This window comes from Augochlora pura, chromosome 7, assembly GCF_028453695.1.
Source record: "Augochlora pura isolate Apur16 chromosome 7, APUR_v2.2.1, whole genome shotgun sequence".
Lineage (NCBI taxonomy): Eukaryota > Metazoa > Arthropoda > Insecta > Hymenoptera > Halictidae > Augochlora > Augochlora pura.
This window is the reverse complement of record NC_135778.1, coordinates 30,783,022-30,855,110: the sequence shown is the minus strand read 5'-3', so window position 1 is coordinate 30,855,110 and position 72,089 is coordinate 30,783,022. Positions and strand designations below refer to the sequence as shown.

The following is a 72,089-nucleotide window of genomic DNA, read 5'->3' as shown; positions in this document are numbered from 1 at the left end:
AAAGCCACCAGGTCATCGCGACGGCGCAAAATAGAAAAGCAGCGACGATGCACAGCGGCCATATCGCAAGCACCGACGACGTCGTCACTGGAATTACGTGGAACACTGTTTATTCATGGAAAGTCATTTGCAATCGAGTAATGAAAGATTCCCGAAGTCATTTCAAGTAACTTTTTCCTTAGTGAAAATACAATCCGGAGCTTCATTTACGAATGATTAACGAAAGCCACTAACCAATGAGAGACGAGTAGTGCTGGCGCGAGGTGGTCGAGTAAATGAGCGGAACTGGGTTTCGTCCGGTTATTAAAAAAGCCTCGCAAAACATTTGCGATAAGAAAAAAATTACTTCAAATGACTTCAGGAATCCCTTATTTTTCTATTACGGGTGACTTTTGGAACACCCTCTATATTTTCTCAGAATCGACTTATTGTATCTCTCTGGAGCACTCGAGATCTTATCTAGCTCCGATCGAGGACACATCAACATTCTTTAATTTTCAAACATGATATTTCTAGATACTTTTTATATTCCTAATTATGTTGTTGATTAAATTCAAATAGCAAAAATTTTCCTGAAAGTACCTCAAAAAGTACCTCAGATTATATTGAACTGTTTAGTTACCTTTATTTTAAGTTACTCTGAAGTAACGAGTATGGAAAAGTGGATGAAAAAATTATTATTATGATTGATTTTTTATTTGATTTTTCTCAGTCTACTTGTTTGTATAGCATTTATGGCGAAATAACTTTGGTGTGATAATTTTCAAAACAAGGTTTTAGGCACAGTTATTTATTAAATTATTTGTAAAACAAAAATTAGTGACGGTTGTCTAGTGGTTGGTCATACATGCTTTAAGTGGAAAGTCCACAGCTGCCACGCCTATGGTAGTCAAATGATTAAGCAAGATTTTAAATCGAAGGCGTGATGGTAGGCCAGGTGATACGCTGCGACTCGCGTTCGTGGTTTACTCGCATTATTTTTTATTCGGCTAAATAAATATTTACATGTTTATAAATATTTTATTTATCTAAAAACACCAATCTATTAAATATTAGTAAAAATATTGAACAATGAGAAGAAAGAACGACTGCGTGTTTTAACACATATCCGTCCGGTAATTTATTGCACCGCAATTCACAAAATGCCATCGTTTTTTCACATTAACTGTAGAAATGATATGGTCTATATAAAAACAATGTAACTAAAAAATCATATATTACTCTGTGAAACTTTTGAAAATGATATGAAACCAATTTTTCTTTATTGGAATTATCTCTGGTTGGTAAAAATTAGAATTTAATTTATTTCGAATTAAAAGAACAAGAATCAATTATTTTCTTTAATATACAAATGACGAATTTTCATCGTTTAGCTATTGGTAATTGTAGTAATAAAAAAATAACGAATTTTCATCATGCGAATATGTTAAAAAAAAAAGATTATTGTTAATTTATTGTATTGTGGCGGCTACCTCCGCCATTCGCCAGCAGATGGATTTCTTTCCCGCAACTACCTAAAACTGTCCCGATTTTTATTGTATATACACCGAAACCATCCTTGCCCTTATCCCTGTCTAAGGCAGGGCCCTCTAGAACGCCTTACTGACGAGTCCCCTAGCGGGCCCGGAACGAAACAGTCTCCCCTCTCTTTTTCCGCTCCTCGCTCCACCAAACTTCCAATTTTCATATCCCCCCACAGTATCATTAGATATAAGTTTGCTAATATTCAAACATTATTGAAGTATACACAGTTTATACTTGTTACATCAACAATAATGTACACCTGTTATGCCTACTCCCCCTTTACTCTGCTGCATGGAAAATTTGATACCTCACGTGACCTATCTTCACTTTTTCAATTTGAAATCTGCCTACCATGGTCACACGCCGTTCAACTATATCGCATAGCTTCAGAATTACCGGAATAATATTCCGTATTTATGTTAGCTGCTGAATTTACAAAAGCATCCTCTCCTCGGATTTCGACGATATTCGATATGATGTACAGTGCGACATGTTGAACAGCCTTTCTCCTTTGCACAAACTATCGTCCTGGTGTAGTTTTTGGGATATATCCAGAAATAAGTAATTACTTCGTTGACATTGAAGTTTAAAGTTTAGAGTGGCGTTAATTTCTGACTAATTTTTGACGAGGTGAATTTTACTGAGATGTTTAGGATGCAAACGATTTAAAATACAGAAAATAAACTTCACTTTCAGTTTTATTAATCAAATTACTCAGATTTTATGGGAGTTTTCGAGGTCGGCTATCAGTACTTAATGCTTTAAATTGCCATGTTTGCAAAATGACGTATGCGAGTGAGAATTTACATAAAATACCAAAATTTTCTTATAATGTTCACAAATTCACTTTTCCAGGACGGGTATTCACGAATATCATAGAAATTAAAGCAGAAGAACACATCGTAAAAAGGAAAAAGATGTTTAGAATATCGAATTGTACAGGATAATCAGAGATTATCATCCAAATTGTTTATATATTAATTTTAACCAGCATGCAATTTTTAGCATATTAACTGTAAGCAGCACGGTTATTTTTGACACACTTTTGAACCCATTTGTTTTAGCGCTGATCTCCTTATTAGATATATAGAAATATTTATTGATACGGAATAATTATCAGAACATGAGAATTCTGATAGACCCTTCGGAACTATGTGTCTGCGTAGACCCATTCATTTGAAGATTAACTAAAAATAATACAATTCCAGTTGGAAAAGAATTGTCGAACTGTCGCTGAAGACAGTATTCCAGACAATATACTATAGAAATAAATGTTCAATCAAAGCTAAGTATGTACTGCCACGATCGTTCGACAAAATAAACTTTTATATAATTATTCTAAATAACAGCTGGCCAATGCACCGTTACATTACAAAATTGCGACATCGCTTCTCCGTCAGAAACGCCGGAAGAAATTGCGAGCAGAGTGAACCGATCCGTCCTCTTTGGGTCCACACGAACTGACGTGAGAGCTATTGGCCGAACAGTGACGAAGGTCCAACAGTAACCGATAGCTGCAGACGCAGGGAAATGTAAGTGGAAAAGTGAATATACAAAGATGCCTTATTGTCGCATGAGGACTAATACGTACGGTCGTGCGTAACCTGGAATAAGGGTCTAAAAATCCCGGAGTTATCTCCAATCGCGTTCTAGAACTCGAGAAATAGGGGCGACGTAACACAGCATGTAATAATTGCTGCTTTAAATTCATTGACAATTTGTTATTGTTATATTTTATATTTTCAGCGTTGGATTGAGGGAATAATTTCACTCGCTAATTAGGAGATGTATTATATTGTACAAATACTAATTGGAAGATGATATTGTTTCTTAATAATGTTAATACCTTATGATAAGCAATTTCTACCTGACATGTATTTAGTTTAAAAAGTACTTTTTAATATCCCTACTATCATACTGGAAGCACGAAGTTCTCAACTATCATAGATTTCTCAAATTGTGAAATCTTTGGTTGAAAGTAATTTTTGATTCTTCTTATCCATAAAGAGTATCTGTTACTGGAAATCATTATTATTTACTGATGAACACTAATGAAGTTATTGTATTGTATTATATATACTTGTTATAGTTTAATATAATTAACTTTTAAGTAAATTTAAAAAATTCTAATATTTTCCTATCGTGTTTTCATATCTATGGAAATTTCTGTAAGTCTCCTAATACTTTTGGAGAGAGGTGTACTTTCAGAGGACGTGTTGTCAGATTACATACTGCCACACGATCAACACGACGTTATTAGTAGTGTAGGATTTAATTCAATGACTAACTAACACCATAAGATTGACATAGCTTCTAATAATTATGCCTTATTTCATAATCCTTTCTATAAATATTTACTACATATTGCAAAATATAAACTAATTATTTGTGTCAACTATCCAGCATTTTCTGGCGATACCACATTTAGCACTTTTTGCCATGAATAATGTAATCGTGTTTATTGTTCTATATTTTCTGATGATACCACATTTAGCAATTCTCTACATAAACAATACAAATTTTTTACAGTTCACTGTCCCGTATTTTTTAATTACACCATATTTAGCAATTTCTTCTATAAAAAGTATAAACTTTTTATAAATTACTGTTAGGTATTTTTAATGCTACCACAACTTTACAATTCTTGCCACAAATAACAAACATCTTACATTTTATTGTCTTATATATTTTCATATTTTAACATGTAGCAATGTTTGCCACAAACAATATAGACTTTTTACAATTTAATTGTCTTATATTTTGTTATGACACCAACAATATGAATAAATATAAATACACAACGTAAACGTAAACTTTTTACAGTTTCATGCATCAAACATTAGGTTGATTTTAAAAAATTAATCCAAAATATAATTTTTAATTATTCATTTGAATACAGAATAATTTTCTTCTACATTTTCCTTTACTCGTATACTCATTTAATAATCACCAGTACTTGACTTTCCATTTCCGATTATTATTATCCGATTCGATAACTGCTATTCTATTTAACTTTCCTCATATTGTCAGCACATACTCATTCAATAATTATTGAATACCACGCAGAAGGAAGTTATTTACGTTCGAAGTGATACAATTGATCGCAAAAGTATTCAGCCACCTCAAGTATCGATCGCTCCTTTTGAAATTCCATTACAACTGAATTCATTTGAGAAATGTCTGTTTAATTGGATGAAAATTTTATCTGAGACACGTTTATAACTGTATTGTTTCCGTTTGAATTTCAGTTCAATAAACGTTTCAGTCAAAAAATACATTTCCGACTGACTCAGAATCAATTGTTGCTAGCAAAATTTTGATTGTAATTAGAGTTAACATTTTTAATTTAAACAATCCACTTAAATAGAAATTTCGAATTTAAACACATATTTTTAATTTAAATACTTCTCAATGTGAAAACAAATGTTTGATTTAAATAAAAATGTTTAATTTAAAAAAGCACTTGATTTAAATAGTTAATCTAAATAAAAATTTTTTATTTATGTTTTTAATTGAAATAGAAATTTTTTAATTAAATGGAAATGTTTATATTGTATGGAGATTAAAATCCTAAATTAAAATTAAAATTGTACATTGAAATTGAAAAACTTGAATTTAAATTTTTATTTGTTTTTGACTTTAATTTTTTTATTCGTCTTTGGCTATAATTTTATTTCTCTGAAAGTGATGACTGATTAGAATTTTTTTTGAATTTCAATGTGTATGGAATTTTTTAAATTCAATAGTATATTCAATATTATAGTATACAAAATTCATCCACAATTATCAATTTCAAATTAACAGATAAGTTTTATGAACATATTCAAAAAGAAAAATTTCCTTTATTAACTTCGAGATTTTTCGTAGTAACTATAAAAATCTGTTTTGGTTTCTGTACTTCTGATAATAGATTAACAATAAATTTTGATTTACTTCTTATCTAGAAATCAATAATTTTATGCAAAATTCGTTTTAATATCTCCAAATGTTTTTTCAACGCTCTGTATTGATAATGAAAAACGTCTCTTACCAACATAACAATTCAATAACAAATTATTTTCCTACTTTCTACAATGGTCATATTAAATTATTGTGAAACTTCGTGTATCGTTCTTTGAGCAAGTTTCAAAAGCTTCAATGCTCACTTTATCATCAAGTGTATTCAATAATATAAGTCTGTCCACTGACCTTTTTCAATTTGAAATTAATTTGGTTGCACATAACAATCCGTTTTATACATGACTAAATTTACCTTGTTCTAAATTAATAGAAGACAAAGAAACAAATCGGTTTATATAAAGTATGACTAAGATGTAATTCGTGGAATTTTTCTTAGACAAAATGTTCGATAAGAATTAGTATGATCGACTTTTCCATATTGGTACTTAACTTGCGATTTCCATTGGGACTTTAGGTGAATTATTTTTAACAAACTTCATCGTTCGGCTGTAATAAACCGAGGAATATGATTACGATCATAAAAATAACATCAGACATCCGACACGCATTTCCTTGGCAGCCATTTTCTAATACCATGGCAACGTAGAAAAACTTCTTTAAATGAAATTTGTTGGTTCGTCCTTAAACGATGTTTATGATCATTTACAAGTTCGTTCGTCAATTTTTCAAAAATTTTGATGATACTAATTTTGTATGTCTATTATTTCACTTGATTTTAGCGATTAAAAGTTTACTTAATTTAATTGATGAGAATTAAACAATAAGAGCAGAACACGAATACACGTAGTCAATATGACCTGGTGATAGTAATCGGTTGGTTGATAGAAGGAACCCTTACGACTAACTCACAAGTCGTATCCCTGACATCTATTGAAAAACTCTATGAAATGCCGCGTAAACCGTTTTTAGTTACTCCTCGCCTTAAATAAACTATATGGCAAAGTGTCAGTTAAGTAATACGAAAATAATAATAATAGAAATATATTAATTAAAATAAGAATTCTTTAGCTTATTTAAGATGCTTATTAGCAACATGAGATTCTAAAAACGGCCCAAAGCGCTGTGAGCACCTGAACATCGCTGTAAACAAATCGTTCAAAGTAGAGTAAAACAGAAGAAACGTGATGGTACGAAAATTATAGTGAAGAATACAGGAGAAAGATTTTACAGATACCAGATTTTAGATAAATGAGGTGTTCTACTTTGTACATAGATATTAGAGCGATTAAATTTTCTACATTGTCTAGCAGATTTTAGATCAATGACGTCTTCTATTTTGAGGTTTTCTACTTTATGAAGTAAATTGCACATAAAGGAAATCTTTTACTTTGTGAAATAGATTTTAGACGAAGTACTTTTTCTGGCGTGAGAAATAGATCTTTTATTCTATGAAGTAGTATTTAAATATTTTAGATTTTCTATTGTGTAAAGTGGATTTCAGAGAGATTAGATCTAGTACATTGTGAAGTAGATGTTGAATAAATGAGATATTTTCTCTACATTGTGAATGTATAGAAATTAAAAAATATCTATCATTCTTCTATGCTTTCCAATCATGATTGCAACCTTTTTCGTATCTTATGCGAGATATGTAGGGATAACGCGTAAATTATTGTTCACATCCACTGAATATTGAGAAACTATTGACTAATTATTTTACTGACTACACGTCAGTAACGAACTCAAACCAAATACAAACACAATTAATGTACTTCGATTATGAAATCCTTGTTTTTTTTTTTGGCAAGTCGCGCTGTTTCATTTTTGATATTTATATCCACCATGATTGTTATATGATTTATAATAAAATATAAAGTAAACACATGTAACATAACCTGTAATATCGTATTCTCAAACATTTATAGATGGATTTAAAATTTTAGCATTATGCAGTATACAGTGATGTGCATAGTTATAGACACGAAGTAGTTTATATATTCTTACTAAAATCGAAACAAAAATTGAACAAAATATCGCATTCATATATTTTCTATGATTTTTAAAATCGAAATATAAAAATATGATATTTTCTTTAGTTTTCTTAATATACAGGTAGACTTAGCTAAAAGAGATCGCCTACAATGCTGCGAATTATAAACTTAAAAATATAATATTAAGTTTTTCTTTAAATATCATTAAAAGTGTAAAAGTCATTTTGTGTCTATAATTATTAACGCCACTGTATTCTTCATAATTTTATGTGTTTCTGAAAAACATCCGGATCAGTCGTGTAAATATTAAGTTGTCCCCAAAATTCGTATCATTTTAAACTAAATATGCAGTTAGAATTTTGAATAATCTTTAGAGCAAATAAACGAATCCTTAGAAATTAATAATCGAGAATTTCGCCAATTAACAAAAAAAATATAACAATGTTATCTTTGTAATTATCCTTATTGTAAAACGTCATCAAAATACGTCATCGAACAAACAAGTAGCTATATGCCAAGCTCGAGTTTACGAACAGGTTGCATTCCGCACCGCGAAAAATTTCTTTCAAAACGATGCCATTTTTTGTTCTCTCGGCTTTTTTATTGATTTTAGTTCACGTGTTGCCTGCACTCTTACAGATTAAAAATGTCCACCACGGTTCGTGCAAATAATTGCAACAGGAGTCGGAATATCCTGGTCGCCATCGAGAAACTCTTTACGAGGTACACCTCCATTAAAAATATTAGAACATCTATTTATTTAATATAAATTGTAATGCTCCGTTTGATTTATGCGTCGTTTCCATCATATTGTCGATAGAGCAGATATTAAGTTATAAGCGTTATAGGTTATAAGTTATAAGATATTTAGTTTGCTCATTTATCGCAACATGTTCATCGAAATCGACTCCAAGGTACATTTCGTACTCTTCGCTCGATACGACACGCATCGATTCTTAATATGTTTTCTTAACATGTTGAACGTATTACAAAATATCAGAAACAATCGATAAAACAAACAAACAGATGCCGAAATTAAAAGTAATTAAAAGTAATTAAAAAACGTAGTGGATGTATCGACGAGAAGAAAATTTCATTTTCTTTTATAACATTGACGTTATTTTTTTATTTATTTAGTACAACGTGAAATATATTTATGTATTAATTACAGTTTAATGTAATTTACTTTGAAATAATTTGAAAAGTTTCTAACAATTTGATATCGGATTTTCATATTTATGTAATCTTCCGTAAGTGTCCCAATACTTTTGAGAAAAAGGGGGTGTATAACATCGTAGAAGGTAAATATCACTGTATGTCGAAAAAAAACGGTCAGTATTATTGCTCGAACGCTAGCTGACAACTGCGCCAAATTTGAAATTACAACATTCGACACGTTTCTTTGATAAAATTTGCAACAACTGCTCTGCGATCGGCGTGTCAAGGTGGCACCTTAATGAAAACGGCTGTTGAAGCACAACCGTTGGGAACACCGACTATGATTAATCGCAATGGCTTCCGAGTTGTTTGTCGTTTGTTACTCAAAAGCCATGGTCCTGCCAACAATAAATAAATCTGTCGTTCTCTAGAGGCTGCGTATCCATAATTCGACGAAGAGAAACTGCAAAATTTTAGAAAAATCGAAAGTATGGCTGTTATCGGAATAAGATTACACAAAAGACCTAAGTCAATAATACTGCCCTATCTCTACACCTCATCGATAGCATATTTAGTAGCTAATCTTCGATATGAATGCCTCAATAGGGTGAAATATGAACCAGCTACAGAAAATAGAAGAGCGAATACGGTGGTTTTTGTAAAAAATCTACTTGCACAAATGACCTAACTCCATAGGATCGTCCAATTCACTACTGACGATGAAAAATTCAGCTTCCATGTCACGGCAGTGACAAAGTGTCAGCTACGAACCGCTAAATTAGCTCCGAAAACTGAAAAATAGACAACACCCGGCTTATCCCGAGTCGACGGACGTCTAAGCTCACATGGTTGTCAATCTCGATGCACAGAATCAGCCATGATTCACTGTGTACCCTAAGGTTGACTCATCCGCTATAGTATGTACCAAACAACACCCACAAAAACTATACCTACACGAATAATCTTAAGATCGGAGACCTGAACGAGAGGAAATCCGCGATTTACCGTGAAACCAGCCTGTTTCGAAGAATCGTGTGGAAGGTTTAGAACTGTTAACAGCTGTGCAGGGACATCGGCGAGAGTCTGATCAAAATTAATTGCCTGCACGGGAATAACAGGCCGTTTGCACGACATATGATTTAGAGACGTGTCGCAACGTCGCGAAAACGACGCGTAAACCGGAATTCTTGCGTTGTGGCCTCAACAGGCGAGAATTTCTAAGCGCTCTAGAATCGTCTAGGAGATCGGACTCGGATCGTCCGCGGATTCGGCTCGCTGGTTGGGGCTTAATCAGGGCTCCACTCACCGGTACCGACGGGAAATATAAGGGGTCCATCCTCTGTCACTCCTCCGACCATGTTCGGTCACGTTTCTCTTTGTACTCGAACGTTTTTAGTCGCGTAAGTCACTCGGCCACGGCGTACTGAACGAATATTTACGGTATACGGACCGTTCGTGGTATTCTGAGACGACCATCGGGCGAAATGCTCGATCAATAGTAACGGGCCGAGCTTGCGCGGAATATGCTCAGCTCGCGTCGGCGAACGAGCCGACGATCGCACGACCGTCGACGAACGCCGACGACCACGACGCCGACGACGCTCAGCGTGGCCACGCGGGGCAAATATATAAAATCCAAATATTCTCGTATAACATTGTCAGATCTTCTCCAATTATTATATGTTTATCTCTGCAAATATTATACAGTAAGAGAATATCAATCATTTCTCAGGCTAAGCTCAATTATTTTCAACCTGAAATTGACATATCTCCGAAACGGCACAAAATATCCTGAAATTCAAACAGTTTCTAATTTTCAGTCTGTTATATTATATGAATCTGTAGAGATTTTGTGTTTCGGATTGCATCGGAAAGTTTTATACGCTTTTCCTGCTGCACAATATGGCGGAATGATAGTATTGTCGACAAAAAGTTAAAAGTCACTTACACAATACTCTTATTTCATTAGAAACACTGTTATTACATATACTATTATATTTTCTTTATAAAAGGTAAGATTTGCAATAGATGTTTTATCTTTACATTATTTTTATAATTATCTCTCGAAGACCAACTATGAACAAATATGAAACAAAATGAACTATGAACAAATGCAAACTATTTTACAGCATGATTAACTATTTTTAATCATCGCTTCTATTTCTACAAGTGTGATTTAGATATTTAAGTATGGTTTAAAACAATATTTTTTTTAAGAAAAATTTCTTTTATTTAAGACAATAATTTTGTCGACAATATTGTCAATCCATCGCAGTAGAAAAGATGTATAAAACTATTCGATGTAATTTGGTACACATAAACTCTTCAGATTTTTATAATATAACGAACAAAAAATTAGAAACTATTTCAATCTCAGGGGTTTTTGTGCCATTTCCGAAATATGTTAACTCGAAGTTGAAAATAGTTGAGCTAAAAAATTCATATTTTCTTACTTACCGTATAGCATGTAGGTATGCATAAGCATATTAATGATTGGACAAGATCTAATAATGTCATGCGACAATATTTGGACTTTACATTTTTGTCCAGCGACTCTTTGTTCTTGCCGCACTTTGCGAGGACGGTTACAACGGCGAAACCGGGAACAATGTTCGAGCAGCGCATTAGACCATCAGTCAATCAGCTAGTGAATGCGTAGGCGAGTGGAACCGCTCAAGCTCTTGCTCGCCCACAGGTAACGAGGATCACGGCGCAGGTGACGATGCACTTCGCTGCCTAGGTGCATCCACCTAGGGCGAATCGATGCGATATCGACTCCGTCGCTCGGATGCCGATACGATGCACGGTACACCGAAATGCTTGTTTTTTCGAAACCAAATTCAAAAACATTTGTTTTGTTTATAACAAAACACGAAGCAAAAAGAGTTCCTTAACCCCTTACGTTATGATTTCTTTTATAGCTACGTTAACCACCGCGATAACGATAACTTATTTGTTGTCACGTGGCCAATTTTTACTTTGTCGTTTAAATATTGATAATAGAAGAATAGAGTTTGACTTCTGTTTGAAACAGATAAATGGCATCTACGTTTGACAGATTATGTTCAAATCTTTGCAACGAGTCTGATAAGAACAACTGCTTAATCCTCCCATCCACCCAGCTCCAACAGTATTAGGACACTTATAGAAAATTTAATAAACTTGAAAAAACGACCCGAAATTCTTATAATGTTGTGGCGGCTACCTCCGCCATTCGCCAACAGATGGATTCCTTTCCCGCAAGTACCTAAAACCGTCCCGATTTGTATATACAGGATGATCCGTAATTATGGAAACACCGGGAAATGGGAAGTTTCTGAGATCATTTCAAGTAACCTTTTCCTTTGCCGAAATGCAATCCGCGGCTTTGTTAACGAGTTATTGATGATAAAAGATTGTTGCGCGCGCACGAGGATTCAACTTGCTGCTACGCGCGCGAACCAGCTAACAGAAGCCGGGTCGCGACTACATTGATCCACGATCAAAGTATCGAACAAGGATTTTATGAATTTCCTCAGGATTTCTCGACGAAAGCCAGACTGGTGCGCCGGCAGAATAGTCTATAGTGAAAGTCATAAAATTAGACTGAATAAGACAAATGTTTTGAGTGTTTTGGAGTATCGAAGGATCTTTCACAGACAATGAGGGAAAAGACTGTGACTGTGAAAATTACGGAAACTCCTTCCTACAGAAATTTGGCCACACGCGAACTATCCCACGCAGGGACTGCAGTCCTCAGGCAAAGATGCCACGGTCATTTGAAGCTGCCTCACTCTAATATTTCTTGCCACCTTGTGGCCGTAGGAAGGAGTTTCCCTAATTTTCACCGTCACAGTCTTTTCCCTCATCGTCTGTGAAAGATCCTTCCATATTCGAAAACACTCGAGACATTTGTCTCATTCATTCCCTATTTTATGACTTTCACTCTCGACCATTCTGCTGGCATACCAGTTTGGCTTCCGTCTAAAAATCCTTACACCGTGTTGCAGTTTGGAAAACCTATTTTTCGTCAGAGCATCTCAGATTTCTTTAAAACATAGTGTCCGTTGCTCTGACAATCGACACAGTCTGTGCGAACATCTCCGTGGAGAACGTCAGTTTCGTTCGAGATTTCGTCGCAATAACTTCTCCGTTCTTTAAAATGTACGCGTCGCAAGAGCAGTACCAAATATTGTTTGTGTATGCACAATGCAAAGGCATCGCGACTGCTGCAGTAAGAAGATTACAAGAGGAAAGATTACACCGTATTTGAAACTAATCGGCCCTTTTCAGGGCCATACAAAATAACGCTGGAAACTTCGGACATGAGTCAATTGTTGAATAACTCGTGATCTGTGTGGAATAATAGTGCAGTGAAAGTGAAAGTTAGTGTAATCTGTGCCGTTCTACATACGTGGATTACAACATTTACAACTAAATTGGTAAGTTTTTCATTAATAATATTTGTGAAATTTTTGAAATTAATAAGAAATTCTTACTTGAAATAGCTCAGGAACCCTCCATTTCCCGGAGTATGTATAATTTAGAAACACCCTGAATGTACCAGCGACCTTCCAAAAGGACGAGCTAAGGCGCAAAGGAAGGGAAACTGTCTTCTGGAAACAGACTCGCTGATTGATTATTGTCAAAATCACGGAAAACCAATCAGCGAGTATTAGAAATGCGTGAGAGGAGCAATATCTTACCTCGGCAGAGAACATTTTTTAGAAAATTAAAGTTGGAATAGAATTCGAGGACCTCAGACCTCCAAAGGAAAGGTGTAAATAATACTAGGCTAAATATATAAGTTTTTCGGCACTAAACTCCGGTCCTCCATTTAATACAGTCCACACATACATATAAAGTCACAATTCGTCGCTATTACTGACAACGCCGTGACGTCCCAACAGTGTCTATTATTTAGATGGGCAAAAATTGAAAAAGGATATGCTAACCGCCTTTCTAGAAGAAAAGAAAATTTTGACTACCTTCATACTTACTAGAAGAAATGTGTGCTCAGGAAACTCCTTGTCAGAGCTCTACTGACCTCGCACCTCACAAAAACATCGTAGAACTCACAATACTCGCAAAGCACACTGACTGAACTCTTTGGTACAAAACTGGTGATGATGAATTGGTTTTTAAGACCGAAAGGTGTGTTCTGGTTGACGGTGATTTGAAATGCGCGAAGTATGTACTAGGGAACGTGATGGTGATGATCTGGTATAAAGCGGAGACTGATGTTTGTTTGGTAGAAGTCGGAAAAGAACTGGCATCGTAAGACATGAAACGTCTAATTGGGCTACCGAAGGCCCAGAGGCTGATCAAAGTTCGCTTACCTAAAGCTCACCCCTAGGCCTGCGATTGGTTAAGGGAAAAGGAACCGATTTTCGGAAAATTGTGCAATGGTCAACGACCACTTAGCCCGGCAGTATATTTTTCTTTGGCGATCCTGGAAACAAAACTCTAGTGCGGAGCTCCAACGACCCCTTGCATCTTACAAGTTTTCTCCGCACAGTATGTTACTCGGTCTTCGAGTGTCAGTGGCCCTGGAAATCGTCAGTCGGGGGTTCGACGAAATTGCCGATCGCACTTGTTACGTACGGACCCGTTCATACCGCGTTATTTTTCAAACTCTGTATCCCTCGAAATTCTTATCTCCCCTGCAGCGACTGTTAGGCGGCGACCAGCGCTTTTCCATAAACAGAAGGCCCCGCACGTCGCGGCTTCCTACGCATCAGACTCCCACGAAACCACATAGGGATAGAAAAGATCACGTAGACGCATTCCTGACCTCCATATTCCACCGAATTTCGGGGTATGAAAGGGGCACGTTTTCTTCCCTCACCGGACAGTACGCAACCAAAGTTGGCAGGTTATAGACTACGTGTAATTCTTGTCAAAACTGTCAGACTGTATAGACTGTACTGCGTCAAAACCGAAAAAACGGGACTTAGGTACCGCGATTACACAGCTACACTTGTAACAGCTTTCCTTCTGTAATATTTTGTTGATTTTATATTTAACCTAGAGTTAAATTCATTTTAATCCAAATCCCATTTCTCTAGTCTTTGCCGCTCGAGGTGCACCATTTAGAAACTATACGAAGGCAAGGACAAGTACAATTCCTATCCCCTCTCGTAGCACCCGGCGGTGAAATAAACGTCGGCTCGTCCACACCTTCCTGTCATTGTGGGTCCCGACGGTGAGATAAACGTCGGCTCGTCCACAATTCAATCATTTCACCTTTATATTACCACAAACGAAACCTCGGTCAAGCATACATTTGCCGGACCATTTCCAGCCTTGCCCTCGGCTCGTTAACACACTCAACATAATTTACGACTAAAATTTACACTACGTCCTAAAACTATTTTTGTCGTGCACGACTATTTTTTTTCCTGTACGGAATTGAAAGCTTCATTGCTTGGCGCTATGAATGTTTTTTATAGAAAAATGTTCATAGAATTAAACATTCGCCGCCTTACAGAGCAGACCGTGAATTCGGGCGCCGCCTCACAGAGAAAACTCTGAATATCGGCGCCGGCGTCAACGTGTTAAGGAACAGACATTGCTGCTTAACCCTTTCGCTACTACGGGCCACTATAGTGGCTTTTCATAAGATGTCACTGTGGTACTACGGACCACTATAGTGGCTCTGCGCAAGATGTCACTGAGGTACTACGGGCCACTATAGTGGCTCTCCGCCAGATGCCAATGTTCTATTGCGTCCAACCGTTTTACGCAAGTTTCTGACTCTGGGCATACACTGATAATGTTTTTTGCATCATTTACTGCTAACAACTGAATAAACGAACTGCTTAGCAATCGATGTACCTCGGCAATCAGTCTCAGCAGCATGGGTTCTCCGCCGCGGCATTCTCGCTGACGATCGGCGTTGCGTAGCGTGCGGTGATGTCGCGGCGCTCCGTTCAGCAGAAGTACCGCGGCGGAGAACCCGCCCGTAGCGAAAGGGTTAAAAACAAACGCGACCAGTGCATTTTCTGTCATGACACTAATTTATATCACTGAAAACGGAGAACTCCCGTGCAGTTTGATCTATTTCCACGTAACGCTAAAAGAAATTTGAAGACGATGCAGCGGCCCTTGAACCAACTATTCGCAGTATGGCTTTTATTTCGCAACTCTAAGCAAACGTCGCGAATGCTACACAGCGTAGGGTTGCAGCCGCGGCATGAACTCTGAAAGACAAACGAAGATACTGGCAACGCAATTATTTCGCAACGCTAACTTTGAAATTGATTCAAAGACAAATACTATAATGCAAAAATCACGATGTGCCCATCCGAGCTGTCCGTTGGAACGGCGAAACCTGCCCATTGTTGCAGCTGCGGCGTGGGCATCTCAAAAGTTGAAAGGAAAACTACTACAACGAGATTATGTTGTCGCAGCGCTAATTCTACGAGCAGAGGACCGAGAAAAGTGGATTTAAAACGCGATCGTATTATTCACAATACTATCTTTAAAGCTGTGACACATATCAATTAAAATCAGATCGCGATTATTTTATTCGCAACACTATAGTTTAAACAATTATTTTCGGTGCTAATGATAATTCAGACTGTTTTATTTGCAACGCTAATGTTGATCTCCGTTTCAAATGAACTAAAACAACGCGTGATTATTTCGCAACGCGATTGCAAGTCGTGGATGTGCCCATCTGCGCTGATCGTTGGGGTGGGAAAGCCAACCCAAATACTACTCTATTACTACTTTTGTTACTGCTATTACTATAACTACCATTACTACCGCAGCGAGTACAGCGATCAATTAACAATGCATATCTGTTGTAACGAGCTAAGGAAATTGGAAATTTGGAGGAGCGAGGAGTAGGAAAAAGAGAGAAGAGACTGTTTCGTCTCCCGGGCCCGCTAGTGGCCTCGTCAGTAAGGTTATTTAGCGGGCCCTGCCTTAGACAGGGATAAGGGAAGGAAGATTTTGGTGTACGGTGAAAGGAGTCCATCTGTTGGCAAATGGCAGAAGTAGCGCGCCACATTAGAGACTCCGAATAACGAGCACAACTCACACTTTAGTCTGCGGTTTATTGGTATTAATTCCGTTTTGCCACTTGTAATGTGGATTCCTGTGACTCATTAATACTTACAGATGCCGGCGACGTCGCAGTAGACTTGCCATTTTGATTAAGTAAATTTTCAAAACTTTTATTTGAATATTCTCTGTTATCTATGCTACTATACTCCATGTCAATTCCGTTTGTATCTTCAATCGAATCTGAATTATCAATTTCTTCTATTGTTGCGTGTGTAGTGTTGTATTCCAGCGTCTTTCCAACATTTTTAATTAACGGAGAATCAATTTTGGAGGAATGATGAAGATCAGAAAGTCTTACATGTACGTCCCATTCTTCTTCATCAGATCCTAAATCAGCATCATTGAGAATCGGTATAGCGGATGCAGTTGTCGATGGATCAAGCGCCGATGATTGATTCACTGGTATTAATTCTGTTGATATTTTATCTGAGTTATTCTCTACTAATTTTACCACTTGTAATGTGGATTCCTGTGACGATCGAACTAATATTTTTTCAGCCAACCCAGATGATTCCGTAGACTTTGATTTTTCAGTGAACTCTGACTCATTAAACGACTCATTTCTACTTACAGATTCCGGCGACGTCGAAGTAGACTTGCCATTTTGATTAAGTAACTTTTCAAAACTTTCATTTGAATATTCCCTCTTATCTATGCTACTATATTCCATGTCAATTCCGTTTGTATCTTCAATCGAATCTGAATTATCAATTTCTTTTATTGTTGCGTGTGTAGTGTTGTATTCCAGCGTCTTTCCAACATTTTCAATTAACGGAGAATCAATTTTGAAGGAATGATGAAGATCAGAAAGTCCCATCTGTACGTCCCATTCTGCTTCATCAGATCCTATATCAGCATCATTGAGAATCGGTATAGCGGATACAGTTGTCGATAGATCAAGCGCCGATGATTGATTCACTGGTATTAATTCTGTTGATATTTTATCTGAGTTATTCTCTACTAATTTTACCACTTGTAATGTGGATTCCTGTGACGATCGAACTAATATTTTTTCAGCCAACCCAGATGATTCCGTAGACTTTGATTTTTCAGTGAACTCTGACTCATTAAACGACTCATTTCTACCTACAGATTCCGACGACGTTGAAGATACCGAGGAGTCGAATTTTTCGGAAAATTCATTATTACCAATATGTCTATTAACACGCGACTTTGGTACATCTAAATCTATGTTTTCTGTCTCAACAGAATGTGAAACGTTGTCAGTACTAAATACACTGTCACTGTTGCAGGAATTTTCTTCACTGAAGTCATCCGAATCCAGTATCGAAGAATGGCTCCGTTCCCGTAGCTTCGTCATCAAAACTTCTATCAATTCGCGTTTGATAGTTCGTGGTTTCATACATACGTAAGAAATGTTAGATGAAATCTGAGATATATTATTACTATCAGACTTCATTTTTATGTTTTCATTATTTTCTTTTTCCGAATGAGTGGAATCATCGTTAACTATGCTATCGTTCTCCTGTATAGACGTGACAGATGTTGCTTCATTTATACTTTTAGATACAATTTTTGAGGACTTAGCAATTTCCGCAGGTGAATCCTTTTTTATTAAAAGGTTCAAAATACTTTGAGGTATAGCTATCGTCTTCTCTGCTGTATCCCTGTATGCGCGTTTTTGTATAGTTCTTAATACAAGTGGAGAAGGATCCTCCACTTTATTGATATTTCCATCAGGCAACCAGCATATGTCTTCGTCTCGTTCAGCAAAATGAACACTGTTTTGAACTATTCTCAAAAAATAAGTTTCTGGCAACGGTATGTTGTCTCTTTTTTCCGATATACACTTATAAATTTTCTCTGGAATCTTCCGTTTTGTAATACATTTTTCTTGTTCCATATTTTCTTGAGAAATAGACCAATCCATATATTTAATCTCACGCTGTTCATTGCACATACCCGTGTGATCACCTGGGTTCATTTCGATGGATTCCTCGTCAGAATTTCGTATATCAAAACCGTGAGCATATAGTTTGGGTAGATTGCTATAATTTCTCAAAATATCATCTTGCTCGTTTAATATATGACAAATCTTTTTTTCTTTGGTAAATTGCACAGGCGAAGCGCCATCATATTCATTTTTATTGATATTATTACTAAGAGATTCGTTATTTAATATCGATTTTTCCTTGTTAAAATTCAGTTTAAATTTCATAACCTTTTCGTATAAACATTTTAATCTATGTGACGATTTTCCTACACATTTTGTTGGTTCTATCACTTCGGAAGATTGAAATGTTTCAGGTTTTTCAGATTTTTGCGTCTTATGCTTTTGACATTTTAAATAGTAACGAAATGGAAAATTTCGTGCTTTCAAACAAACCATTTTTCCAAACTCCGCCAGTTTCTGTTCCACAAGCCAATCATTGATATGTATATCTTCATCTCCTATCGTGTCAGTTAACGTTATCGTCATTGAATTATCCTAAATAAAAAAAAAAAAACGGTTAATATTAAGAAACGTAGCGCTCGGAAACAGAAAAAACTATAAAGTCTAAAATTCTAGAAGCAGTGCGTAGACTGCTTCACGGAGTCGCGGCACGAGGCGCAGAGTCACGAGAAACAAATGAACGCTTGACGCGAGTTTGTTGATTAAGGGTCAATCGCGTATGGCAACGATTGTCTATACAGGGTGTTTCTAAATTATACATACTACGGGAAATGGGGGGGGGGGGGTTCCTGAGGCCCTTTCAAGTAACCCCTTCCTTTGACGAAATGCAACTCGCGACCTTGTTAACGAGTTATTAAAGAAAAAAAATAGCTGCACACGGACGACTCTTCGTGCTGCTGCGCAGGCGAGCCAGCCAGCTGAAGCCCATCTCGCTGTCAGGAAAGAGAGCCGCGCATCGCCTATGAGGCGCGTTCGAGCATCGAACAAGAATTTCATGAATTTCTTATTTAAAAAATTCCGTAATTTTCACTGTCACAGTCTTTTCCCTCATTGTCTGTGAAAGATTCTTCCATGCTCCAAAAGACTCGACACATCTGTCTCATTCATTCCCTATTTTATGACTTTCACTCTCGACTATTCTGCCGACGTACCAGTCTGGCTTTCGTCTGAAAATCCTTACACTGTGTTGCAGTTTGGAAAACTTTTTTTTCGTCAGAGTATCTCAGATTTCTTTAAAACATAGTGTCCGTTGCTATGACAATCGACAAAGGCTGTGTGAACGTCTTCGTTGAGAACGTCAGTTCCGTTCGAGATTTCGTTGTTATAACTTCACCGTTCTTTAAAAAGTATTTGAAATTACTTAATAACTTCTCTGTATTTGAAATTAATCGGCCCTTTTCAGGGCCACACAAAATAACGCTGGAAACTTCGGACATGAGTCAATTGTTGAATAATTCGTGATCAGTGTGGAATAATAGTACCGTGAAAGTGAAAGTTAGTGTAATCTGTGCCATTCTACATACGTGGATTACAATTTCTGGATTACAACATTTACAAATGAATTAATAAGTTTTTCATTAATAATATTTGTGAAAATTTTGAAATTAATAAGAAATTCTTGTTCGATGATCGAACGCGGCTCAGGGGCGATACGCGGCCGTCTCTCCTGTCAACAAGACGGGCTTCAGCCGGCTGGCTCGTATGCGCAGCAGCGCGAAAAATCGTCCGTGCGCAGCCAACTTTATTCGTTAATAACTCGTTAACAAAGTCGCGAATTGCATTTCGGCAAAGGAAAAGGTTACTTGAAATAGCTCAGGAACCCTCCATTTCCTGGAGTATGTATAATTTAGAAACACCCTCTATATTACGAGCTCTAGAAGGCAGGAGAGCGAGTTTTCTTTTGTTGATTTGAGAAAGAGGTGAGACCGTCAGCCGCTGTCGGATAATGAGAATGCTATTGACGAATGATCTCTAAACCTTATCGGCTTGAAGAGCCCGTAATAAAATAAAACCTATAACGATTATAACTAAATTGTATGTAATTTTTCAAGATTATAATCCCAATGTTCCATGGCTTTTTGTAAATCCGAGAAAAAGAAATCAAAAATTCGATTCCCAAATAAAACACCTATTGTAACCAAAACTGGTTTTAAAAGTAACAAATGTTTTTTGTTTCGAACGTGTTGTAAATCTTGATATTACCATTTCATTAATTGATGCTATTGTTGCAACGAAAGGTTTGTCTGATATCTTGGCAGCAAATTTATGAGTGGTATATTGTGACCATTTTATTGCTTTGTATGGCCTTGTATTATATAAACCACAAGGTATAGCTTGTGCTGGTAGAACAGAAAATGTTTTATGCAAATAATATACTTCAGTTGGTTTATATGTTTTTAGCGTCCCATAATCGTAAAACATTACCTATAATAAATAATTATTAGTAAGAATTTTTTATCACATTGGATTTACACAGTATGTATAATTATTATTACTTTTATGAACCTACTGTAACATGCAAGTCCGGTTTTACTGTCTTTATTATACCTCTGTGCCATACTCCATTATATATGCATGCACAATTTAAGCCTTTTTCTAGTATAGCAGGTGGTATAATATAATTTTCATGTTTAGAAACATAAAAATTACTGCAGAAAAGTTAATATTAAAAAAAACTATTTCAACATACTTTACATTGCAGAAGGTAATTTTAATTATACATACTTTAACTCATCCATAAATGTTTTAAATGCTTTTAGTTTTTTACGGAGCTGTATCCAAAAGAATGATGGCGTGAATACTTCTACAACAACAACCTCTATATGAGGTGTGCCATCTCTTACTAGGTCAGCAACATGTATTTCATCTACACATTCTCCAATAGTCACTATATCCTCTGGTATTAATTGATTACATGTATCAATTGTCTGAAAGTTCACAAACATATAACATATTGTTAAAATTTATAAATGTCAAAGTTCAAAGAAAAAGTTATATACCAAAGTTGTTGGAAGAGCTTCAACTTCTCCATCTGATATATAAACCTTATGTAATTCCGCAAGGTTTGTGGTTTTCTGCTTTTCCTTTGAATTAATCAATGATATTTGTCTTTTACTATAATAGAGTATAAAATCTCCAGTGTTATCAATTTGTACACAATGAAAGATTTCTGGCAAGTGTGATACAAATTCTCTAATACTACTAAAACCAAGTTCTTTGTAATTTAGGTTCACTCTATATTCTTCTAAATATTTTTCTGGAAGCTCAGCACACCAAATTCCATTAGGATTATTCTGAATAAGTTTTTCCAAACGAAATTTGACTCTACTATTTATAAGATCACGACCATGTTTATATGTAAAACAACTTTCTTTCTCTATACTGTTGTAATTATTACTTATTGTATACTTTTCAACATTATTATTGCGTTCAGTAGATACACTTGTAGAATGCAGCAATGTAAATTTGTTTTCATCTACATGGTCTGATGAACTATCTAATTGCTCTTCTTCACCTGCAATCATTATTGCCATTTTGGAACTAATGTTTTGTGATGAACTTTGAACTGGATATAATCTATTGCTTGTTGCAGAAATTTTATGCGATAACAGATGCAAGCGCTCTTCCATATCACTCATTGTTATGTTTGTATATGGCATACAATTTTGTATTTTTTGAAGTACAAAGTCCTTATGCACGCCATTTGGATGTTTATTAACAATATTAATTATCATGCTCAATATTTCAGATGGTATATATAGGTTAGATGGCAACGTTTTTGAATAATAACTTGATTTATACATTGTCCTTCGAATTGGAGCCTTTTCATCTTTTTGACCAGCCACTAGCTTACTCACATGTTTGGACTTATTAGATGCGATGCCTTTTAAAATAACTGTATTCTGGTTAGACTCTATTTTAATTGACTTTGACATACTCTGTATAAAATTCATTAAGGAAGTATATCCCAACTTTTTCCAAGGTATATTTTCACCTTCCACCTCATAGTATTCTTTGCATAATTGGGATAGAGTATACCCTCCCTTTTGCGACAATAATAATGCTAATATCGTAGTTTGCGTACTCTCATGTTTCTCAGGAATCACTTGCATGATAGTAGGTGTTTTTGAATGTTCCAACTTGAATTATGTTTTCTAGCGAAGCTACGCGATAGCTAATACACGCCGACTACAAACTTCAACACGTAGCTTTGACAAAAAATATATGAATTTTAATATTTTCTTTGATATTTGAATAGTATAAATAGTGTCAGAGTTTAGACGGAAATAATATATAGAATTAGATTGTACTCGCGCAAATATCAATGTCTACAAAAGCACCATGTGAGCAGAATTGTGTGCAAAGCAAACTAACCTTACTCTACAGTAACCATACCACAGATTTCTTATAGGAGTTATGTACTAACTAAGCAGGATTTGAATTACAGTATATTCTGCTTATTTGCCGCGCAAAATATCGAACGGTGCGATATTTAATTCGATATTTGAAATTACTCCAAGTAAATATTTAAATATAAATTTATTCAATATGCGGAATATTGAAAATTAATAATATGTGATAAGTTAAAAGACTGAAATAATAGCACTGCAGGACCGCTTATGCATTTAAATTAAATGAAAAGAAAATTGCGTGCACAGGAAAGACGAGAAAGGGAGCGAGAATAATGGCAGAATGATTTTACATTGATCCTGCTTCTTCAAATCATATTTGCACTCCAGCGACAGTACTAATGATATAGACGTGATATAGACATCATCGAACTAAAAATACTATTTTCGTTGTCAAGTGAGACGGAAGCAAATGTGATTTAAGGTACAGGCCGTAATTAAGTCTAAAGGCATGCACACCAAACATTAAATAAGTTTAATTGTACACTTCTACAGTTGCACAACACTTACTCTTATAGCAAAATCGTACGTGTGCCAATACTTTTTTTACTCTGGATTTTTATTGTTATATTTTTATTTTATTTTAATTATCTTCATTTTTATAATAATAATAATAATAATAAATATATAATAATATTAGAAGGGGGAAGGGAGTGTAGTGAATACGTAACAATGTTTCAAAATTTTTATTCGCGAAAAATTGTTCAGTAGAAGTGAAAAACATCCCATCGGATATCTCCACAACTCGGAATTATCAGTGATTAATAAAATGGTCAGTGTTTGATGATGGTGCTGTGAAAATGAATTTCGTTTTAACCATATTGTTCATACTCGAGGACTCCATACTCCTTGCTCGAAATGGTCATTGATCTGGTATCAGCTGAATATTGTACGAGGTCAGTGCACCGACATCGTGAAACATGACCGACATTTCCGAGCAACAAATGTACTCTCAACTAAATGGGTGAGTTATATTTTATATTAATTATTTTACATTTATTATTTTATATTAATGATATTCTTTACTGTGACTTGTTCATTGGTACGAACACGGCTCGAAGCCATCGTCACAGTTTTAACTGATAAACAAAATCGCGGATTTTCGATATCATGCTCGAAGAATAGTGCATTAACATCTTACAATGTACGATGAACGACATAGCTGATTTGTGTACAATAGTTTTACGATCGATGAAAACCAATTGAAATTCGCTTCTAAGAAAACGTAGCATTGTTGCCCATCGTGCAGTATCCCGTAGTTCCTTCTACGAGACGACAAGTCACATGTATTAAACCAGAAATAATTATTATTGAATTATTAGTGATCAGTGTTTAATGATAGTGCAGTGAAAATGAACGTTATTTTTAAACATTTCAACATAATATAAACATCGTTTTCAGTCAATATAAAGCAGTGACTTCATTAATTTTTGACACTTTTAATGTTTTAGAATTTTGGATTTGAACATGTTAGCGAAAATGCAATATTCAGAATAAAAAATACCATTATATGTTATCGAAAACACGAAATTCAATCTGAAAAGTCAGACACGTTTGACACGTGCATTCGTTTTTAATTATTTTTTGGTTAAAAGCAATCATTTTTAATAGAGAATCTAACCATATAAGCATGGTAAAAGTATCTAAGATCGACTGAAACTTGTAATGCACTAATCGATAGGTTGTTCAAAGAAAACTTTTCGCCCCAAGTGGCAGCTTGGTATTTCTACTATTTTAATAGTTACAGGATGGATCATGGTTCATAGTTCTAGCACTATTTCTCCTGTTCTACCCTACAGAAAATTATGAAAAAATATGAGGCTCATATCCTCTTTGATACAGATCTTAGAATTCTCCGGAATTTTTTTATTGTAAAACCAATTTTTAAAAAAACCAAAAAATATTTGAAATACCGATTTTATATCAACGTTATACGTCGGTTACCATTTATATGTACAATTACTGGAAATTAAACACGATAATAAAAAAACAGGAAATAACAAATAATTTATAAGTAAGCTTATAATAAAAAAGAGCAAGATGAAATACTAAAAGATATTTATCAGTTCGTTCTTTTTAAATCACGTGTTTACGAGATTTTTTTACAATCGGCACTTGCACCGAAAGGGTTAAGGAATGAACTTCTGCTAAACCAATTTTTCATTGAGATTCCAAGACGTGTTTCACCTTTTCTTGAGAAAAACTGGTTTAAATTTTGTTGAACGTATAGACTAGGTGCTCCATAAATGTGTAACTTCGAGACAACAAGATAATACGATAAATAATTAAACCTTATAACCTTTAAAATAGCATGTGTTTAAAGACACGGTAATAAAAAAATATTAATTTTTTGTGCGACATGATATTCCCCACTTTTAGAACATTTCTGGTTTCTTTGCGCTGAGATGTGGTTAGACAAAAGGGGACAAGTTCTGGTTCTTACAGCCTTCATCCTTGGTAACATTTGTATGTATGTGTGACCGCGAGGGAGGGCCCAACGTGTACAGGCGTACCTAAATTTTCGTTATCTACTAATTACCACTCCTACATTTATGATGGGACTACGGTGCGTGGAGACACCGCAGCACCAAGAGTCTTAGGAGTAAATTCACTCAGAGCAAATTCCGAGCATAATCTCTGACTCTATTGGTCTCGAGTAGAAATTTCAAGTATGGTCGTCTGCGAACTTTACTGGGCACCCTGCTGGACACTGCCCACCGCCTGTGACCATTTAGCTGCAACGTATGGTCGTCCCTCACGTCCACACTTTTCCCTAACTAATCTACAGTGAAGTCGAGAAGATTTAACGTGCAGCACCAACCCAAAGGTTTATGCACACGGCCCCCATGGGCGCGGGATTGGGATACGCCCAATCAGAGCGTTCCTGCATTTGCAGGAACTATCGGTATGCTCCCAAGGCTGCAGGGCCTGAGGGCAAACAACCGGTGGTGCCGAGTGACTTCCCACACTCTACTGTCTCTGCAGGACGATGCCTGAGCTGATTGAGTGTAGCTCACCCGCCGAGACTCCAAAAGGATCCTCTGACCATCATTTGGCCTTACCACTACCCCCGCGATGGTCCTACCCACGACCGGACCAAGGCGGCCGCCTTGGGGGATCCCCGGTCCCCGCGATACCAGTCAAGATCACTGGTTGGATCTGTCGTAACCGGAGCTACTACCAGTTTGGGAGCCTACACTCCCGGCACTGGTGAGCCAGCGCTTCGGGTACGTGGAGACGCTGCTCTCCAAAGGTCCTTAAAGGAATCGGCCAACCAGCCCCGGCACGCCGTGATTAGTCGACTTTTCAACATGTGGAGAACCCCCCTGCGCCTCCAGACACCAGACACCTCACACATCCATCATCATTCACTCCCTCACTTTCACTTTCCTTCTCTCAAACGTACTTTTCGCCATCACACTAAAACATTCATACGTCGCCTCGCCATCCAACACACTCCTCACATCTACCCTTCCATCATCGCACACTTTCACTCCACAGTCATTCAGGGTTCGAAGGTCTTCATACCATCCACACTCAACCAACACATGTTTCCAATCTTCATTCCCTTTACCACAGCCACACTATCGCGTCTCACTCAATCCTCGCTTCCCCAAAAAGTCATTCATACTACCATGCCCAATCATCAAAAAGCACGCTTACAAACTCGGATCAAACTTTACATTCTTCCACGCAAAATCTACATTCCTAATATTCTCATACGTCACTCTTTCATTCACACTCTCATGCCACCTTCGCTGCTATACCTCAGTCATCCTTGCATTCACAAACCTTTCCATTTCACAAACATCCATACCATTCATTTCCTCATCATTCACCAACCCATTTTCCCCTACGCTCAAGCCATGCATACCAATCCTCTCATTCTACATTCCAGGTCCCAGGGAAGTGTTCCCATTAGGGTCTGCATCGCTTCCGTCGAGACCGTTCTACATACATTCAAACACGCATACAACACAATCCTCTGACATCTTTTCATTATTTCTCTCGCATACTGATAATTCATCATATCACACCATACACTCGCACCATACATCACGCACGATTCAAACAAACCCCTATATATGACACGCATACCCTTCTTCCTCATACCACATTCACGCCTCATTACTCTACACATTTGCCCAACTACTCTCGTTATTTTCTCTTTCAAACTTGTCAAATGTACTTTAAATTACATTCTCTCACTCATCCATACACCTAGATACTTAACACATTCAACTCTTTTCATACACTTATCATTCATACGAACATTCGGACTTTTCGACCATGCCAACTTTCCTTTCATCATCATCATCACACTTTTCGACTCAGACACACTCACACCAACTCTTTCGTCCCATTGAAACACTACTCTCATCCATTCTGTTCCCTTCCTCTCCAATTCAACCCTATTACGCCCTTCTATTACCAAAACAAGTCATCCGCATACGCTACACACTTACATCCCATCTCATTCAAATCCAATAATAATTCATTCATCATAACGTTCCATATAAATGGTCCAGCTATGGAGCCCTGTGGGCAACCACGCTCTACCCGTTTCCACACAACTTCATTCACACTAGTCATACAAACCATTCTATCCTTAAAATAATCCATCCATAACCCAATCTCTTCACATCCAATCTCTCTTAATTTCTCAATCACTCTGCACCACTCCAAATTATCAAACTACATATTATCAAAATACATACTCTTCAGCCATTCCGGTATCGTACACCATACTTTCCTCATCATCTCCGCACTCACACCATCCATTCCAGGCGCCTTCCCCAATCTCATTTCCCCAATTGCCTCCTTCAACTCATTCAATTCAAAATTTCTTTCATTCAACTCACTCACCCCAGCAATCATCGCTTCATCCCCTTCATTTATTGCATCATTCCTATCATTGATTCCCGAAGCTAGGAAAAGATGGTCCAATAACACATTCGCACTTTTATTCCACGTTTTCATCGTTCTTCCATTCACATTCATGGTGTTCAGTCGCTCATTTACATTCTTACCTCTACACACTCTATAAACAGGACCCCACGGGTCCTGATCACTCGATTTCCTAACAAACTGCTTCCATTGCTCTTCTTTAACCTTGCACACCTCTTTCTTGTACACATTCAAACTTCTCTTATACTACAACATTCTTTCATCCACATTCACCCCTCTCCTTCTGGCAGCTTGCATTCTTTTCCTTTTATTCCTAACACCCTTCTTCATCTTCTCCAACTCCTTTGTCCACCACCCAATCCTTCTTACATTCATCGTATCACACTTCCTCAACCATTTATCATTCGCACCGTAAATCCATCCTAACACCTCATTCGCTATCTCATTCGCACTCTTATCAAACTCTACATTTGGTTCATTCATTACCACACTTCTACTCACTTAATTCATATACTTATCCCAACACGACGCGCAAAACCGAGCAGAGACGAGGAGCGTCCACCGCTAACACATGTACATACCATTGCGACGCTCAAAGCAGAGTAGGGAGAAGTATTGTAACCATGATTTTGTATGGGTCAACGCGCACTTACACGGTGCGCAGTGAAGTGTACGGCAAAGCATTCTTGAGGAGACTTCTGGTCGCTTCTCTATGCATCAAACTATAAAATACACAAGAATTTCATAAGGGTCCCAGAAATTGGAAAAAAGCTATACACCGTAACAATGACCGAAAGGATACGTAAAGCAAAGGAGACAGTTATGACAATCAACAGTCACGGAGTTAATGTATTTTGCTTACAATTGAATGTTAGGGCCACAATATGGTATGATTTCTTTTCCATTTTTATCAATTAACACGGCTACACGATATCAAAGATGTCCACCCGAAATTGTTTGGAATATGAAATTTTTATGTAGATTGTCCTTACTTTCTTAAATTAACTAAATCGGTGCCACTATGTAGGGTAAAGTCTTAACTGTAACGCAGAAATAAAATTAGTTGCTACAGTAAGTCGTACTGGAGTAGTTAGAGTGATTTTGATAATTATTGGCCTATTTATTTATTTTCGTAACGTACAATAAATTTGTATTGCGTATTGAATATTTATTTATTTTTATACATAATAATTGTTCTTTATAGCTGTATTGTAACTTATGTAAGAGGCAGGGGTTAACGACTGGAGAATCCGCAAGCACGCTATGATTTAGTTACGATATTTATAATTATTCGTAGAAAAATAATTATCTTAAATGTGTCGTGTTAATAAGATAATGTTATGATTAAGAAGCTTAGAAATTAGGTTTTAATTGGTTGTTCATTTATCCTTAATCTGCATTAGTCGTAACATAGTTGTTCCTGATGGTAAACCGATTATCGAACAGCTATATTTAAATATAATATACTACAACTACATTTAATATAATGTATTACAACTACATTTTCATTTATGTTATTAAAAGATGTGCATATCTTCATGCAAATTCAACTTAATATGCATGTATCTCTGAAGAGTTTTAGCGAATGCTTACGACTAAGATCAAAGTGTATTTCGCTTTTCGGCCTTATGGCTAAGATCATTGTAGATTCTGCTTCTCGTTCCTATGGCTAAGATCAAATTGTATTCCTCTTCTCAGCCTTACAACTAAGATCAAAGTGTATTCCGTTTGTCGCCCGTATGGCTAAGATCAATGTGTATTCTGCTTCTCAGCCCTAGAGCTAAGATCAATGTGTATTTTGCTTCTCAGCCCTAGAGCTAAGATCAAGGTGTATTCCGCTTCTGGGCCTTTCGGCCAAGATCAATGTGAATTCTGCTCCCCGTTCCTATGACTAAGATCAAATTGTATTCCGCTTCTCGGCCTTGTGGCTAAGATCAAAGTGTATTCTCCTCCTCGTTCCTGCCCGACTAAACGTTAAGTGGGGCGCGGTCAAGAAGTCGTCGCCGAGATTCCCCCAGGACTCCGCCGGACTCGCCGGACATTCGTTGGTGGAAGCGGTGAGTGGCTGTAATTTTATTTCTATTTTCTATCTCCTCCGGAGAAGTCGGACGTGCGCGGCTCTTCATGGCTTGCGCATTCGAATTATCCGGATATTCACGATACTCCCCGCCCACGTCGTTGACCCCCAACTTCAGCCTGCACGATCGTCGATTAAATTCGACAATCGTCGCACGATACGATTTCGGCTCGATCAACGCCTCCGTCCTTGCGCGCGATCGAGCACATGTTTGTAATAAACACGTGTAAGAAAGCGTGTCCGGTAACGGTCGAACTTGTTGTTCGATCGATCTACCGGTCCTTTCGGTCACCGCAGTAGTTTCGGTTGGCAACCATTTGTAATTCCATTGTTTCGAACGGTTTTCCATATCGAAACTGCACCGGTGCAGCCCCTCATTGTTAACTAATTTATTAATTAACAGCAAGTATCCCCTGGACGAAGGGTGGTTTAGAAATTCCAAATGTTCATGAATGACCGTTTTTATAAAATTTGCATCTAATTTTCTCAAAATAAAGACGTATCGCAATACCAAACATCGTTAAAGCTGGCGTCAGTAACAAATTAGAGCGAAATCATATTGGAATTCGTGTATGTAGCTATTTATGTAAACACTAATATCTTTTTATAAGCAAGATTTTCTTTTTGCATATTTGTATATAGGTATTCAAAATATACTTTCCATGCAACAGAAGCGTGGACACGTGTACTTTTTAATTAGAAATGGAAGTCTGTCAAAACAATGTTTTAACTAAAGTGTTAATTAATGACGTTACAACTCAAACATGATCACCTTTCGATTGTTTTTGTCCACTATGAGACATGACCCACTTTGCGTAGGGAGCATCAAGTACATTACAGATGCAGAATGGCGACATAGTATGACATCGCGGACACAATTTTACCGGGAACGAATAAGCAGCCATATTGAATTTTAGTATGTATAACTTTGTTATTAACATAGATGTCAGTTTAAACAGTGCTCTCCAAGTTATCAATCTGTGATAGGTAAGTTACGCAAGGAGTGTAGACAGGCGCAGTGTGGATATGCAATTTAACTACGCACTTCAACGCATGCGCAGAGTGTCTACTGGGTGAACGTTGTAAAATCATCTGCAGCTCTGCGCCGCGTTACCATCGTAGTTTGAAATTACAATGTTCACTCGATAAACGCTCTCTGCATGCGTCGTCGTGCGTAATTATATTGCATACCTACATTGGGCAGGCATCACCAGCTTCTTTACGAAAATAAATTACTGCAACGTGAATATTATAATTTTGAACTGCGATCGTAACGTCACGTAAAACTTCTGTTTGATCGTAGTTCAGAATCGTAATATTCACCCGATAGATGTATCACTCCGTTCTACGAGACGCCAGACGCATGCGTCACCTACCCCACTCTTTGCGTAACTTATTTCTCTGTCCACGGTGAATACGCTGGTCAGACGAAGTTTGAAGACGTCTAGAGCATGTTTCGTTGTTTGGTTAGTTTTGTTTTATTGTGAAATCACAGATAAGTATACCTCTAATACCAATGCATTCCGTTGAAATGAATAAATTATAAGGTATTTAAAAAATCATTGTATTTAAAATTATGATGCAAATAGGTGATACAATGACCGATGAGACAAGTAGAGCTAGTATTGGCGTTAAAACACCTACTAACAGTGGCCCAAGTAAATATATAAATATGTATAGTAAATACAACTACCTACGTATACATGTACCTATATGTGTATAACCTATATCTTTTCTTAAACTCTGTACTTGTTCAATTGTTTGTTATATGTTGTAGTATACAATTCAAATAATAATCCAAATTGTACCAACAGGCAGAAGCGGTATCCATGTCAGAACAATAGGTTCACCAACCAAGAAGGGGAGAATTCAAAAATTTAGAGAAGCATGGATGCAAGAACCTATTTTTGCACCATGGTTGGCCAAGTCACCATTAAACAACTTGGAAGCCATGTGCAATGTGTGCAAGAAGGTCATTCGTGCAAGACGAGCTGATCTTCTGAAACATGAAAGTAGCGTGAAGCATCAAGAACACATGGTTATTTCAGGGAAAGTAATGAACACCAAAATCCTGCAATTATTGCATCACAAAGGAAGCACTAATAGGGCAGAACTCAGGTGTGTGTTACATATAGTGGAGCATGGTAAGAGTTTCAGCTCTTGCAAACATTATGTTGATACTATTCAAGATGGTGATATGGAATGTAATTGTCCTACCATACAAGACTTAAAGTTGAAAATCACAAAAATCAGAGCTATAATTCAAAATGTAATTAACAAAGCAATTATGGAAAGGGTAGCCAACATTTTGAGGCATACATTTTTTGCAATATTAATTGATAAAGGTAGAGACGCAGGAAATAGCAAAAATTTTGCTATTTTAACACGCTATATTCATGAGAACAAAATTCATAATTATGTTTTAGAGTATATTAGTATTAAAAGTGGAAGTGCCAATGTTTTATTTAAATGTTTTGACTATGCTCTAGCAAGGCACAACATCCCAATAAAAAATGTTGTTGGAATTTCTAGCAGTAATGCTGATGTCATGGTGGGAAAGCATCATTCCTTTGTAACGTTATTTGAAAAAAGAAATCCAGAGGTTGTTATAATTCCATGTATTTGTCAGAAGCTAAACCTGATTGCTTTCCATGCAAGTCAATTCATCCCACATAATGTAAATAAATTAATGCATCGTATTTTTAACTACACTGGACAAAGTGGAAAGGGAAAACTTGAATTGGAGGAATTACAAATGTATGCATTGACACATAATCTACTTGAACCATCAAAAACCAGATGGTTGTTAATACGCGAATACATCACAAAACTATTAGAACAGTGGGCCATTTTATTAATATATTTTGAAAGCCAAACTAGTGATGATGCCGCAGAAATTCTTGAGGATTTAAGTTCACCATTCGCTAAAGCGTACTTAGAATTTTTAAATTACAATCTGAAAATAATAACACGGTACAATACAATTTTTCAAAGTAAGCAAGCTCAGATAAGCACCATGGTAGAACAATGTTATGAGCTACTAAAAGATTTAGGATGCCATTTTTTAAAATTAGATATTGTACATAACATAAATTTACATGAAGTAGATCCTTATAATGAAGTAAATTTGCTACCTCTGGATGAAATAAATATTAGTTCAAAGAGTAAATCCACTATTAGCGAATGCGTAGAATCTGAAAAAATTAAACAGTTCTATACAAATTGTCAGAATTTTTATCAAGCAGCATTCAAAAGTGCAGTCGATACACTGCCATTCAATGATATATTTCTAAGATCATTAAAATTTTTACAGCCGTCAGTTGCTCTAGATCTTCAAAAACATGAAAACCACATTGAAAATATATTGCAGAAGTTCAAGTCAAAATTTGACGACGAAGACGTACTGCAGGAATGGTTTTTCCTTGGATTTCTGGAGGAAGGAACAAAAAATACATTACTATCATTAAGTGTGTATGATTTTTGGATTAAGGTGATTGAAATTTCAGATAATAGAGCACAGAAATTTAAAAATATTTGTAAGTTGGCACTACTGTGTTTGACTTTACCGTATACGAACACAGAAATTGAAGGACTATTTTTATTAGTAAATAACATTAAAACTAAAAACCGGAAAGGATTAGGACATCGCATGGTCGGAGCATTATGTCGCATAAATGTGGATTTAAATAGTATGGGCTCAAAATGTTGTGACTATCCGATTACAGATGAAATATTGAAGAATTTTAATAGTAGAATGTATAAAGAAGAAATTATGCCACATGAATTAAATGATATAATTGTACAAGATCAAATATCAAGTGATGATGATGACGTGTAATAATATAATTTTGTAAATAAGTGATATAGTTATAGTATGTCTAAAAGCATATTAATTTGCAATCATAATGAAACTTATTATTAAGTTTCTATACCTTATTTTGTTTTTCGTTATATAAGCAGATAATAACTCATTACATTAAAAAAAGCGTAGCTATTTACAGCTCGGCGTTGTGTTGCGTTCTCAATTTTGAAAATATCGGAAGTATGAAGTTAAAACGTATTGAATGTTAACGCGAGGAAATAAATAAATGTTGCAAGTAAATGTTATAAACTTCATATCTTCTTTTGAAAGATGTTTATTCGCTCGAAATATGACCCGCTTGCTTCGATACATTTTTGCCAATGAGTTTTTAAAGTATAAATATCAATTTTAATCCCTTGACATACAAATAAAATAGAGTTTCATAACTTGTAAACAAAACTGCATATTTTATTTGCGCTAGGGTAAAAGGTGAACGAATAACATCAGACACCACCTATTTCCTGAATGCAAGTGATTTTAAAAGGCAGTTCTTGACGACTCGAAGACGTCGGAGTCTATAATCACACTTCCAGACGTTATTGTATGACAAGAGATCATTTGTATGACTAAATTTTACAATGAGAATTTTAATACCATCTCTGCAAACAAAGTGTTTAGTTCGTGAAAATAGTCGTATAGGTGTTTAAAAAAATGAAAATCTATTGATAAAAGATCGGGTATATGGGACGAATGTTGCAAAATTTCATACGTTCTGATTCATTTAATTCTGAAACTATTTCTTGTAATATAATACACAATAAAACTGTGGAGGAGGTTATGCAATAAATAACAACATAAAGAAACATTTGTGGGTCATGAAGATCAATATTCCATATGCAGCAACCTTATACAGTCCTATCAGTTTACGTTTACACTTTTCAGAAAATTTAAGGTAAAAAATTTATAATAAATTTAACTACTATTTAAACTAGAAACAGTTTTCTTACGAAAATAGTTTACTAGCGTGCGAACATTATAATTTTTAATTATGATCCTGACGTGATATAGAGCTTACGTCTGATCGTAGTTCAGTATTATAATGTTCACCCGGTAGATACGCCACGTCGCTATATGGGACTCTCAATGCGTACGTCACCTTCCCCCACTCTTTGCGTAACTTATTTTCGTAAGAACACCGGGCGTCGCATGCGCGGAGTTCCAGCGCATACAATACCACCCCAATCCTTGCGTAACTTATTTCTCTGTCTAGGCTAACTACGTTGGTCAGATGCAGTTTAGAAACTTCTAGAGCACATTTCGTAATCTAGTCAGTTTCGTTTGGACCTTGTATTGCTCTGTTGTGGAATCACAGGTAAGCATTCCGTGAATGCATTACACTGAAATAAACAAATTATAAGGTATTTAAAAATCCATTATATTAAAAATTATGATACAAATAGGCAATACAATGACCAACGAGCCAAGTAGAGCTGGTATTGACATTAGAACATCTCCTAACAGTGTCCCAGGTAAATAAATTAATATATATATATTTATAGTAAATATAATAACTACATGTAGCTATGTACGTATATATATATATATCTCAAATTAAAAATTCTTTGTTATACATGGTATAATGTAATTAAACTCATAATCAAAGTTTTATCAACAGATAATAGCAGTACCAATGTCAGAACAATAGGTCCACCATCCAAAAAGACGAGGATCCAAAAATTCAGAGAAGCATGGATGCACGAACCTATATTTGCACCATGGTTAGCTAAGTCACCATTAAACAATTTAGAAGCCATGTGCAGTGTCTGTAAGAAAGTGATTCGTGCAAGACGATGTGATCTTCTGCAACATGAAAGAACAGTGACACATCAAGAACAGATGGTTATTACAGGAAGAGTAATAAACACAAAAATTTTGCAATTATTGCATCACAAAGGAAGTATTAAAAGGGCAGAACTCAGGTATGTGTTAGACATAGTGGAACACGGTAAGAGTTTCAACTCTTGCCGACACTATGTTGACACAGTTCCAGATGTTCATGCGGAATGCAATTGCAGTTATCCTACTATACAAAATTTGAAGTTGAAAACTTCAAAAGTCAGAGCTATAATTCAAAATGTAATCAACAAAGCAATCATTGAAAGGGTTGCTAACATTTTGAGACATACATTTTTTTCTATTTTAGTTGACGAAGGTACAGACACAAAACATAGCAAGAATTTTGCTGTTTTAGCACGTTATATTCATGAGAACAAAATTCATAGTTATGTTTTAGAGTATGTTAGTATTAAAAGTATAAGTGCCGATGTTTTATTTAAATGTTTCGACTATGCTCTAGCAAAGCACAACATCCCAATAAAAAATGTTGTTGGAATTTCTAGCAGTAATGCTGATGTCATGGTGGGAAAACATCATTCCTTTGTAGCATTATTTGAAAAAAGAAATCCAGAGGTAGTTATAATTCCATGTATTTGTCAGAAACTAAACCTCATTTCAATTCAGGCAAGTCAATTCATCCCAGATAATGTAAATAAATTAATGCACCGTATTTTTAACTACACTGGACAAAGTGGAAAGGGAAAACTTGAATTGGAGGAATTACAAATGTTTGCATCGAGACATAGAATGCAGGAACCATCACAAACTAGATGGTTGTTAATGCGCGAATGCATCATAAAACTATTAGAAGAATGGGCCATTTTATTAATATATTTTGAAAGCCAAACTAGTGATGATGCCGCAGAAATTCTTGAGGATTTAAGTTCACCATTCGCTAAAGCGTACTTAGAATTTTTAAATTACAATTTGAAAATAATAACACGGTACAATACAATTTTTCAAAGTAAACAAGCTCAGATAAGCACCATAGTAGAACAATGTTATGAGCTACTAAAAGATTTAGGATGCCATTTTTTAAAATTAAATATTGTACATAACATAAATTTACATGAAGTAGATCCTTACAATGAAGTAAATTTGCTACCTCTGGATGAAATAAATATTAGTTCAAAGAGTAAATCCACTATTAGCGAATGCGTAGAATCTGAAAAAATTAAACAGTTCTATACAAATTGTCAGAATTTTTATCAAGCAGCATTTAAAAGTGCAGTCGATACACTGCCATTTAATGATATATTTCTAAGATCATTAAAATTTTTACAGCCGTCAGTTGCTCTAGACCTACAAAAACATGAAAACCATGTTGAAAATGTATTGCAAAAGTTCAACTCAAAATTTGACGACGAAGTCGTATTACAGGAGTGGTTCTTTCTTGGATTTCTGGAGGAAGAAACAAAAGACGCATTACTATCGTTAAGTGTGTATGATTTTTGGATTAAGATGATAGAAATTTCGGATAATAGAGCACAGAAATTTAAAAATATTTGTAAATTGGCATTGTTGTGTCTGACTTTACCGAACTCAAACACAGAAATTGGAAGATTATTTTCATTAGTAAATAATATTAAAACTAAAAACCGGAATAGATTAGGTCATCGTATGGTCGGCGCATTATGCCGTATTAATGTAGATTTAAATAGCATGGGCTCAAGATGTTGCGACTATCCAATTACGGAAGAAATTTTAAAGAATTTTAATAGTAGAATGTATGAAGAAGATAATATGCCACATGAATTAAGTGATATAATTGTACAAGATCAAATATCAAGTGACGATGATATCGACGATGTTGACGTGTAACAATATAGTTTTGTATATAAATAATGTAATCATACTATGTGCAAAAAAGTAATAATTTGCGATCATAATGAAACATATTATTAAGTTCCTTTACTTTATATTGTGTTTCGTTGTATGAGCAGAGAATAATTCATTATATTATAAAAAGAGCAGAGCCATTTACAGCTTGGCGTTGTGTTGTGTTCATATTATAGTGAATGATTTTATATTTCCAAGTCATTTTAATTCTTTTGTATTTCAAAATTTTTATTATCCAATTCAATAATATTCAGTTTGAATAAATATATCACAATAAGTAATGAACTTTTGAAATCTATTTAGAATTTCGACAATATTAAACAAGTTAAAAATATGTTTATATAATTTCCATTTTAAAGAATATTAATAAAACTTTCTTTACTGTCTTTATTTAATTTAGAGACCAGTAAATGGAATAAAGACAGAAACACAATTTTTATTTTCTAAAATAAAAATTTTGGTTTCCAAGATCTTTTTCACTTTAACACTTACAGTTGGTAGAACATAGAAATGTTCGAAGCATAATTTAAAACATCATTATTAAAATTACACGTATTCTATAGAAAGTAATATAATTTTTAAAAATGTCATTAAAATTTAAAGTGTTTAATAGTGCACCAATCATTTCATGTTTTAATTTTTGAATTTAATTCGACAGCATTAATGTCCGGAGTATTAGTTCATATTTTTATTTTATATTAATATTTTATGGTTATATTTCATGTTTGTGTTATTCTATGAGAGATTGGTGAATGTATCCTATATACTATACCATAATCCTATATACTATACCTCCATGATGAAGTTTATTAGTGTGCCGACTTCTAGGGACGCTAAGGATTAACCGGTTGGTCGGGGGTATCATCGGCGATCTGGGGGCTCTTCGTCCGTACATTGTTGTTCGGCATGAGCCCTCAAGGTGCATCGTCATCGTCGATGTGACCATGCCCTTCGAGAATCGCTACGATGAGCTTGAGGCAGCCAGACTCCGGAAAGTGGAGAAATACCTCCCTCTGGCCGCCTCACTTGAAGGGCTCGGCTATTGCGCGGCCGTCTTCGAGATCGTCATTGGTGCCCTCGGCTCTTGGGTACCGGCCAATGACCTCGTTCTGAAGACGCTGCGTATCTCTAGCAGGTACGCGGCTCTGATGCGGCCGCTCATTGTGTGCAAGACTGTCCAGGAATTTAGACTGTCCTGGAATTTGTTCTTCTTTGAACATCATTAAGATCCGCGCCTCCGACAAAATAAAATGCTGAGAAGCGACAAACGGAATGGACATGCGAACCAGAAATTTTAATAATTTGCTCGCTATTATACAAGGTGTCTCAGAAATCGTAGTACAACCGGGCAGGGGGTAATTCTACATTAGAAGAAAATATTTTAGTATAACATTTTATATATATATACAAAACACTCGAAACATCTGTTTAATTTATTCGCTATTTTATGACTTTCACTCTCGACTATTCTGCCGGCGTACTACTCTGGCTTTCGTCTGAAAACCCTTACACCGTGTTGTAGTTTTTTTCATCGGAGCATCTCAGATATCTTTAAAACTTAGTGTCCGTTGCTATGACAATAGACACATATTCGAGGTGCGCGGCGAGCAAGTGTACTTAGCAGATCAGTTCGAATCTTATCTCTGTCAGCAATGGTATTCTTCTTGCGGACATACTCGCAGCCGACAATCTCCCCATAGACTCTTGCGAGATATTTGTTCAAATCACAGGTGCCTGTCGACTTCATCCATTTAGCCGCCAACTCATCCGCCAGATAGACCCGAGCATTCCAAGGCCACAAAAGGTGATTCATATCCCATAAAAGTATAGTCTAGAGCCTCCTCTAGGCATATGGGCAGTAGGGGTGTCATTGATATGATAGTGGCACTCATCATACGCTTAAGTTACATAAGACGTGAGGGATTCCATACATCAGGAACATCGGAACAATGCTTCCACTTACTAAGAGATTTTGGATGTCATTTTTTGAAATTAAATATTGTACATAATGTAAATTTACATGAAGTAGATCCTTACAATGAAATAAATATTGGTTCAAAGAGCACGTCTATTGAATGCGTAGATTCTGAAAAAATTAAACAATTCTATACAAATTGTCAGAATTTCAAAAACATGAAAAAAAAAACTGAAAATGTATTGCAAAAGTTCAAGTCAAAATTTGACGACGAAGTCGTATTACAGGAGTGGTTCCTTCTTGGATTTCTGGAGGAAGAAACAAAAGACGCATTACTATCATTAAGTGTGTATGATTTTTGTAAATTGGCATTGCTGTATTTGACTTTACCGAACTCAAACACAGAAATTGGAAGATTATTTTCTTTAGTGAATAATATTAAAAGTAGAAATTGGAATAGATTGGGACATCATATGGTCGAAGCATTATGCCATATTAATATGGAATTAAATAGTATTGGCTCAAAATGTTGTAACTATCGGATTACGGAGGAAATTTTAAAGAATTTTAATAGTAAAATGTATGAAGAAGATAATATGCCACATGAATTAAATGATATAATTGTACAACATCAAATATCAAGTGACGATGATATCGGCGATGATGACGTGTAATAATATAATTTTGTAAATAATTAATGTAATTAATTTGTGAGAAATGGTATTTCCCATTTGTAATAAACTATATTGTTAAGTTTTTTCCCCTTATTTTATGTTTCCTTTTATACACAGAAATAATTTTGCAGCTCTCTGTCGCGTTGTGTTCGTAATTTAGAATTGTAATGTACCTCCATCATGCCTTCCATTTATTTGATTTCAAATGCAACTTTCTCTTCTGGCTATCATAAGATTCGCCTCATACTCATATTTGCTATTATCAGATGTCTTCATCAATTGCATCATCGGAATCCGTCCGTTATTCGCGGTGACGTCAATCGTGGCAAAAGTGGCGCCTGCGCGTGTTGCCACGCTTTAAAAAACGTGGCTTTCCTGAGCGCATGTTTATATGAGTTCGTTTGATGCCATTACGTCTCTCTACACACGACATGAATATAGAAGTGGTTAACAAGTGGTTGTCAACATTCTATAATAGACTTTTAATCATTTGATACGTTATGGTATTAACTGAGCAATTTAATTAATTCCATCACCTTTATCTGTAAAGAGATAGGAGATAAAAGATATGTAGTATAATGAAAGGTTACAACAGTAGGGTCCTCAGAAAGAAACCATATGTTATATTCGCAGATGAAACCAAATTCAATCTTTTCGAATTTGTCGGACATAGACCTATATGGCGTAAGGTAAACGAGAAACATAAATTGAAAAATTTCAAATCGATTTTCAAAACGATTCGGAATGCGATGCTTCTAAGAAACTAGATTTCATTTACATAATATTTCTAATAATGTACATCAGTTTTATAAAAGTAGGTGAAATTAATTTATATTGCATGTCAATTTATAAAATTTGGAGAAAGCAGATTTATTATAGCTATCTATTTTATAAACTTGTCATAACTCATAAATCCTAGGTAAGTTTGAATTACATGATAAATTGTAATAGGAATTAATTTTCAAGCTTGATAAAAAGATTGCACAGTCGAATGTGGCTGACTTGGCATTCAAGATATATTAATGAAGCTTTGGAGAACCTCCGTTTATTTAAAAACCAATGAAATATTTAACACCAATAACATTCGGCCATAAAAATGTTTAACGCTCGGTGATATGTCTATTATCTGTTGTACAGAAATACAAAGATGAAGGGCTAAAATCAGACTTTAGAAAAGTTCTAGATCTTTCTCATAAGTTATAATAGAATTTTCTACATGTATCTAGTACTTTTTTAAAGAAGTTCTCATACTTCCATGTTTCGATAAAAACAGATAACTTGTAAAAAAATTGTCTATATATAAAGTGACCCAAAATTGATTCGCAATCCGAATACTCGCGATTTCTGAGGTTACTTGAAGTAATTTTGCTCTTACCGAAGTACAATGCGCGACTTTGTTTTCAAGTTATTAACGAAATACTACATTGATCAATGAGAGGCAAGTTCGACTAATGAAATAACATAATCCTCACTGCTCTGAATTCGAGAAACCAAAAATATTTCTCGCAAATATTATTATTTCGTTAACAAGCTCTATGCAAAATTTGAGCTGAATTGATGCGTGGATTTTTTTAAATTACAGACAGGGACAGTGAAATAGTCAGACATCTTTCACAAAATTTCAAACCTTAACTTTGGAAAGTCAACAATTCTTCTCGTAAATATTGTTTTTATGCAATATGAAGCTATTTAACTAATTTTAGCAGAATTAGGATGGTGGGAAGGGGGTGGGGTCAGAAGTTTAATCGTATTCTCTCATAATTCTCATGAAACTCCTACTGAAGTCAGATTGGATTCTCAACAAGATGTTTCCGTTTTAACAATACAGCGAGTTAACATTTGCGGCCTCGACATAAGAAGGCAATAATCTAATGAAGGTGTTTTACATTAGCGTAACTAAGATCTTTGTCAAGGAAGGGTGGGAGGATTCCTTGACTTTATCCATTTATTTACTATACATATAGAATTATAGGCAATGCACAGTAGCAGCCAATGATTTAAAACAATTTATTGGAAATGGGTATTTAAATACATTTAAGCTAAGGTATATTTTTAAATAAAAGAAACTTTATTATTAGCTTCTAAGAACATTGATTTGTTTTTGCCCATGCACAAATATTGTATTGTGGGTAATACGTAATATTCCAATACAATTCATTTTAATTTGAGTTACACACATATTGCATGGCATACATATACATAATATTTATAAATTATATATTAATATTTAATATATATTATTTATAATATATTATATATAATATATTTAATATATATATAATATCTAAGAAATTAATTTATTATAATATTTAAAAACGAGAATATATAGATTTAATTTAAGCTTTTAAGCTGTCTGCTTTTGTCTCTATTTCGTAGTATTTCAGCATTTTCAATAATAAAATATTTTATGTTGTTTTTTTATTTTCAGAGAATTTGTTCTGTTTATATCTCATAAACGAAGGACAGATAGGACATCTTTTTATATAACCTTTTTCCATTGTTTTTGGACGTACTGCCAACTCCTGGAATGGATTCCACATGTTACGAAACACGTTAATTATAGAAAAACGTGAGCAAATAATTAAATTCTTAAATTTAGTAATTAATTAAATTCGTAAATTCTTGGAAAAACGTAACCACAGCGATCTTCATAAAAATTGAATGAAGTTCTGAAGTGTGACCAATGTTTTAGGTAGAAGCGTGCTGTACCATCACGCTGGGAGACACTGGTTCGATAGAATGGCGGGGACAGCATGGTAATCTCACTTGTGTACCACCCTGTAGGGAGCGTTCCCCGTGCACTGCGTCGCGTCAGCTGGTGTCTTGCGCAGAAGACAAGTATCGAGTAGTATAACGAGGACTCGTAAGCACGATCATCGTGTGCCGGCTTTACGAGTTGCTCGATATAGCCACACGGCGTTGTGTTTCGCGTGAAACGAAACGAAACGGGACGACGGTCGTTGTCGGCGTCGTCGACGACGATAGGACGCGACGCGACGATACGTTTGCTAAACGTTCTCCTTTATTCGTTTCGGCGTCAAATTCACCGCGAGTGGAATAATTGATAGGCTGGGGAAAGCCCGGCAGTGCACGGCTGCAAAAGGAAGAAACAGACCGAATACCAAGGAAGAACGTTTCTTCGTGACAGCAGACATGGGGCTCAAGGACTTCCGTATAATCTTTGACAATCCTTGGAACACCTATTACCCGGGACAGACGGTCAGCGGAAATATCGTGGTCGTTCTAGATAGCACGAAGAAGGTCCGCGGTACGTTGAATTGGAATCATTGCGAGCTTAGCTCGATCCGCATAACAGAATGAATCGGCCGGACAAGTTCTGTCGAGCGTCGACAAGTTATTTTCATCTATTCGTAATGCTGTGAGCCGTGTGAGATGAGAGACGAGTGCTGCACGCTGCTTGCTTATGTGTAACGTGACAGGTGGCCCTGCCTGGATTTTTCTTAACAACTCGCCGATTTGCGCAATCCTCTTAACAATACGTATGTCGAATTATGATGTTTTTCTCGCGCGATCCTTGAAACGTTACATCGTTTTACGATTAAATTGATAATTTCAAATTATTCTTAGGGACCAGCGATGGGTCGGTGATTTATTATTAACCGCACAGGAGTTTTAACGCTGGCGTTTTTTTAAACCGTTGCGAAATTAACCAGCACCGGATTTCCAATGAGATTAAAATTGTTTTAATTTTTATAAGAAGGTAACAAGCATGGATTTTTTATATTAGCAATTAGTTTGGTTGGCCGCATCGGGATTTTTAAATAGTCTGGTATCGTATTTTTTAAGTCGAAATTTTTTTAAGTTGTCTTGTTGATATTGTCATTGTTGTACGCATGCATTTTCTATATCAATAATTAATTAGTCGATTCTGACTTTCCATAGCTTCCATGATATTGATATCGGAGGTTGTCTTTCTCAGAGTAACTATAAAAGATATTTTAATAATAGGCCCCATTAAAATATTAAAGTCGTCTTGTTAATACGAAGGGTGTAGGTCTTCAATTTTTAATCGTTGAATTGACAATAACTGAATTTATAAAAGGGAAATTATCTTCATTTTTCCAGAAAGGTAATACCATGATCTTTTTACGGTAATAATTAGTAGATTTCGAATTTTTAATTTATGGAACAAATAAATAGATCAAATACGGAACTGTAAAGGGATTAGGAGAATTTAAGGATATTATCAAATTATTAATATTACAATTATTATAGTCGAAATACCAAATAAATCTGTGTCTATTTTATGATTTACAAAATTTACTTAGATAATTTTTATTTGACATAAAAATGTAGTAATTAGTTAATCGGTCACATTGGGATTTTTAATGTCGTCTCGCTGATATAAAAATGAAGGTAATCATAAGGGCTCTAATCAATCAGGCCTATTGAATCTTCTTATTTCGTTTGGTAACATTGTTTACAAAATCAAAATAATTTTTATTATTACCAAAAAGTAATAAGTAGACCGTGAACCTTTATGCAAAATAAAAATTCTCCAAACCAATTGTAAGAATAAAAAATAAAATATAAATATGTTTCTGTTTTTGACTATTTTAATAAATCGTGTAACAATGTGCTCAAGTTCTAATGTCCCTACAAATTTGTATTGGATGTATTAAATATTATCACGAATGCGTAAAATGCGCTGTTTAGTGACAGGCATGGACTTTCCTTTCTTTGTAATTAGTTCACTTATATCGCTCACAATGGTAATTAATAATTGATTACTAGGTCCTATCGAAATTTTCGATCTCTTTTATAGACCGACAATTTTTGATCATTAAATAGACAAGAAACTAAATTTGTAATTTCAACATTATTTTCGTCATTACAGAAGGATGATTGCTACGGAGAGTTTTGTTCAATCGGGAATTTTAAAATCACGTTAGTTGCATGGAAAAGGTGGCGTTCTTAGTAAAGTTATACAATTCGTATCAACTATTTTTGCAATCGAATCAACGCTGTTTTCATCTATAAGAGAGGCTGGTAATGGACTTTTTAAATTAACTATTAATTAATCTTACTTGCACAGAGATTGTAAGATCGTATTAATCATAATGATATCGCAAGCTGTGAACATTTTCGTGCAATTATACTATTTTTAAGAACACCATTCATATTATATTTGCAATGAAATTGATAGTAATTCTTGTTGTAAAAGATTGCTAACTATGAACTATTTTTATTAATAGGTAAATTACTTGGTAATTTAACATTAGAATTACTGAGACCTAAAGACCTAAACGCGACTAATTTATATTATTTTATTACCTTGACAACACTAAATTTCTTTAAACTAAAGAATTCATACTAACAGTTTTATAATGTCAGGAATTATCATTTTCACATTGATTTGGTATGTAGTTCTACTGTTGAAGACGTTTTATCATAAAAGATGTTTCAGTTTTTCTGTAATTAATATTTATATATATAGTTCTTTTCAATTAGCCATTCACAATTAGAAACTTAAAAAACGTGTTAGTAATATACCGATATTGAAAAACAGTATTCCTTACTGGTATTGTAAAATTTACAATGGCATTAGAATAACAGATTCTTCTAAAAATTAAACTTCGGAGAGTTAAACGTTACGGAATTTTGAGAGCAGTTTTATTTTATTTTTAGGTTCAGTTTCGGTCGATGAAGTAAACTTTTCCTTCCTTCTAATTTTAGTAAGAAATAATGATAAAGAAAAATTGTATAAAGAACGTCATTCTAGCAAATAATGATTAGCATATCCTTTCTACGGAAATGTCAAAATCATGTTAATTTACTGTGTTTATTCACTATATTAATTCACTGTTAACGTAAAATTTACATGTAAATCAATTATCACAGAAATTTTAAAATTCTGTTTATGAAACCAAAATTCATTGTTAATTTTTTTATATGTAAAAACAAGTAGATCAAAGTTAGTTTTTTGTGCAACTATATACAGTTTCTCCTATTTTACACTCGTTGACGTGATTAATAAGGCGAATATAATGATTAACCGCGTTTGTTTTTTTATTTGAAGATGTCGGAATGCACGGATTGACGAGCAAAGCGGGGATTTATGAATGTTCTATTTTGAGTTTCGTTCTAATTTGTATGTGACACACGATGCATATCTCGAAACTGCTGTCACCGCAACGCAGCGGTGATTTTTTTTCCCACAAGGTATAGTTTAATTATAGCACGACCATGCACGCCCGCATAGTTGAAATGGACAATGACGGTCAGTCGTGGAATATTTGTTTGTGTCACGCCACATTGTTTTTACAATGCCTTGTCTATTTCTACATTGTTATTGTTTCTTTCGTAGTGTCCGCCATTATACTTTCATAATGGAGTTTGTGTATTTTCTCGATGCCAGATATTCTACCATTGTACCATATTGTATTTGGAAACTCGTTTTTGTTTTCTTAAAACACAGATCATTAGGAGGAATCTCTGAAGAATATGTAATAAGAAGGTGTGCCATTAAATAATAATAATGATAATGATTCATATTCGTTCTAGAGCTTTTACAACGATATTTATTATTATTATATTTTCTGACAACAAATGTAACAAGTTAATTACACATGTATATTTACAATGACGAATAGCGAATAATATTTTAAATTCATATTTGATAAATATCTGCGTAATAAAATTAGTATTATAAATACAAAATACATAGTTTGCATGCTAAAGCCAACATAACTTGTATTATAAATATTCGGTCGTTTTCTGTTAATAATGGGTATCTTAAAATAATTTTACGAAATCTGAATAATATTTAAACTGGCACCATGAAAATCTTGATTATATCTTTCTATACTATATAAATTATAAAATATACTATTATTTTTAAGACACTTCTCCTAATAATAAATATTTTAAACAGAAATGTGAAGTTTTGAAAAATACTTGTAATGCATGTACCATCACAACATTTACATCATGAGATAATCTAATAATTTTAAAAATATCGTTCTTTCGTAATTAATATTTTAAGCTTATTACGCTTCAAACGTGATTATACAAGTGGTGCCATAAACTTTTTCCAACGTTGGCAGTAAATAAAATAAATAAAATAAAATTGCTAATATTGTTCATATTCATAACATTAACAGGTTATTCTACGATTGTTTTTTAAGTAGGCATTACAGTGGTTTGTAAAAGTTGAGATTATTAAATGCTGATTATAATAAAAGAAAATAGCGTTTATTGTGTTCATATAATTACAAAGCTGATATTTACTGTGCCACTGTAATGACAAAACTAAAATTCATTGTGTTAGTGTAATTATAAGATTGATATTTACTCTGTTACTGTAATTTCAAGATTAATATTTATTGTGATATTGTAAACCGCAAACTTGTTATTTAAATCAATTAGGTCTCCGTCTGTTTGCAACATGAAATGCGTTCGCAACCCTGTCTTTGATTTCCCGGTGGTACACCTCCACCATTTTGTCTAATAATTCGAAAAGCATTATACCCAGCTGCATTATTTAAAGCATCTCCTTCACGTTGGAATGCGGCATCTAGTGCGTGCGATACTAACAATAAGAATGAAGTGTTAAACACTAAAATTAGAAGTACTTAGTTTAAGACCGAGAGTACGTACTACATGCAACATTGAAGTAGAATTGAGTATCAAGCTAATATTATAATATATGTTAGTTAGATTATAATGTCTACGATAAAATCATTCTCGCGAATCAATGATTTTCAATAGGAACGCGTTTAATTGTAGATATGTTAATTAATGCGAATGATCAATTCGTTAGAGTATTTTATTAATATTGACATTTAACCATTGTAAAACTAAATAAAAGATATGCAGGAATTAATTAAATGTTTCTGTTTATTAAATTTTCGTTTGCTTCTCCTTTATTGCTTTTCGTTTCTCGCGATACAGAATTGTTTGATCATACGTTTAACGCAACGAAAATTGATTTTGGTTTATTAAAACAATGTATAGTACCGTACAAAGATGTAATCGTATGTGATGAAGTTTTACCTGTATAGATGTTTATATGTAATTAGAAACGATTATTGACACTCTGTCATCTTTTCTCTATGAACAAATATTTATATGTATAAACGTGTTTACATCGAAATCACATTTTAAACGATAACAATTTACAGTATAAACATTTGCTGCTTTCTAATCAAAATTTTAAATGATATCACCGAATTTCGTTGACTTAAAATGATATTTTTGTCTCAATAGGTGGATCTATTAATAAATAAAATTACGTATTGAATTACAGTATGATTTCGTTTTTATCGTGTAAAAGCGTGTACAAAAAATATTATGTTGTACACAGAAAATTTCATTTTACATTTTTGAATTATCCTCCAATTTAAAATTTTCTACTTTGATAGTATCTATTGTTAGCGTACGTACAATATTTATATTTCAATGAATTTATGTTTGAAATAATATTAGAAAATAAAGAGTCTGTATGTTACATGGTAACGACATTTTGACACTTTCTTTAAATATATCAATATCTAAAAATATAAGAACATGATTAATAATAAAAAAAGAAGTTACAGTCACATTAACCGCTAATTTGGGTTTCTTGCGATTCAGTCACAGTATTAAACAATAGGGAAATTTGATTTTCTAGAAATAGTGCTCTAATATGTAGCAGAGTTACAAATAAAAATCTGTCCGAATTTTTCAGTGTAAATATTTTATTGTCGCAGCAATTGTTGGGAAAAATAAATCTAATACGTTAAAAATAACCAGTTTCTAAAGATAGAAAATCAAGAATGGTGAAAGTATTAAAGATTGGATAGATTTTTCGAATCTATCCAAAAGTTACGAATTAACACAATATTTTATGATGATTCTGTTTACGAGCATCGATATAATCAATGTATATCGTGGATGAAATGTATTAATTATGACTGCGAAACTTGCTCTTTAATTAATAAATTTTATTTACTCAATAAATCTATTCAATTTACATACTTTTTCTCATTTCGGAATTTATTCATACTTACTGAACTTAAAATCTTATCCATATTTATTCTATTTGAGAGTGTATTCCCATTTAACCCTTTGCCGTATCATTTTCTTTACAGTTACTGCGATTAGGAATTTTTCAATTGATATAATTTCTTGGAAGGGACAGAACATTAACATTTATTCCGTGCCTGAATTTACCCGAATACTTAAATATTAATAACAAGGGAATAGAATTTTATTCAAATTTTAAAGAACAGTATAACATCCATATTTAATAATTTATTACAAGTAATTTCCATCGCGAGTCGGACTCGTCAAAGTACGGTAAGGGGTTAATTGATATAGGAACTTGTTCCTATATCTGTACTCAACTTAGAAATTACATTTGTATTAACTCAAATTAGAAATGTATTTTTATTTACTTAATTTAGAAACGTCTGCTTATATTTTTGGAAACTTATGCTCATCTATTCAATTTAGAAATGTATTCCTATTTAGTCAATTTGGAAATATATTACTATCTACTTTAAGGGGTATGGGTGTTGCCGGTCGTTGAAATGAATTCGGGATGCAGGTTATAAGGATTTCTTAAGCAAAAGGAGATGTGATTAGAGGATGACATGGAGTTACAGGATTAATTTTGATCACTTTCCTTGCTAACATCTATGGCGAGCAATGAAAACAACTTTGATCAAATGAAACAACTACTACTATTAGGCGGCCGGCTTTCTTAGCCATCCTTTCCCAATAGGTCTAAATTACGCTGCAAGATTACCGTATCTCTATATCCGAAAGGCGACTGGCCTTTATGACCGTCCGCTCTTACCGACATGATAACCGAAGAACCTATGCAGATTCCTACCCTGTTCCTCTCTCAGCGGGAGGTCGGTCTTCGTGACCGTCGTCTCCCATGAATCCAGAGAGACGTTCAAGAGCAACCCCTGTCCCCTTCTGTTTTAGCAGGCGGCCGGCCTTCATGGCCGTCCTCTTCCTTCCCTGTGAGCGGCCGTGGCTTACCTCGTCCTCTCTCACAGGTGTAGCCGTGATCTTTTATTTTCTTTTGTGTTTGATACGAGGGGATTTGTGACTTACCGTGTCTGAAAGCTATGGCCTTTTCACCAGTAGTTATGAGGGGTTTGGTTAGTTATGTGGTGTTACCTGCATGAGGTGTAGAGTTGGAAATGCTATGAGGTAATTGGGGAAAAAATTTTCAAAGAAAAACCCATTTAGTATGTAGCCATGATTTAACCGAGAACCCTTTATTTATACTATCTCGTTACTAGTCATGAACCGTTAATCGAATCTGCCGCGTTGTCGATGTTTCGGAGTGGTCCAGAATCGTCTACAACAATGGTCGCTAACTTTTGTCTCCTTCTTCTTTCGCCTCGTTACACTACTTAATTTATGCATGTTGGTTTCCGAGTTCGTGTCAAGAACGGGTGGGCAGCATTTTCCCCAGAAACTTTACTGAACCGAATAGATATTACGAGGCAAAGTGAGACAGGTGTAGTACGTTAAGCAGCTGTCGAGGAGGGACGCGACGATTAACCACGATTAAACGTACAATAAAGAAAATCTGAGTTTCAATAACTGTTGTATTCCTCTATATTAAACAAATTTCTCTACAGACATCGATGAGTTGCTATTCTAGTTTTGTAAATAGCTATTCTCAGATTAATTAATAAGCAATCTTCAAGGTGACTCGCGTAACTTGCATACCTCGAATAACTTTGAAATTGTTTTTTTTTACAAAGTGATTAAATACATGATCTCAAAAGCGAGTAGAAGTTCATATATGTAAGAAGATTTCCCAGTTGGCATGATCGATTAATTTAAAGTGGTTAGAGATAAGCAAACTACATGACTTAACCTAAACAATAATAATACACTTATTGATAAACAAACTTCGACTTACATCGTGTTTAGACTTATCTTAATTGGAAGAAACTAAGTTATCCTTTGATGTTACAATTATAAAAGTAAGACGAAAACTTTACTTCGTTTAATTGCGGCATCCTATTGATGTACGTCGGTTTTCTTTCTTTTCATTACAGTAATTTTCTTTCTTACTAAGATAAGGCTCACCAAGTTTGAGGTAGAGTGGCGTTAATAACCGCGAAAAAGAGAGGTTCTCCCACCGCACCTTATGCCCCCCGAAAAAATTAAGAATTATTAACCGCCACACCTGGTAAAAATGATTGTATTTGGAGAACTTCTAATCATTGTGATTATGAAGAAAATGGTGTTGTATGGAGTTAAATTATCGGACACGTTTAACCACGTTTGATATTTTTAGCAACGAATGCGTCTCCTTTCCTTTTATAACATGAACAGATGGTTTCCCCTTTACAACATTTCTAGAGAAATGGAAGGGATGCAATTCACAGAGAATTTGGGTAGAGAATGATAACCTACTCTTTTCGTAGCTACCTTGATGGTGGGTGAAGTAAACCGTGTAAGGACCATGTAAATTCAACCGTGCACTTGTATTGTTTTATGTCGAATTTTCTCTTTGGTGCATATTATTCTATTAGGTTTTTATTATAATAATTAATTATAATTATTAATTGTAAATACTAAATTGCTTTCGTATCGTGAACAAGTCCCCTAATGTAAACAAATCTTTAGAAATCTTTAAAAACAAATTTTTAGAAATGTGCAAATGCTCCAACGTTAATAAGTCAAACAGAGTTAAACAGTCACAATGGTATAAATAAAAAATGGAAGTATGATTTACTCGAAAAGAAAAGTCTGCCTGAATTTGATGTAGGATTAATTATTTAATTTGCTTGTTTTGAAAGCGGCCTAAGTCTATTTTACAAAAATATCGAGTATCGAGAAACATTAATATTTACATTACAACGGTACATATATATATTTATAGTTTTATTCTCTAAAACGCAATGACATTACACTACCGTGTTATCAGTTATCAATATTTTGAAATATATTAGAACGCAAAGTTCTTAAATATTTGAATTTAAAAATAAATAGACATAGGTCGCTTTCAAAATAAATGGCTCAGATAACTGTTTTATTTTATTCTTCGTATATGCTATACCTTCACAATTTCTGTTTGTCCAAAGCAATTTAATAAATAATATTTTTACAGGTATTAGCGTGAAGGTGAAAGGCTTCGCAGACACTTGCTGGACAACAGACAAACAAGAAATGGACGAAAGAGGACAGTACAGAGAGGGAACACAGACGGTGACGGCCCACGAGGAGTATTTTGACACCAAGTATTATTTGGTCGGATCAGCTTCGGGTAAGATTTCCTCGTTTCCTCACGCTCCTTGCAACAGTGCTCGTGCGATTCGAAGGGAGTAACGCTCTAGCTCGCTGCGTAGCGCAGGGGGAGTTGTGGACTGTATGTATTTTCCGACGTTTCCCGTGAAAAGGAATACGTCGGTGGCAGGCGCGCGGATTCAAACCTCGGTTCACACTGCAACCGCTAAGGGCGTGCAGGTTCAAATCAAGGTGCAATCGGCAACGGCTGCAGGAGTTCTTAGCTGCTCAACCTAGAGCGCAACTCAGTGGAGGTTGTAAAGTTCCACTTGTGTTTTCGGGGGGTGAGACCGATTGAACAGTCTTTAATGGCGTTATTTAGCCGCCCTTCTTCCAACCTCTCGTTATGCTTCTATTCGTCATAAATGGCGAGGAGGTCGAAGAGGCTGGACCGGACACTCGACGGTATCCGCCATCGTCCACTGCACAAGAATGCTTCTATTCGTCACAACTATCTCCTTACGGCTGGTTATACACCCTCTTATTTCGACAGCAAGACCAGGAATTCTCGTCGAGAGACTGACAGGCTCGTATCACGGCAGCAATAGGTACTCCGGACGAGCTGGCTCTCAAGACGTATGAAACGAATGTCCACAGAGAGATAACTGTCGAAAAACTTACTTGTTCGAATCACGGCAGCAATGGGTGCTCCGCTCGAACTATGGAGAAATCGTCACATACGATTCGCAACGAGACTGCCTGTCTTCCAGCAGCACTCGAATGTGTTCTCCAGACTATCCTTTCGACCTTCTCTCTTGACTGGTGGATCGTGAATGTTGCAGTCAGCTGCGCGAATGCCGGGCTATCCTGATTAATTGACACGCGGCGCTGACTGTTCGGTATATCTATCTCGCTTGTCTCAATATCGTTGCTCTCTCTCGGCGGTGTGACGTCACCGCGTGTTTTGGAAATATTCTAACGTGTCCATTGGATTTGACTTTCGACAGTGTACACTACGCGAATTTTAATCGAAATCAAGCATATCAGCTTGATTTTTTCTATCTACTATTATTGTCTCGCGGACTCCTCTTGAAGTTCATTGCCCGGTCACGCAGCATAACAGGCATAGAAATCACGTTAGGGAAACACACTCCGCTAACGGCCACGATTTAAACATTTATAATTAAATCAAGCAACTCGACTTATTTTAGGAAGATAGAAGGATTAGTTTAACTTTAGATCACGATAAAAGACGGTTTGGAAAGACTACATGAACAATTTAAAAATCTGATCTTTCAAATCTGTGAAAGAACATTTGTATTACTAATGGACTAAATGAACCGTTTATTTTGAAAGTGGTCTAAGTTCATGCTTATGTATAAGCTTATGTATAAAGTTAACCCTTTGCACTCGAGTGGCGACTCTGCAGCGCTATTAAAATTGTTGCAACACGTTCCAAAGTTATTTTTTACATATATCACCGAAGCTTAGATTGAAAAATTTGTTGAAAGTGTAATTGTTATATGAGTCACGAAACTCAATTTCATATGCATAGGATAAAGGGCATAGCCGATGTTTTTCAATGAGTCATATACCGTTCGATAGCTGACCAATAAAAACTCATTTGTGTAAAATTTTAACCCTGTAACTTGTCCGTGAAGGTAGTTACAGGGTAAATTAGATTTCGCGGTTTTCCGGCATTTTTCCACCTTTAGCGGCTTTCCAAAATTTTGAAAAAATATGGCTTATTTTGGACATCAAGCCGGATGTTACAGAATTTTTTCAGATTTTTCAGTTGCAAGCTGTGATTATCAAAAATGAAAAACCCCAAAAAATCGGAAAATTGAAGATTTCTCGAAAACTAAAATAGGCAAAACTTTTATATTAATTCCCTAATAAGGTAAACGGCAAAGGCAAAGGGTTAACAGAGATGTGTATCTAAGTATCCCTACTTAAATGTCCCACTCTCCGCAATAATATGTTAACAATATGTTGTTTACGAAAATGTGGTTTTAATGATTAATTTTGTTTTAGGCAGTGAAATCGAAGTGCAAAGTGGAGAACACAAATTTCCGTTTCAGTGCGTCTTACCCCCCAATATACCAAGCAGTTTTGAATCCGATTTCGGATACGTCCGGTACATCGCTAAAGCAACTTTGGATCGTCCTTGGAAGTTCGATCAAGAAGTGAAGAGCCCCTTCACGGTGATACAGCCGTTCGACCTGAACCAAGAACAGAGGGCTTCGGTACGTACCTTGCATATGAGTCTGAAAATTATTAACACAGGCATTAAGGCTCTGATTTCGATAAAAATTAGATGGAAAAATTGAAACTATTTTATATGAATCAAGCGGGTGCCGTCTGGCCATCACATATATTAATTCTACTTTTGACAAGTTATATAAACCTGACGGATCTTTAAATTTATTATTTTTATTTTTTAAATGAAATATGTTACTCTTTTTTTTCGACTTATTGCTCCATGTAGAATCATGCCCTGGTAGGTTGAACCACAATTTTTCACCCATTCTGTATATCAGCTTGATATACAAATATGTCTTGAAAGGATAAAACAAGCTTTGAAAGGATAAATGAATAATGTTTTTGGATAAACATTTATGTGTAATAAAATTATGTGTAATAAATTCAGTCAAAACAAAAAAATGATCACAGTTGTGAACAAACTTGAATTAGTACAATCACGTACGATCGTGATCGTGATTATGTGATCACAGAAATAATTCATGGTTAATAACCAATTGCGTCATCTCCATCTGGTACCACTGATCAACGTCGTAGTGAATTTTATTTTTTTGTTTTATCGTACTATTATTGAATCACACAAATATTTTTATTTAGATTTGTTAAAAACTACAGCCTATATTTCCATCGACTGTAATGCCACGATTTTAAGAATCATTCTGTCCAGCTCACAGTAGTAGATCAAACGCTAAAGAAACTCCTTCTAAATATACAGTTAGAACTTCTCATTGATCGGACGGGTACATTTATAATTATTATAACTCATGCAAGGTCTTTCATTATCATTTATTATTAAATTATAAAATTATTGAACTACAGATTAGTTGGTATATTCATGGTATGTGCTACACATGTAAGTGATGCAGATGAAAATTAATCATTTTCAGGAAAGGATACAAGAAGAGATGAGCAAAACGTTCTGCTGCCTATGTTGTGCGAGTGCGCCCCTAACTGTTAATTATTCTTTACCGGTTAGAGGGTACGTACCAGGACAGTCGATGCCAGTAAAGATCAATGTTGAAAACGCATCCGGAGTAACAGTGGACACTGTGAAGCTCATTCTTTGTAAGGTATGCAATATATTGTTTCTATAGGGCTTCACAGAACTTCTTTTACATAAGAGGATGATCTCCGAGGCGATTTTCAGTGATCTCTATCTAAGCAAAAATCTTTTCCGCGGCTTCGTTAAAGAGTTTTTAACGGATAGCACTGACCAATTAGAGAGCATCGTACAACTGATGCATTTCAGGTTCTTATCCACGTGTGCTCGTTCTCTCATTGGTCCGTGTTTGTCGTTAATAATTGGATAGTAATACCACACTGTTTTTCACTGTTCTGTTATAGTGTAGTAACATTGTTTTTCGAAAGATGAAGTATGAAGTACAGTAATTCATTAAATTATTAGGATATCTTTTAAAACGAAATAATTCCTTCAAAATTAGACCAAATAACTTGAATTTTGCTGAGGTGTTAGAAAGAGTAGTTTATCAGACACAATGTTTAAACATTTTTCTGCAAAAATTACAGTTAGTTTGATCAGCAAAATAAATATTAAAAAATGATGTTCCTTAATATTTTTGATCCGGGCTTGGAACAAAAATTTAGACAATACTTTTAAAAATTTTATCGAAATTAGAAAATGTTGTGAGCAAATCGCCGATCTTTATGCAAAATTACAATTGCATATATTAATTGTAAGAAACATAATTTTAACCCTTTGCACATGAATAGCGACTCCGAGGCGTGACTAAAAATTGCTTCAGTACTTTATAAAGTACTTTTTACATTATTAAATCGGCGTATATTTAAAAAGCTTTTATCAATGTAAGCATTGTGGAGACAAATAAGTTTCGTTTTGTATGCATGCAAAACAAAAATAATATAAAATCAGAAAACTATACGTTGAAAGAAATATCCTGATTATCAAGTCAAAATAGTTTCGAGAGCTAAGAGTAAAAAGTTGAAGATAAGAAGTATTCTTGAATCATTCTAATATCTTTTACAGTGGTGTATTTGATCTATTCATTTCTTTTATAAATGCATAAAATTCCCAGTCTGTTTCTAAATTTCGATTAATTACAATTAGTGAAAATAACAAATTTGCATGAGTTTTGATCAATAACTGTGACAAATCTGGACATTTTTTAATCTTCTAATGGTTGTGGTTAGTCTCCACGTTGATCAATCATTTTTTAAATGATTGCTTCGATTCCAAAGAATTCCAATTTTTATATAAATTTGTATAAACATTGTCTAGTAAATTAGTCCATCTAACGGGTAAAAGAAATTCAAGAAATCAACAAATTAGAAAATATTTCAATTTTAGAATATTTTGTGCTGTTTCCGAGATATATTAACTTGAAGTTGAAAATAATCGAGTTTCACTTAAAAAATGATGTACATATACAGAAGCATATAAAAAACCAGACTAGATCTGATAATGTGACCGCCTTAGTAGCAGTAGGAGTTCCGTGCAACGTAATGTTGTGTTTGAAATCGTTCCGAGCCCTATCTTAGACAATTCTTGCAAATCAGTGCATCTCAGAGCAACTCTTTCGAAAAACAGAACACCGTAAATACTTTACACAAAATGTTCGACAATAACGATGAATCGTGAAGTCTAGATCGTAACTTTCCGCGCAACCACGCCGAGCACCGACACGAGAACGGAAGAAATCGTGGTAGCGGAAGTTGGCAAAGGCCCTGTCGAAGGAGGTGGAACAGCTGAGTACGAACAAAATCTCGAAATACCTCCGCTACCGCCATCGAACCTTGCAAATTGTGGAATCATTGACTTGGAGTACAATCTGAAGATCATGGCATGTGTATCAGGCTGGTTGGTAGATTATAATTTATAATAAATATTTGTTGTGAAACACCTGGCCAAATCTTCTCGGTTAAATACGAAATTGTAAAATTAATTGACAATATGTTCGTTTTATTGCTATTAAATATTATTTTGTGACATTAACAAAGGGATCTTGGCATATAATACAAATGTTATATTAGGAATTCGAATATTACGTTTCTTTATTAAGTTTCCTTTAGTTATTACACTATTTTTTTATTTTTCCGTTAGTTTCAACAATGTAAAATAATATTTAACAACATTAATGCCTTATTGTAGGCCGCGCGGTTTTATGAGAAATTTTCGTTGCTATTTTACAAATAAACAAAATTATAATTAAATTATAGTTCGTAAATCTGGAATTAACTATCAGGTAACGAAATACGGAAGAAAAAATGGAAGAGCCTTAATCACGCGTCTCGTTTTGTTGGTGTTCATAAATAACATATGTTTTGTTATATTGAAAAGTAATAGGATTTTTAACATAAGTAGATAGATCTGTATGTATTTATGGCAAGTGCCGATATTTTCAAATACATATAGGGGAACCCGTACATTGCAAACTGAATAATATTAGATTGGGGAGAAAGAAATCCATTATTTTTTCGGTAGATGGTTATAATGATCGATATCTGAAAAAAAGTATCGACCAAACAATTTCAGATTTATGCTCGTTGGAAAGATGACATTTCGCACTACAAAACTTCTTTTGCTGTTTTTGTTTGGTCCATTCAGTTGTGAGTTACAGGAGTCAGCAAAGAGAACATTCGGTACATTTTACAGTTTTTCTTCCAATTTTGGTTTCGTTGATTGCGTTTAGGTATTTTTAACGTTAAAGATACAGCTCGCACAGATAGGCCTGTCGTAGAAAATGTTGACAAAATCACAGAAATAATCGAAGTTGACCGAAATGTTAGCAGTCGTAGCATCGTCCAGGAGTTAAAGATTGACCATAAAACAGTTTTAAACCATTTTCACACAGCTAAATTCAAATAGAAGCTCGATGTTTGTGTACCACATCAATTAACACAAAAAATATGATAGACCGAATTTCCATCTTTGAAGCCTTGGCCAAAGGGAATGAAATCGAACCATTTCTTGAACGATCATGGTCAAAGCTCGGCGAAGCAGGTCAGACAGTGGCCGAACCAGGACTTACGGCCAGGAACGTTCTGCTGTGCATTTGGTGGGATTGGAAGGGAATCATTTATTTGGAGTTGCATCCTTATGGTCAAACACTATATTCGGATCTCTACTGTCAAGAACTGGACCGTTTGAAGCCAGCGATTGACCAAAAACGGCCAGCCTTGCAAACAGGAGAGGTGTTGTGTTCCATTAGGATAATGCCAGGCCACACACGTCTATAATAATTCGCCAAAAAATCCAGGAGCTTGGTTGGGAAGTTTTGATACATTCACTATATAGCCGGACCTGGCACCAAGCAATTACTATGTTTTTCTTCCATTGCAAAACTTCTTCAGTGATAAGAAATGGGCACCGAGAGAATATTGTGAAAATCGGTTACAAGATTTTTTTGCTAATAGGATTCAAGATTTCTATGAGAGAGGCATTATGAAGATACCTTTAAAATGGCAATAAATTATAGAATAAAACGGTGCATATTTGACCTAAATCGGACAATTCGAAACGTGTTAAATAAAGTCTTAAAGTTCACGTGAAAATAATGGATTTCTTTTTACCCAATCTAATATTTTCACATAACTTTTTTCAACAAACAAGTTCTTCAAAAATCACAAATAAAAGTATCGTCACTTTGTAATTTTAACTAATAAAACAATTAATTACTATGAATCATCCAAAATCAGTGTCTAAACACTGATAAAGCTTGTGAAATATGGACATATAAACGTTTGTGATTGACTATTTACTGTAGCAGTGAAAATTTATGAGAAACAGTTTGATGCGTTCGGTAATTAAATAGGAAAGGTGCTAATTTTGATGACACTGTATCGAATGCATTATAATAATTTTCAAGACTGCTGAATAGTTTCAATATCCCATCTAAATAATCGACTACCTCGCGTATAATTTATACTATTCCCATACATTGTTTGGTTTTAGGTACCACAGGAACTTATCTAAGAATTCTCTGGTGTTTGTGGGTACTATACCATTGGTGAATTATCAAACTCCCAGCGCGCCGCTAATGGACCCGAGCAAACCAGAAATTGGCTGGACAGCTCCAGAAGGACTACCAACATCGAATTTATACCCGAACTTACGTAAGCACATGAATCAGATCGTTTGGCAAATTTTATTTTAAATAATAAATGACAAATTATAAATTAAGTTAATATTCCAGTTGTTCAGTAATAGTTACATTTTTATTCATTTAAAAAACCATTTCAATAATTTTCAAATAATTCGTTTATTATTTTTTATTTGTAAGTAAATAGTTATTTTTAATTTGAATTTTGGGGAAAGACAAATAATAAATAATTTTTGCTTCTGTTTCGTCCGTTGTATATTATACAATTTCATACATTAATTTCGTAAATGAAATATTACTTTCTATTCGAATTTAAGTGGAAAGTAAATAATAAGTAATTATTATACTTTTTTCGCTTATTGTATAATAAATATTAATTTCTGCAGTGATATCGCTTAGAGTGATTGAAGACCATTATTTCGTGACAATGACGTGTATAATTAATAAGTGAGAATTGAGATTATATTTATAAATTAGGAGTACGTTTCATTATTCTAAATAATTTATCTAAATCTATATGAGTAAACAGTAATTATTTTTGTCTTTTTCTTTAACTTTCACATAACAAATATTTTTTATTTTAATGGACATTTAGGGAGGCACTACGTTTACTATATCCTGCACATTATAATTGGCTTTTAATTGACTTTTTCAGCTCCACCGACCTACGAGGAATCGGCAAATGGCGCTAGGAGTCTCTGGGAACGCGGCGAATCCGAGCACACAATTGGCATTTCGAATCGTTTCGCACCGAGATATCCGGTCTACAATTTCGCATCGGTCCAGTGAATAACGAAACGATTTGAAGGATACGATTGCATACTTCACAACGCTGCCTAGAAAGCACATTCTGAAAGCTTTATAATGGAATTAGAAATTAACGATTGTCACGAGCATTTTGAAGGTCATTGTTGCAATTATTGTACATTTTCAAATGATTATTTGGAATTTTGAAGATCGTTTTAATTGAGTTATGTTTATAATACTTAAAGATACTTACTGAAAAATACTTCGAAACACTCGCTGTGACTTACACAATTGTTCGCGGGAAGTTATTGCATTTATGCATTATGTTTCCATTGAAGTTGCATTTTAAATCCGATGCTGTTACTAACAGAAAAATTAATTAATTGAGAATTTAAAAATTAAACATAGTGGAGATATTAAAACATTATTCGTCGGAGAATTTTTTATGAAAAAGTTGTTGTATTCATGGAATGGACTAGTGTGTCAGTCACAGCAAATTTTAAGTACGCATAAATATAAAATACTATTCAATTAAGTGATATTTTTTTATTAACTTTTTATTTATTAACATTTCTTTATTATTTAAATACTAATTAGAATTTCATGAATAATTATTATATGAATCAATTTCCTATGCTACGACTGATGAGGGCTGTACATATATTCAGAAAGATTTATTTTCACACAAAGTGATTATTATGTGAAGCAATTATATTTCTAGAGAAACGAATCAAATGAAGAATAAATTCGTTTGTAAAACTACAGTGCCTCGAATAAAGATAGTATTTGGTTAATTGAAAACGCACAATTTAGAACCACTCAGAAAGCAAACGATCAAGGTTTATATTTAGGGTTTTGTAATTTTTCAACGATACAAAATATATTTTTCTACGAGAACGCTCGTAGCTGTGTATTAAATTCAAAGCAATATTAGCTATTTATATTATTTAATAAACGTTCGTTGTATTTAGAAATATTGTAAGTTATGTCTATAAAATTTATTATATTTGTGTTGTTAACCTCGCGTATCTACGACAATTCTGTTTGATCTACGTTTTTATGAGTATATGTGATTACGTATTATTATTTATATGTGTATACAATATTCGAAGACAAAGAATCTAAGCATGAATTTCAGAAACGCCTTTATATTTATCACGTTGTGAATAAAATGTACGTTTTTGGTATAGTGACGGTTTTCAATGTTATTTCATGCCCATATCAGATTACAACTTTACTATTCAATACCCGTGTCAATTTACGACTTTGGATAAATGATTTTTATCGAGATAATGTATAGAATTCTTTGTAATTCTTACGTATAATTATACAGAATATCAGACTAGGAAAAAATGCAAGTTTACATCTTTATAAACAACAATAATTGTTTAATAAATAGTTAGATGTAATTGCAACATTTGCACTATAGTAATGCTTTATGCAACTTGCGTTTATTGCTTTTTATGTTATAATTGTAAAATTTTATAATTATTTGTCTAAATTAGAGAAATATTACATGTGATAATATTGAATAATTTTCGAATATTTCAAAAAATTTCTATGATAATATATTCAACATTGTCAAACAATTTTAACGTAAGATTTAATAGAAAAATGATGTAATACATATGTTTTTGAATGCGTAAGAGTTGTTTGTGTGATCCAGACAAAGGCCGATTAATTAAAAAATATTGAATAGAACTCACGTAGACATTTATACTCAAGACATACAAGATTTAAGATCTTATCGATATATGAGTATTAACAACGATAAACTATTTTAACAGTCTACGGTAGCTGAAAAGATTTTGCTTATACATTCTTAATTTTTCCAGTGTACAACTTATTTACCTATTTATTGTAATAATTCTATGTATTTAAATAGATTTGTTATTTGATACATATGTTACATTTTCGACGAAACATTGAACGTTTAATATATGCGTTACGCAGTTATTATAATGCAACCCTTAAAGCTGGAATCCTACTTTAGATTGTTATAAAGAGGATTCTAAAACTCCCGTTACTAAATCTATCATAGCAGACAAAAGATTAAGGTAATAAAAAGTTTGTCGCATGAACTTTATTTATAAAATTTTCATCTATAAACAAAAGCGTTGCTATCGCAGCAGCAGGCTTTGCTCGCTCTCCCCGATCTCGCTCGCGGCAGATACAATGTCTTAGCCTACGGCACTGTCACATTGTGCCTGCACCTTCTAAATTACGATACTACATATATTTTTAGCGCGTTCCATTAAAATTATAGGATTTAATGAGAACTTATTTATCTCATTAATTTAATGAAAGCTAGATAGATAGTTAGAGATAGCAATAGCTAAATAGAGACAGAGATAAATTGATAGTGATAGAGATAAATGGATAGATAGAGAAAGCGATAGATAGTGAGAAATAGAGGTAGGGATAAGAATAGGGATAGGGATAGAAAGAGATAGAGCTCACATAATGGGTGTTCCAGTAGTCAAGGCTTTTCGTTTACTTATCATTTGCTAAGCAATTAATAAGTGAAATTGAAAAGAAAGATGATGTCCTTTAATATTGTTTAAGCGAATAACGTTTTCAGAACTTTAACCAAGCGACTAAAATCGTCACTAAAAATATGTACTTTAAAAAAAATTTCATTGGTCTACGGTGTCTAGTTCGCGAGAAATGTAAAAGGATATACAATTCTTAAGCTTAATTTTGAAGATAAGCGAATTAATTTACATTACAATTTCATTAAAATTAGCGTTTTACGGTTGTAAGCTGAGTATCATGTACGTTTGATTGATTTGTGGATGTTTCTGAAAGCTGAAGGTCTTCTAACGTTAAAGCGCAATAAAACTAGAATACATTTCGAGAAACAGGATAGATTTGATAATAGGAGGCCATATGTTATCCTTACCCTGTACCGTGTTTTAAGTTCAAATGCAAAAGATGTACTTATCGCAGAGTACTTGCAAGGCAGAAGATTATCGCCCCTTATTATTATAGAAAACTCTTCCGTTGTGTTGTGCCGAAATAATATTTTGGGGCAGCTACTCCTCCACGACATAACAGCTATACATATAAACATTACATTCCTGAATACAATTATTAACGTTTACGAATGTTCTAAATAAATATTGCATATAAGGTTATTATGTTGCAAGCTTATTAAATCTAATCAACAATGTTTAACCTTCGATAAAATGTATCCGAGTTACTGCGAAATTAATTTTAAGTTAGCACATAAAAATTCAAACAAACGCGATAACGTTCATAATTTGCAGCCCGAAGGTATGCAGGAGTAAGAGCTATTATCATACCTCTATATCTATAATCTACATCTACGTAGTATATAATGACTGCTGGGAAGCATTATCCGGTTAGTGTTGCGAATTATTTGCATGTATCATGGATAAATGGGTAGGAAAAGTAGCGCTGGTTACTGGCTCTAGTAGTGGAATTGGTTGGGAGATCGCGAAATCCCTTGTTGAACACGGTGTTCAGGTAGTTGGTGTCGCGAGACGATTGGATAAATTACAAGAATTGGCCAGAGAATTGGATAAAAACAAATTCTTTCCTGTGCAATGCGATGTTGCAGAGGAGAATGACATTTTGAGAGCGTTCAAATCGGCTGTAGAGGAACTGGGAGGTGTTGACATACTAGTGAACAATGCTGGAATGGCCATGTACGGGATGATGATCGGTATGGTTGTTTTCTGATTGGATTTATGATACTTTCAAATTCTTTCACTTGTTTAAATCTCATGTACTTATTCTCGTCGCAAAAGCATAAAAATCGCGGCATACTTATAAACGCATTCACTGCAAGTTTACATGGATCCGCGTCACTCGTAACTCTCGAAGGGAGCAACTTGATGTGGATCCGCATTCTGCAAAATTTAATCCGTGTTCTGATACTGCATGTGGTCGGAAGACCCGCGCATAACTCGATATTTTCTCCGGTAAGTGACTGATCTATGTGGTTGATTTTTGCGCAGCGGATTTTCTAGATCGTTTTGGAAATCCATACCGTAGTTGCTATACTTGCTTTAATGGAATTTAAAATGACGCAAGTTCACGTCAGCGACAATCAGGAATAGAATTTAAAGTGATATGATTCACGTCAACAGTCGCGAATGTGGTAAGATTGCCTTAGAACTTAGCCAATAATTACATTGTTATTACAGATAAGTCTACCGACGACTACAGGAAGATAATAAACATTAACATAATGGCGCCCATGATATTTGCGAGAGAATTCATAAATGCTATTAGGAAACGGAATACGTACGGCCATATAATAAATATCGGCAGGTGAGTATTTCTTTAAGGTGCAAAAAGAATATCGCAAAAGTTGTTTAATTCGTATCTTAATAATTTCGCATCTTTAACAAGAATATTGTTGCGAATTCCCACGCGAAATTTCATTTATAACAATAATAATTTTAAGTGATAATAACACAATACGAGATGAACAATTATACGTCTGTTGGCACAATAGTTTCGTGGCAACCCCTATCTTCGTATTATTTTTTAATATTTATCCACCGCGGGGCAACATTATCACATTGCGACGACTTAACATATTAAGCAAATTTTACATTTATTTACATACGTATATTTTCGAAATTTCATAAAAACAGGGAGACAAGATTGAAAACTCATGTGCACTAATGATGACATTAGTAAAACTTGATCATTTGTAATACCTCGATAACCTTAAGAACGACCGGTGACAAGTGAAGTAATTTGAAATAGTGTTGCCGGCTCCAAGCGAAGATATTTATATGAAACGCGCGGACTGCAATTATTATTATTATTATATTAATATTATAATTTATATATTATTCTGAATATATTAGAATATATAAAATTAATATGTTAACATTGTCTATAATTTACAGTGCAGCTGGACGGTACCCAGAAACAATCCGCGATCCAGTAGGAATATACAGTGTTACCAAATCCGGCCTGTGTGCTTTGGGTGTGGAACTTCACAGCGAAATCTTGGCACGCAATATTGATATCAAAATCACGGTAAAATTTTGGTGTTCTTTCGTCAGCTATTTTATATACTCTAAAATCTAATGAGATATCTCAATTAATGATCTCGAGTCACAGAGAAGGACTAAATAAATTAATTAAAAGATACATGACTTTTTAAATTAAAGTTTAAGTATGGTTCATAGACTATCAATCCTGGAGGTGTGAGTACAGACATGCTCAGAAACGCGCTGCCCCATTTCGATGAAATTACGAAGGAAATACCATTATTAAGCAGCAAAAATGTTGCTGACACAGTGATTCACGCTTTAGGATCACCACCAGGTGCAGAGGTTAGATTCAACGAAATTGTTATTTTATGACAATTAATATTCTCCACTTGTAATTACAAAATGACCGTTCTTTACAGATTTTCGAGCTTACACTTTTACCACAAAGCATAATAATGAGATTGCCAGTACCATAATTAGTGGAATATCAAAAGCGTAATAGGATGAATGTATGCACGTCAGCCTTTTGATCAATAAATAAAAAGGAGATCAATTGGGTTACCCAAGTTACGTACGGAACCTTCCCACCGTTTCCTGTCAAAATCTGTCTCCGTGAGCCACACTAGGCCGCTAACAGAACCATTCGATAAGTTTGTATAATTGGTCGGTCCAGTGCCCTCCTATTTTTGTAACTTCCTGGTGGAGGGGTTTTTCACCTCCACGTTTTAGCAGAGAAACGAAACTAGAATGAGAATACCGACAACCGTCGATCATACACCACCCGTTGTTTGTACATAGTTGCTTCTTTATTAAAATATAAGTGTTATTTGGTGATCAACAATCTCACATCCTATCCTACAGTCTTTAAATACCTTCGCTGAATATTGGGTTCAGTAGATGACGTACATTCGGTGCGCAAATATTACCTGCGAACGTGTACGTACCCTTAACACTTACCCTTATCCCTGTCTAAGGCAGGGCCCGCTAAAAAGCCTTACCGACGAGTCCACTAGCGGGCGCGGGACGAAACACTACTCCCTCTCTTTTTCCTCACTTCTCGCTTCACCAAATTCAAACTTCTTTGCGCACCACACGTCGAAGATGTAGTTATGGGTGAACTAGCCTTTGAACAATTGCATTGTGTTGTGTTATTTATTTATAATAACTGGGTGAAAATATGATGGAGGTGTGTTTACAAGATGACTGGAGGACGGAAAAGAGTATACATAGTGTATGTATAGAAGTTGAGTCTCTACTATAGGAGCAGGACCCTTACAACTTGACTGCTAGACAGACGATTCTAGTGTGATTTTTGAATATGAAAAAGTAAGTAACCGCCATTTCTCGGGGTTGCTTTCCTAGATAAAGCGGTGGGTGCAACCGATTTCCTATTGGTTCTTTAAAAAACAATGCATGTAAAAAAAGGATGGTTGAACTGTCGAGAAAGTAAAAATCCGAGCCTACCGCTTCAAAATGGTCAATGTTCGGACACGAGATTAAGGTTTATGACCATATCTGATAACAATTGCTGAAGCACCGATCGTTTCCAGCGAGCTGTCACAAATTAGCCATGCCCCCTCACAAACAGAAATTTTGTGATTTGCGATGCGACCACATAAATCGTGGAACACAACGTCGTTCAAATGTTCGCCCCGTCTTTTTTTTCACGTGCCCGCTTCGTTTTATCCAATTTTTCATGACATTATTACATAATTTGGATTCTATTTCATTAATGGCGGCTATAATATTGTTACGGCGGTTGATCATATGGAGTCGCCGTAATGAAGATGTGGGTAGATAGGTGAATTAATCGTGCACGATGTGAAGTTATTTGTTTTTACTAATATATATATATATACATATATACAAAATTCTCCGAACTCTCACTGTCTATCGGACTCGGCGTGGTAATCGAGGAGAGTGTTCTTTCGCGACGTTAATCTCTAGACGCGTCGCAATCAAGTCTTTCTTAAAAACTATAACTTCGCGCTTGCTCTGGTAAAATTCCGAAACAACCCTGATTGGCTAACCCGCGCGCTGGGTATTTTCCAATCAGTGCTGTTCGTTTTTCCGTATCACCACCTACTCCTTACGCCCTTGGCGTGCTTGCTTTCAGAGCAGCAAGGTGACCGGGGGGGCTGTTTATTTACAAACCATTTAACCACTTCGGTACGGTGCGCATCGGCCACGAAATTGTGCCCACGGCCGGCACTCATCATTCGCATGCTACTTCGTGCATCGACAGTGAATCCGTTTTGCTCTTTTACAGATCTTTGACGAGAAAAGCTTATTTATGTGTATTTCTGGACGTAAACACTGCAATTGTAGAGATAAGGCAAAAGTTCTTGGCAGTCGACTATAGTCGACTATAGTCGATGCTCGGCCGTGTGCGTTCATATCACGGCCGTCGACTATAGTCGACACTCGGCTGTGCGTGTTCATCTGTGGCCGTCGACTATAGTCGACGCTCGTACCGAAGTGGTTAAGTTCATTTTTTTAAACTGAGGTGTCATATAATCTGTGATAACTAGTTAATATTTCATATCTTAAAAACATTCGAACAGAAATTTTGTATATTTAAAAGTCTCTGGCCTCTCCTAAGAGTTACTAAGCATGGCAAAAAGTTGTTTAGATATTTTTCAAAAAGAATAGATGTGCAATTAAAACTAATTAATGAGCAATTTTAGGCAATCAAAAAGAAATTTTTTACCTATGATTCACTAGTGATTAATATGGTTAAGCAGCTTTACACGGGTATCGGATACACACTTCTCTCTCTTGCAGTTAGACGTAGTCCATTAGCTGACAGTTCTACTTAGATAGAATTCGCTATCGTACTGCAGCATTTTCTACAGGCTTAGTGAAACAATTTCATATCAAGAAAACATAATGTATTTCTTAAATGCACATATATCTTTTTAGAAATACAGATTGTTGTAACTTGTTTAAAAGTTAGCTCACCTTTCTTTCCCTTCTTTTTGGGTGATAAACGTAAACAAGAATATCAAGAACTTTTTGTTACAAAATTTTATTATCAAGCTTATAGTTATTTGCGTATCATTACTTTATTAATTACAATTTTCGTATAAATGTTAATAAATACAGTGATCTTTTTTGAGAAAGTCGTAATTTGTATTATTGTTTATTGAACCGATGCAAAATAGGATCGACGAACATAAATTTTCCTTGTAATAATTTAACGAAAAATAATAAAATATGAATGATATGAAGTTCTGTTCAGTCACGCCACTAATATTCAAGGTCCTTATTGATTCGGAGTGATCATGTGTGCGACAAGATCGCTACCGATGATTTCGTTCTATCGCCAAATGATTCGTCGCTCATGGCACGGAAACTATCTCGATTTCGCATCTTGACAGCAGAACTCGATTCTATCGTACTACACGCCACTATTTTTATTATCAGCGATCTTGATATCGACACAGATCGGATCCGTTATAGTCACGTCTTGTTTTAATAATAAAAGTATTAATAATAAAAGTATTTTTACATTGTTTTGGCGGTGCTTCATTAATTATCCTATAAGCTGAATTGTTTTTAATAGCAGCATTCGGTTTAAGATAATAATGCTTACAAGTGTCATTAATTATTTATTATTAACCATCACTTTCAATTATGTCCCCTATTACATTACTAGAGATTCATACTTTTCCAGATTGATCACGATAGTTTTCGTACCTTACACATTTACTGAAAAAAGTTAAGCAGTTTTACATATCGTTAACGTTTTAGTAAAATTCGATATTAAAAAGATATGCATCTTATTAAATTAAAAGTACAATATTATAGTGAAGTAGATTGTTTATATTCCAGTAGTATTGTTGCGACGGCAACACTGAAGGTCGAGCGTGCCTAGCCACCCCTTAACCTCTTAGGTACGACGCGCCACTATAGTGGCTTTCGTGAATGTTTCGTGCTTTACTCAATTGTTTGATTAATTATTAAAGTAAACGATTCAAGTGAAAGTGTGTATGTACAATACACTAAGAAAAGAATGTATGTAATTAATACTATACATATATACATATATGGAAAAAATGTATATTAAGAAGAAATGGTAATTTATTTATGAAAAACTTTATTTGCGCAAAATCCAGCCGTACCTAAAAGGTTAAGCAATTAAGTCAAACATGTGCGAATAGATCGGCAATAGGTAGAAAAATCATACGAATGTAACGACTTTGCGACCACCGCACTTCAAGAAATTCATCCCGACGAACGGACAACACGTGCGACAGACTCATAGTACCGTTGCACGGACAACCATTTATAAATTTTACTTTGACAAACGAAGACGACACAAACTAGAATTTTCGATCTAATCTCCCACACCTCATTTCAAGTTTCTTCCGACACACCTCCAATCAAAAACGCTTCATTTCCTCCACCAATCAACAGAAAACCGAGGTGACAACAGGCGGAACACGACGAACGCAAACAGAATGCAATTCAAACTCGAACATAATGCATACAGAACGCAAATCTAAATCGAACAGAACACGTCTAAATCAACTAGAACGCATTCAGAACACATTCAGAAATCGCGAACATCATATCTGTACAGTGTTGTATTAATAAAGTGTGAATAGAGGCAAGTAAGCGTCTTCACCACTACGGCATTGTACCAAACGCGTATACAAGTATCTTATTCAGTGTATATGAAAAATAAAGCAACAAATTATTTTAAATGAAAAATATGTTGGAAACTAAAAAATTAAATCAATATTTTCATTGACAGTTTTTAATAACAATGAAATATGAAAAATATTTATTTTCCAATTTTATTAATCGCAGTTAAACCACAATTTTTATTCCTAAGAATTCTTTTTATTTGTACGTATTGGAATTTATGATATGTGAAGATTTTGTAGATAACATCTTTCCACATTACTACAAATAATAGGAATGTTCAAAGTGAACATAGACAATAGTCGAATCTTGAATAAGTTTAAAATTGAAATATTGGAGAGTAGATATGTGTATTTTCGGTAGACACTGCATTATTCGAAGCCGTTTAATGAAATTCTAAAAATTAGGTTTTAATAATTGTTTGCTACAATCTCGGATATTGATCTATACAGCAATAACTTTCCGATACCAAAAACTTACTCCCAAACTCTAAGCTTTAAAATTTAAGTAAACGATTACCAACGAAATTGTGACCAACAATCATTAACACTCTACTGATTAATGCTACGAATACTTTCAGCATTTAAATTTAAATATTTGTGAAGCTTACTTGATAATTAATTCCTGATTTACAAATTATAATTTAATTATAGTCTTAAGTCGAATCCAAGAAAAACACCGGTTTTTCATAAAACCACGCGGTCTGTAAAGTGTTAATACGAAAAAGGTTAAAATTGTTGAAGTAGATTAGTATACGATTGTCGGAAGCTTCTAAGAAGTAACAATTCATGTATTACTAAATTAACGTTCAGGTAATCCTTGTACACCTTAAAATATTGAATCAATCGACTTTCAGATGTCAAATTAAGTTGTTAAAGTTTTGAAATAATTGAGTATTAATTAACAGCTGTTTAGAGGGCGGAGCTTGGGTCCATTTGGACTCAGTGTATAAATATTGTTATTCCGCTGTAATATTTTATGACGACTAATTGAATAATCCATCTGCTTATTTACATTTAGATGAACTTATTTGAGATTAAATTAAGAAACAAAAGTGTGAAATAATACATTTTGAGCCATCATTTAAAGATTAATATAACATCATGCCATTTGAGATAACAAAATAAATAATCCTTAAAATAATGTACAACAACATTCTTTTGTTTTAAGAGACCTTTATTTTTTTATGTGTTCAATATTAATGTATCACGCAGAGGACAAGACCTATGTATTTTGATCTTCTGAATGTCTCATATTCGTACGTAAACGTAGATTAATACAGGCGGCCTTCGATTTTCGCACAATTCGCTATGTCGCATATTTTAAAAAATTCAACTTTGTAAGTCTTTGCGGTCGAATGTTCCCTCGGAGCGGACATCGTAAGTCGAGCAGGCTACATTGTAATTGGTTGTTCCCTGTCAGAGGATATCAGATTTTACTCATCAGAAAGATATGAATGAAACCTTTATGCATCTAGACAAATTTTTAACAATTATGAAAGAATGCGATCCCAATGGAGAACGTATATCTCAAATACATAAGGCAATACAAAAAGACGAAAAGAAAAAAAAAAGGAGGTACTCAACTGACTCTTGACAAGTTTATGAAGAAAACGTCCGAAAGGCAAATAAATAAATAAATATTTTAAAACACCATTTTTAGTCCATATTTTTTGATATTCCACTACTTTCGAACATGCAACATTTGCACACACTTTCAGGAACCAATTGTGTGCGAAAGTCGAGGGCCCATTGTACTATCCCAATGATTAGAAATTACGCCAGTGCTGAGCACCACTGTCACCGTGACGTCTGTTTAAAGTTAGTAGTCCGAGAAAAGTTGAAATGAATATGGTTCAGTGTAGTTGTACACTGTAACTGTGCTGTTCAAAATAATGACTAGTTATAACTGTACATTTTGTGCATTTATGATAAAACAGCAAGAGTTGAATTAAACAAGATGAAACAATTAAGTCGCTAATAGAATACGAAGAAACGTGATTTGAAAGTAAATGAATTAAGTAAAAAGGAGAAAAAAAATTGTGATATATGCATTGCGATATACGTATATCTAAATGTTCCTCGATGTTAAAATATCATCGGTTGGTGT

General features: G+C 34.8%; 6 protein-coding genes across 11 annotated transcripts in view; 4 read left to right on the top strand and 2 right to left on the bottom strand.

Moving 5' to 3' along the window:
- The window catches only part of Syt4 (Synaptotagmin 4), a 32,990-nt gene extending 22,901 nt beyond the window's left edge, over positions 1–10,089 (bottom strand). For both annotated transcript variants that reach the window (XM_078184758.1, XM_078184760.1), the window contains exons 1-2: positions 9,880–10,089; positions 1–87 (exon numbers count right to left, since the gene is read on the bottom strand). The exon at positions 1–87 is cut by the window's left edge. In XM_078184758.1, the coding sequence (XP_078040884.1) occupies positions 1–87; positions 9,880–9,931 (139 nt within the window). In that variant the 5' untranslated portion in view covers positions 9,932–10,089. The remainder of the gene's footprint in view (positions 88–9,879) is intronic.
- A 6,418-nt stretch (positions 10,090–16,507) lies between these two features.
- LOC144473122 (uncharacterized) lies at positions 16,508–22,939 on the bottom strand. Its single transcript, XM_078186725.1, has 5 exons — positions 21,540–22,939; positions 21,265–21,467; positions 21,050–21,188; positions 20,743–20,964; positions 16,508–19,074 (listed from the first exon to the last, which is right to left on the bottom strand). The coding sequence occupies exons 1-5, from the start codon at positions 22,650–22,652 to the stop codon at positions 16,624–16,626; spliced, it is 4,128 nt and encodes a 1,375-aa protein (XP_078042851.1). The 5' UTR covers positions 22,653–22,939; the 3' UTR covers positions 16,508–16,623.
- Positions 22,940–30,842: 7,903 nt separating this feature from the next.
- Positions 30,843–34,341, top strand: LOC144472816 (uncharacterized). 3 transcript variants are annotated; one of them, XM_078186196.1, is made up of 4 exons: positions 30,843–31,433; positions 31,524–31,592; positions 31,749–33,424; positions 34,218–34,341. In XM_078186196.1, the coding sequence occupies exons 2-4, from the start codon at positions 31,532–31,534 to the stop codon at positions 34,227–34,229; spliced, it is 1,749 nt and encodes a 582-aa protein (XP_078042322.1). In that variant the 5' UTR covers positions 30,843–31,433; positions 31,524–31,531; the 3' UTR covers positions 34,230–34,341. The 3 variants fall into 3 exon arrangements, with proteins under 3 accessions (XP_078042322.1, XP_078042321.1, XP_078042320.1); XM_078186195.1 differs by lacking the exon at positions 34,218–34,341 and having other exon boundaries at positions 30,847–31,400; positions 31,749–33,772; XM_078186194.1 differs by lacking the exon at positions 34,218–34,341 and having other exon boundaries at positions 30,885–31,433; positions 31,749–33,772.
- A 261-nt stretch (positions 34,342–34,602) lies between these two features.
- LOC144472815 (uncharacterized) lies at positions 34,603–38,008 on the top strand. The gene is made up of 4 exons (XM_078186193.1): positions 34,603–34,688; positions 35,007–35,108; positions 35,197–35,265; positions 35,412–38,008. The coding sequence occupies exons 3-4, from the start codon at positions 35,205–35,207 to the stop codon at positions 37,451–37,453; spliced, it is 2,103 nt and encodes a 700-aa protein (XP_078042319.1). The 5' UTR covers positions 34,603–34,688; positions 35,007–35,108; positions 35,197–35,204; the 3' UTR covers positions 37,454–38,008.
- A 4,759-nt stretch (positions 38,009–42,767) lies between these two features.
- LOC144472713 (arrestin domain-containing protein 17) lies at positions 42,768–61,540 on the top strand. 3 transcript variants are annotated; one of them, XM_078186029.1, is made up of 10 exons: positions 43,339–43,560; positions 43,649–43,781; positions 44,919–45,070; positions 46,101–46,243; positions 52,149–52,304; positions 54,299–54,510; positions 55,414–55,596; positions 57,151–57,362; positions 59,457–59,617; positions 60,260–61,540. In XM_078186029.1, the coding sequence occupies exons 5-10, from the start codon at positions 52,208–52,210 to the stop codon at positions 60,391–60,393; spliced, it is 999 nt and encodes a 332-aa protein (XP_078042155.1). In that variant the 5' UTR covers positions 43,339–43,560; positions 43,649–43,781; positions 44,919–45,070; positions 46,101–46,243; positions 52,149–52,207; the 3' UTR covers positions 60,394–61,540. The 3 variants fall into 3 exon arrangements, with proteins under 3 accessions (XP_078042153.1, XP_078042155.1, XP_078042154.1); XM_078186027.1 differs by lacking the exons at positions 43,339–43,560; positions 43,649–43,781; positions 44,919–45,070; positions 46,101–46,243 and adding an exon at positions 42,768–43,328; XM_078186028.1 differs by lacking the exons at positions 43,339–43,560; positions 43,649–43,781; positions 44,919–45,070 and having other exon boundaries at positions 45,454–46,243.
- Positions 61,541–63,730: 2,190 nt separating this feature from the next.
- LOC144472469 (farnesol dehydrogenase-like) lies at positions 63,731–66,168 on the top strand. Its single transcript, XM_078185590.1, has 5 exons — positions 63,731–64,039; positions 64,524–64,650; positions 65,241–65,373; positions 65,526–65,672; positions 65,750–66,168. Exons 1-5 carry the CDS (start codon positions 63,745–63,747, stop codon positions 65,804–65,806), a joined length of 759 nt encoding a protein of 252 aa, XP_078041716.1. The 5' UTR covers positions 63,731–63,744; the 3' UTR covers positions 65,807–66,168.
- Positions 66,169–72,089: the final 5,921 nt, after the last annotated feature.

What these genes read in the sequence shown, in the direction of transcription:
- LOC144472815 (XM_078186193.1), top strand. Translation starts at nt 35,205, where the DNA reads ATGACCAACGAGCCAAGTAGAGCTGGTATTGACATTAGAACATCTCCT. An exon ending in ATCTCCTAACAGTGTCCCAG is followed by an intron (nt 35,266 to 35,411) that starts GTAAATAAATTA and finishes TTTTATCAACAG; the next exon opens with ATAATAGCAGTACCAATGTC.
- LOC144472713 (XM_078186027.1), top strand. Translation starts at nt 43,214, where the DNA reads ATGGGGCTCAAGGACTTCCGTATAATCTTTGACAATCCTTGGAACACC. An exon ending in TTTGGTCGGATCAGCTTCGG is followed by an intron (nt 52,305 to 54,298) that starts GTAAGATTTCCT and finishes ATTTTGTTTTAG; the next exon opens with GCAGTGAAATCGAAGTGCAA. An exon ending in ACCAAGAACAGAGGGCTTCG is followed by an intron (nt 54,511 to 55,413) that starts GTACGTACCTTG and finishes AATCATTTTCAG; the next exon opens with GAAAGGATACAAGAAGAGAT.
- LOC144472469 (XM_078185590.1), top strand. Translation starts at nt 63,745, where the DNA reads ATGGATAAATGGGTAGGAAAAGTAGCGCTGGTTACTGGCTCTAGTAGT. An exon ending in CATATAATAAATATCGGCAG is followed by an intron (nt 64,651 to 65,240) that starts GTGAGTATTTCT and finishes TATAATTTACAG; the next exon opens with TGCAGCTGGACGGTACCCAG. An exon ending in GATCACCACCAGGTGCAGAG is followed by an intron (nt 65,673 to 65,749) that starts GTTAGATTCAAC and finishes CGTTCTTTACAG; the next exon opens with ATTTTCGAGCTTACACTTTT.
- LOC144472816 (XM_078186195.1), top strand. Translation starts at nt 31,532, where the DNA reads ATGACCGATGAGACAAGTAGAGCTAGTATTGGCGTTAAAACACCTACT. An exon ending in ACCTACTAACAGTGGCCCAA is followed by an intron (nt 31,593 to 31,748) that starts GTAAATATATAA and finishes TTGTACCAACAG; the next exon opens with GCAGAAGCGGTATCCATGTC.
- LOC144473122 (XM_078186725.1), bottom strand. Translation starts at nt 22,652, where the DNA reads ATGCAAGTGATTCCTGAGAAACATGAGAGTACGCAAACTACGATATTA. An exon ending in AAGCTCTTCCAACAACTTTG is followed by an intron (nt 21,468 to 21,539) that starts GTATATAACTTT and finishes GTGAACTTTCAG; the next exon opens with ACAATTGATACATGTAATCA. An exon ending in AACCGGACTTGCATGTTACA is followed by an intron (nt 20,965 to 21,049) that starts GTAGGTTCATAA and finishes TATTTATTATAG; the next exon opens with GTAATGTTTTACGATTATGG.